This window comes from Diadema antillarum, unplaced genomic scaffold, assembly GCF_040938485.1.
Source record: "Diadema antillarum isolate AM-2024a unplaced genomic scaffold, OU_Dant_1.0 scf00000208, whole genome shotgun sequence".
In the NCBI taxonomy this organism is placed as follows: domain Eukaryota; kingdom Metazoa; phylum Echinodermata; class Echinoidea; order Diadematoida; family Diadematidae; genus Diadema; species Diadema antillarum.
In genome coordinates this window covers 1,756,938-1,829,026 of record NW_027271097.1, presented here as the reverse complement: position 1 = coordinate 1,829,026, position 72,089 = coordinate 1,756,938, and the positions used below count along the sequence as shown (strand labels likewise).

General features: G+C 38.9%; 3 protein-coding genes across 3 annotated transcripts; 2 read left to right on the top strand and 1 right to left on the bottom strand.

Annotated features, from left to right (window-relative positions):
- The first annotated feature begins 21,132 nt into the window (after positions 1 to 21,132).
- LOC139724239 (uncharacterized) lies at positions 21,133 to 25,755 on the top strand. The gene is made up of 3 exons (XM_071635383.1): positions 21,133 to 21,136; positions 24,061 to 24,290; positions 25,240 to 25,755. Exons 1-3 carry the CDS (start codon positions 21,133 to 21,135, stop codon positions 25,753 to 25,755), a joined length of 750 nt encoding a protein of 249 aa, XP_071491484.1.
- A 7,355-nt stretch (positions 25,756 to 33,110) lies between these two features.
- LOC139724204 (NADPH-dependent diflavin oxidoreductase 1-like) lies at positions 33,111 to 50,320 on the bottom strand. Its single transcript, XM_071635349.1, has 14 exons — positions 50,186 to 50,320; positions 49,117 to 49,194; positions 47,591 to 47,688; positions 46,069 to 46,167; positions 45,603 to 45,704; positions 43,750 to 43,962; positions 42,752 to 42,873; positions 41,978 to 42,156; positions 41,233 to 41,388; positions 40,246 to 40,357; positions 38,600 to 38,743; positions 37,863 to 37,981; positions 34,022 to 34,122; positions 33,111 to 33,255 (listed from the first exon to the last, which is right to left on the bottom strand). The coding sequence occupies exons 1-14, from the start codon at positions 50,318 to 50,320 to the stop codon at positions 33,111 to 33,113; spliced, it is 1,803 nt and encodes a 600-aa protein (XP_071491450.1).
- Positions 50,321 to 54,228: 3,908 nt separating this feature from the next.
- On the top strand, positions 54,229 to 71,318 carry LOC139724238 (uncharacterized). The gene is made up of 21 exons (XM_071635382.1): positions 54,229 to 54,298; positions 54,801 to 55,039; positions 55,697 to 55,864; positions 56,334 to 56,394; positions 57,189 to 57,337; positions 58,304 to 58,390; positions 59,013 to 59,213; positions 59,854 to 59,947; positions 60,355 to 60,434; positions 61,964 to 62,101; positions 62,727 to 62,785; positions 63,298 to 63,427; positions 64,086 to 64,250; positions 65,117 to 65,207; positions 65,650 to 65,816; positions 66,433 to 66,507; positions 67,289 to 67,374; positions 67,910 to 67,958; positions 68,783 to 68,896; positions 70,204 to 70,287; positions 71,130 to 71,318. The coding sequence occupies exons 1-21, from the start codon at positions 54,229 to 54,231 to the stop codon at positions 71,316 to 71,318; spliced, it is 2,496 nt and encodes an 831-aa protein (XP_071491483.1).
- The last annotated feature ends 771 nt before the right edge of the window (positions 71,319 to 72,089 follow it).

The following is a 72,089-nucleotide window of genomic DNA, read 5'->3' as shown; positions in this document are numbered from 1 at the left end:
CCTCGCAAATGGCTGTATGCATTCAGCCAAGGGACTGACAATGTCGTAAGGTTCCCCACCGAAGGAGAGGCCAGTGAAAACAAGGTACCTTGCATATTAGTGCACTATCACTGCCGCCACTGGATTCGAACCCGGGGCCGCAAGATTTTAGAGCCCGTGGTCACACCCACTGAATTACATTGAACAACTCCCCAATGGTTTTTTTTTTTTGCATTAATTATTATACTAATGAATGAGATGAGTAAACTGTTGTGCATCGGTTGTGCAAAAATAGATAGGGGCATAGAAGAAATAATTATGTATATAAATGTATATCCTGTAGCTACGTGGTGATCGTGAGATATTTATCTGCACGAAGTCGATGACAACTGTTGTTCATGCCGTAGAAATAGTTATGATATTGTTGATTTTGTCACAGGTGCGTCTTGTCAGGGCCGACATGCGTGATGTATCGCGTTCACAATGCATTACAGAAGTAAATTTGCTACGAGTTAAAGGTCACCTGACTTACTTTGCTCCCCATCCAACTTCCGTGCCATGATTTTCAATTTTCCAACAGTTCACAGGCAGACATATTCTGGACTTCACCACTCTCAGTACCAAATCTCAAAATCCCCCCCCCCGACATTATATACAGATAGGTCACCTGTGGCAGGGAGAAACGTGAAAGGGGGGGGGGGGGGGAAACAACTTGCTCACCTGTCGACTCGCACGAGCATACAGACATTTATTCTTTTTAATCTAATTCACGACTTGATGACAACATTACTCCTGTATACTATACGAGGCGGTTGCTTTCGCTCATACATCCGGGCACTCTGTTCTTTATATCACGCTTTCTAAGTTAACGGTTGTCGAGGAGCATTAACAATCATTCTTTATTCATACTACATGTACACATTTCTCCTCTTTGAGCGTAATCCCACATCTTGCTATTCCTAACGCGACCAAAAATCACCACCATATTCACCACATTCAGCTATAGTACAGAGAGTGAGCCAATGTCGAGACGTGATGGACCTTACCCATCGAAGTCGCGTCGAGGCTGCGCGCCTGAAATGGGCGGGCGTCTCCCGGAGCCTTGGCCGTGCTTTTCATACCAAATACAAACGGCACGTACAGGGGGGTATCTGGTGAATGTCATGGGAATTTCACAATGCGACCTAGAGAGCACACACACACACATCACTGAGGAAAACAAGTCGAATATTCCAAGAAAGTATCATTCAGCTATTGAGAGTAAAGGGACAAGGAAAGTGAAGAAGAAGAAGAAGAAGAAGAAGAAGAAGAAGAAGGAGAAGAAGAAGAAGAAGCAGGAGAAGGAGAAGGAGAAGAAGAATAAGAAGAAGAAGAAGAAAAAGAAGGAGAAGAAGAAGAAGAAGAGGAAAGGGAGAAGGATGATAGTGGAAGAAAACAGCTTCATTGGTCGTCTAGGTGACTTTCTCCCTATGAGAGGGACACGGGTATTTTGTCAAAATAACCGATTTGACAAATTATTGGTCCCTCAGCTCAGCCAGGTCGTAACTCTGGCTCGTTCGTCCCACAGTGATCGATGGCTACAATCAAATCGTCTTTGATCATGTTAGAATCCCCATGATTTTCGAGATGCTACAAAAGAGTGGAGTCGAACTATGAACAGCTCGAGGATTTCGTGGCAGCTGTGTTTAATGTTTTCACGAGTGTTGTGCACTGTCACCGAATGAGATTGATCGAATTAGTCCAGAGGCGTCGTCAAGTGTGGAATAGTAAAGCAACAAGAACAAAAACTACTGCAATTATCATCGTTTGTGCATTTAACAACCAGTGCTTTCTAGGATGATTGAATATCTTACATATCATATTCATAAAGATGTTTTCCGGCAGGCAATGATGACGGTATAGAAGTGACGTTTCATGTTACTGGTACCTCCTCTGTCTTTCTCTATTTCTTGTTTTGTTTTCTACCCTCCAACAGTTACAATTTAAATTGCCTCTGACCTTTCAGGATACGCCTGTCATATTCGCCCTTTATGTGTCCCCTCCAATATGGCTGGATATGACGGACACGCCGTAAAACCGCAAATTTACACAAGCAAGGAATAATAATAACATCGTATTCCGCGCGGTAAATCTCAGTATGTCCGTCGCGCCACGGTCTAACGACGCTGTAAAACGGCGTGCGAGACATGCGAGATGTACTTATTTCCCGCACCGAACTCATCTTGTTGCTCTGCTATCTCATCCATTTGTCCGACGACAATCAAAATAATGGAAAAAAGAACTTGATTTCTTTTTGGATATGCAATTCTATTTCTAAATGAACACGTATAGACACACGCGTATATAATTTATGTCGATCCATTCATACTTGTTAACACAATCATAAAGACATAACAATATTTTTTCAGTATCCTCATCTAATGTCATTCTTTCTCCCCCGAGACATATCTATCTATCTATCTATCTATCTATACGATCTATCTACTATCTATCTATCTGTCTATCTATCTATCTATCTATCTATCTACCTACCTATAGGCCTACTTACCTATATCGTGTATATACTTACCGATCTATCTATGTATCTATCCCTCCTCATCTTTCTTTTTCTCACCCTTTACTTGGTAGGCCTATATGGCGTCCAAATATAAAGCTTTGACTATGAGTCCAACAATATTAATTGTCTTTCCCCCTCTATCTCCGGCCATCTCCATTTCATCTCTCTCTCTCTATGTATATATATCTTTCTCTGCTCAGTTTTATACTATCCAAAACTATTTGTCTGTCTGTGTTTTCCCCTCTATATGCCCTCACACATATATCTCTCTTTACGAATCTATGTTTCATATTTCTGCCAGGATTTATTGACAGATAGAAAGGTCACTGGGGCCGCATGATGATCATGCGAGTTCCTTTGCTATCCGTCATTAGGGAGCTTTAGATTTTGACGCGCGGACGTTTGAGCCGACGCTTGCGCTGGACGTTCTCCTCTCCCTGCGTCGTGTGGAAAAGTAGCTTTAGATTACGCTGGGACGCAACGTATAAAAAATAAAATCGCGCCCCCATATTATGATCAGTGCATGAAGAAGCTCTCTACGTCGCAAACTGTGCGGACGTGAAAATAGCCCAGTACGCGTAGTAAACAACTCAGGCGACGCAAGCTAAAAATAGATTGACTTTACGCGCGCTACTGCGCAAGCTCAGAACATGTTTTTTTCCTTTGAACGTCCGCGCGTCTAAAATCTAAAGCTCCCTATTATATAGTCAGGAGCTGTCGGCTTCAAACAGCAGTGACTTGAAAATCAACACTTTAAAAGTTATTACAGCCAATGCCCAATTTACGAAGTCACCAGACAAGTATAGGCCTACTGGTAGATGGTACTCGCGCTTTGCTTTCATACCACATGAATGAAAGCGCCTAGCAGCATTAAACATAAAACGTAACTTGTAAAGATACTGGTCCTAAAGGTAAGGTCATTCATTCTTCATTCAGTTTATATTTTCTTTGATTTCTTACTATAATGTGATATTAGTCCTATTGAATTAGGGCTTTATATCAGGGGTGGTATTCTGAGGTCGTAATTAAGTCTGTAATTAACTTCGTGATTAAGTCGTGAAGTTAATTACCCCTTAATCATGGGCAAAATCGGTATTCTGAGGACGTAATTAAGGTATGATTAAGTCCCCTGTAATTATCTTAGGTCCCTCCCATCTAATTGTTATTCCATCCAATCAGACGCGTTGTTAGAAGCCAAAATGATGATTACACGCGCAAATATGCCCTCAATGCGCGCTCCTCCACGCCCCCTGTAATTACAACCCAAGAGCTCCGTGCGCACACTCCGGTATTTGATTACAACCCCTCACCTACGCACGCGAAGATCTCAACCTCTTTGCTCACATAAAATGACAAAATTCCTCGAAGATCGGCTATATTTCTTTTTTTCTCTGAATTCTACGGATACCACGATAACAACATTCAACCGCTCCTCGGTTACCGAAGACGGTAAGCATCGTTGTGGCAGAGAAAACACGATGTATTGCGTGATATCGGAGTAGTTAATGACACTCTTTGGTATCATTAAGTTTTCCATTAACTTTCATACTTAATTACACCCTCAGAATACCGATTCGTAATTAACTCTGTGATTAAGTCCTCTCAGAGGTGCACGCGCATTGATACGCGCAAACGCGTAAGTCCTTCCCGCCAAAACGCTTGTTGCTATGGTAGTTAATATACCCCCTACTTAATCATGCTCTCAGAATACCAATTCGGTAATTAAGTGCTAATCAGACACTTAATTAGCTCTCAGAATACGGCCCCTGGTTATCTACTTCCTCATCTTTTGTTTGTTTGACAAGAAATTCCTATTTTAGGTAGAATGACAGTGCAGGGTCACATAAGTAAACATTTAATCCATGCAAAGACTGTAATTCCCACATAGCATTAACACAATCAAAACCTGTCCTTCAGTCACATATTATTATATGCCTATGTGTATCATCTACAGATTATGTCATTTTTGGCAAGCACATTTTATACGCACATGCGCGGACACAAACACACAAAATGTTTGTGCAGACATTCAAACCTGTCTGCAGTATAGGCAAGGAGGTTCGAGAGATGGAGTTACAACTGACTATAATATTATTATTCAATCAGCTGTCAGTTTTCTATGGATGGACAAAAGAATTCCACAGGTGCATTTGTGCCTTTGATGTTCGATGCTTGAAGCTGCCATGTTTCTGACCAATCTGAAGATTCATTTTTAACGCTAACATAATATCGGGTATATGCTGCTCTTTTATATATCAAATGCAATGAAATTTCACCTAATGATAAGGCATATAAAACAAAAGTCAATTCCGTTCGAAAACATGTGCAAAAGTGTAAATCTGAGCTGTATGTTGTGAAAGTGTTTGAAATTTTACCCTCATGGAAAGCCGGTTTTATCACTTTTCTCCTTATTTCCGCCAAATGAAACTAATATGGTATCATCTTCAAGTATAGTTCTTTGTAAATTAATATGTCAGATTACCGTACAGACACGTACAGTCGAGTAATTTTGATATCTATTTCAGCAATATTTGAGCAATTTCTATTCGCGCACCCCCGTGCCTTTACCATTGTCTACCGCCCATCGTTTGTAAGTAGGGATAGCGAAAAGTAATTACCATCACAAAGACAGCTTCCTTGGAAAGTGGCTGGTGATTATGCAATGAGACACGAGTCAATAATATTGTCTTCGCATCTGAGCGGCAGATCCAGTTTGACACATACTTCAAATATTTTTGAGTGGCGGCTTCGAGCATGGGATCAAAGCGAATAAGACTCCATTTCTCGAATCTCCTTGGTATAGGTACCATCACTGCTTCATGCAGACAAGATTTGTCATTGTATCAAATGCATTTCACGCAGGTGCCAAGGAATCAGAAACGGAACAGGTTCATGCTTGATGTTTTTTTTTTCTTTTTCTTTGCCGAACAAAGTTTGTATGTCAGTTTATTTGTTTGTTTGTCACTTTCCATCTATCAAGATGGCTGGACAGCCCATATTCAGCTGCACTAGGTTTTCCATTAGGTTCTAGTTGAGTCATACTTGGGTATACGCTCGGTTTATCACGACAGTTTTCGTCATCTTCAAACTTTGACAGTATAATCATCGGTATACGATTATTCGTGATAGGCATCTTTCTTTGGTAGGCTGCATCTTAGTGCAATATATTCCCGATATTGCATGACGTAATGTGCTTGACAAGCGCGTGCGCGTGTGTGTGTCAATTGTGTATGTTCAGGTAGTATACACCAATTAATGTACACTACGTTTTAAGTTAAAACCGCCACAAAAGTGAAATGTCCGTTCTCAATATGTTCATCGTCAAACAATATTAATTGTTTTGAATACACTTTCTCATTTTATGACAATAACCTTAATTTCATTCAATTTGTTGTGTGAAATGAAGCCCGATTCACTCGGCAGACAGTCATATAACGTGTGGAAGTGTTGCATAGAACCACGGAGCTAGATGATAGAACACAAGACGTGCAACGCAGCTTCCCTTCGCCTTTTCATCCCTATACGTTGCACCCGATTTATGGCCGCTCGCGTTAGTCTGCCGTTCGCTGCAACAATAATAAATTCATTTGAGATTTATAGCGCCATTTGCAGTTCAAAGCCATCAAAAGTGACATGAAGGTGCCAGGGAAGGAAAACTTTGTCCGAGTTCGAGAAGATGGCATGGATGGAGAATAAACGCGGTGGGGATAGTAGACCAAGATGCCAGTGTGTATAAATTGGAGTTAGATTGGTTACATCATTGGCCATGTTTATACAGTATACACATCAGAGGCGGAGATTTTATCAGGACATCAGGGTAATAGGTTTGTGTGTCATTACTCGTTCCTGGGCGTGGAAATACTTTCTACTGTGATCATTTTAACTGTGAAACTCTGGCAGATAGCAAGATACCAATAAACTATAAGAATGAAATCTATCAATGATGATAATAGCAATAGTGATACGTTCTGCTTGCATCAAAACAAGCATGAATTTGACAAGAGGGCAGTATTTGATTGTTTCAAGGTATATTGTTTACCATTTTGTTTTACCATTTGTTTTACCACATAATTTGTTCGAGTTATCACATTTGCTGCATATTATGTATATCATAGTTGTATCACAAAACATCCTACCATATAAAAATCTTGCAATAAAACGTAAGATATAAGGAGATATCACTATCTTTCTCAATAAACCATAACTGTAGACGGGTTATTCTATAGAAACAATGTATTATAACTATTGTTCACATTTTGTATATTTAACAATACTTAACATTGATTATACTGATTAACATTTCTGCACTGGTTGATTCTATCCCTAACTCTCATTTTAGAACTATATTTTGCAGCACCAAAGCTTAGTTTTTGCTCCCTCTGCAAATGGTAAATAATGCCTTTAAATTAGCGTGTTGAAAGTTACAAAATGAGGCAGAAGACTATAATATGTTATCATCGAAGTTCTTCTCTATATTGTCAACTCTCAATTTTTATCGTCAACTGATAATAATCAGATTCAGGTATATTCAAATGTTGTCATATCTGTACTTCACATTTCCAAAATGTGTAATCCGACTTAAAAGCATGTAACTAATCACTACACCTTCAAAATAATGTAAATTTATGCAGTCATCTTGTACTACAATAGTGAAGGTACGTCTAATCACATTTTGAATTCCTTTATAGTAATGACAACCACTTTTAAGAGCTTTTTAAAACCCACTTGGGGTAAACCACCGCGCGGTCAAGTTCAAACCATGCAGCTTTGCGGGCTGGGTTGGACCGAGGCAATGCGAAGCCGCCCGAAACAGTACTGTCAACACCCCCTGAGCGACCCGCTATGGGACCCCTTTAACACCCCTGTGGATAGCCCACTTCAGACCCCGCGGTATAACACACAACCGCCAGGCATCTGCGCGAAAGGAAAACAGGGCGTCGGGTTCTCGAGAAACAAAACGCAGAAGAAATCTCCTATATACCGCAGTGTACATCATGCAGTGTTGATTCACCTGAGAATGATACCATACAGCACAGTCTTCTCACGGTTTTCCCAATCGCCTTTTGATTGTTTCAATACCTACCTCAATTTCTTCTTTTTTCCGCCACTATTTTTTTTTTTTTTTTTTTGGGGGGGGGGGGGGGGCTTAATGATCGACTTCCCGGAATTTACATTTTAATTTCGAAATTTCGAAAAGGATTCGATGACGTCAGAGCCTCATAAGTCTCCCATTGATTGACCTGTAATAGATCTTCACTAAATTTATTATTTTTTAAATATCAATGAAATTAATGACGATAAGTTGCATCCTTTACCAACGGAGCTTTGTATAATCCTTCAAAAATTATAAAGGGAAGGAGGTTGCAGCAGTGAACTTTGTTAACAAAAACCTAAATTCTTTGTTAAAAACATTAATCTGCACAAGCCAATGAGGGAGTTATAAGGTGACGGTATCATCACTTCTTGTTCCAATGCGTGGCTGCGATCAATATCAATGAATCAAGGAAAATCCGTAAATTTAGCTTCAATAAAAACTTCTAGCTTTCTGTTCATTTTGAGTGTTATTCATTTCATCAAAGTCAACATTGAAATAGAGTTGAATGGCACACCTCGCCAAGAGTTGATCGCCAGTCTGTGCCTGTATGTGTTCGTTATATCCGGTAGTTTTTCTTATCAATAGCAGACATCGAGTTACCCGTTGCCTCCGATATAGCGTAATACCTCATAGGGGTCAAAATGGCATATCCGGTTCCGGGTGAGAAAAGGAGCTCGTGACATCACGTAATTCGTTATGACAGACCCTCTATCAGGCATGTAGCTACATGACAATGTCGCCTTGTACTTTTGCTTGTCCTTCCTTTTTTCTCTTCTACGATGTCCTGTTGTTTATTTTTTATCATTCTTTGAACTATATTCATGTCCTGATGTCAGGTTATCGCTCTCTCTCGATTTTCTAATTAATTATATTCTTTTTGAGTTATCCAGACAAATCTTGAATTCTTCGTCTCCTTCCATACGCTCAGTCCGTGATCTTTCTTCCTGCACGTAATGATTTCAGTTTCCGACTGTTCATCTATCGCCTCTTTCTACGTTCTTTTCCGCGTGATGATAAAAGAATGAACTAATTTCAAAAATATTTCAAGTTGAAATCCAAACTGCAAACGCCTGAGAGTAGACTAGTGGCTTTCTCTGATGGCAAGGTGTAATATTTACGACTATCGGGCGACGAGGGCGTGATGGACGCGTCAATTATTGTTGTATCTTATGCACCTTTAAATCCACAAACTTTGAGGTCCCAGATAAGCCATTCGGAGACTATATCCAAGCAGTTCATGACTCATAAGAACGTGTGCATGTAGTAGATGTGTATGTGTCTGCATGTCCTTTTAAAATATAGTTAGATTTTTGTACTTTTGACCTATTTTAAGCAATGCAATCATCGTGTTTCTTTACGTTTTTTCACCTTTCAAGTGAAATGACAAAAATGTAATGAATTCCAACTCCAAGTGCTGAACTATCTTTAATTAAAGTGTAATTAGTACGCGCAATAATGTGGATATATATAGGCTACCTACATGAGAAGAAAAATTTTTCATCCTAGCGATTCAGAACTTCAGATTTGCGTTGTAGACGAGTAACACTGTGGGAACGAAAACAGTCGTCGGAAGCTGGTATATAACAATTGGACACAGGAAATACTAGCAAGGTCGTTGGGGCAGTGGAGGAAATAAAAGAAGTAAATATTGCTACAATTGTAATTCAAGATTAGCTCTGATTTTTTTTCTGTTGGTTTTAATCGAAAGCATGTGTTTACCATCTTGCCCCACGAAAACGATTTTTCAAAGTTTCGTCAAGCAACCATAGCAACTCATCGACGACCGAGAACAGCGAAAAAAAAAAGAGAGACGGAGAGAGAACATAAACGGTAGGAAGGGAACAGAGACGGGTGAGGAAGTCTTCTGCGCTCCGAGCGGCGAGATGCGAACAGAGCGCGCGGAGCTGTCGCCCGTCTGCTAGCGGATAGCATCCCGGAGAGCGAGCAGCGGGACGCCGCACTGAGCGAGTGGGTTGAGTCATTTTAAGACCTTGTAGCCGTCTCTTCGAATCGACGAAACTTTCGTGAGCCCCGCTCGTCGTACATCGCAAGCTGGTTCTGCCCTCTCACAATGAAAACAATGGGTTCAAAGCGTCAAAGGCCCGTCAGGGGCAGCTCGATGTTTCCTTTCTCATGTCGGTGGTGAAAAGGTGGTGAAATGTTCATGCAGTCAAGTTTCACATTCCTGTTCCATCAGTTAGCATTTACACTTTATCTGATGACTGAAAAAGAAAAATATTTCAAGTTTGCCAGGAATACTACACACCTGATCATGTTCGAAAATAATTGTAGTGTAGGGCCAATCTTCCTCGGCTGATGAGTGAATAACTATCAATAATTGTACATGGTACAGATAGGGGGAAAGCTACTGTTTAATATTACGCTATAGGAACAGTTGATTTCTTCAAGACTGCTTCTAAACATTCACATTCTCCATCAGCAAAATTCAAATCGAAAGTTTGTCTTTTTCTTTCCATCTGTTACATCCCTAATCGCTCAAACTGATTCATTTGTCTGCATCTGTCTTTCGTTCAAGATAGTAGACGTGCATATCCTTCAATTTCTTGGGCCTAGTCTAAGTCTTAGAACAGTGTCTTAGAACGTATGATGTTACTTCGGTCAATTTGGCCAATTCACACGTGTACATTCACACACAGCACGATGCAAGTTGCGCGACTACCGACACAGTATTCTCCATTTTGTTTTCTCATTTCCCTTCAATACCCCATTCCCACGCCACCATCATTTCAATTATATAGGCTTACGATGAGTGGTCTGCTGCATATTTCTCTTCATGAATATTCCGTTTATTTGACATTGATTAGTCGTCGTTGATGATAAATGTGTAAGTTTTGTTCACAATGTATTCTGTTGTCGGCAATGTTGAAAAATAATTAACAATACATTTCTTTGGATTTTAGTGATGACTGACATCCCAAACAATTTCTTTTCAATACATTCATGCTTGAATGACGTCACTGCAACGTCACCGTATACTTGATTAATTTTGTGGCATTTAATATCAACTTGGCCTCATGTATGCAAACAGAATTCCCTGCAGTTGAGTTACAAAATGTGATATCCTGTATGCCTCTGGCATGTCAGGAAACATCTTATTGAAACAGGAATCCAAGCTTTCTTCAGTAGCCTACCAAATGCAGAATCATCCACATGTTTCAACACATTAGCGAAGAACTGAATGTGAAAAGAATGGCTGCAACAAAACAAGAACACTTCCAAAATGATCACTTACTTTCCGTAAATCCTTATAGCTGTGATTCTATATTTTCATATATGTCCTTTTTTTATAGCGGTGATTACGAATAAACGGGGGCCCTGTTGTCATGGTAATGGCCGTTAGAAATTTCTCTTGCCGTTTGCTGTCACCTTTGCTCAACTTAACCCCCACTCTCGACCTCCCAGCCATGCATGTCCAAGTGCCCTCTCTTTTGAGTTATGAATATCGACATTAACGCTTTCTGTAAATGCCGCAGTGTACCCTGGCAAAGAGAGATAGAAAAAGAGGGGGAGAGAGACAGAGAAAAGGGAAGGGAAAACTTCCAGACGCTTTTAGTCCCCATCCTTCCGCGGTCAAGCCATTTGTCTCCTCCGCTGGTACCGCGTTTTCGTCTCCCACCACAGTTCGGGTCGGCCCGCTCGAGATCTCTGTTTGTTTTGCCTTGCGAAAACTTGCGCGTGGCGGAACATCATCAATCTAGATTTTTCCCGTCCTGCAATTCTCAAACCGTGCATTCTTCGAAGAATGCCTCTGATGATTTAAAAACAAACGATGGGAAGTGCGTTTACCCTAGAATAAAGGTATAGATTATACGTCAAAGAGTGATGGAGAGAGAGAGACAGAGAAAGAGAAGGGAGGGGAGAATTCATAAAACATTGTAAAAGGAGCGACCAAAGTGGGCCGAAGATATGAGGATGAGCAACAAAGAAAGTTTGAGACAGATTTATGACGAGAAGACGCATTATGCCATTAGTTTGAGTCACTATCTTCTTTTAAACTCTTTCGTTGTTTTGAAATGTCTACTCAAGTTAGGTTTGACGTTTAAGCTATACATGTATATATGTATTTTACATAGTAGAGGGTTCATCTTAAACAAAGGAGAAAGAGAGAGAGAGAGAAGTTTAACACGGGAGGGAACAAAATCTGAACCACCCCCCCCCCCCCATAACAACTATGGTATATATTACAATGATTGTATTAAAACTTTACGTCCAGTTCCAACATGCTATATTTTTGTTCCGCTATAGTTAATGTCACTTGATGTGTCAATCGTATTATTATATCATAATCCTGTTGAATAACGAAAGATAACAATCTTGTTGATTTTTGTACTTCTTCCCGTCGTGTATTAATCACAAAATCGCACAAGTCATTAGATAAAGATAAATAATAGGCCTATCATAACGCACTTAATACAACGTGTCTAAGCTGTGCTGGGGAAGAGAAATGAAATGAAATGAAAAATGAGAGAAAACAAGAAACATGTGAAAGATTCTGAATGACCCGTAGCTACAGAAGAATATACATGATACATCAATATGTATCAGTAAATTTTGAACATTTCGCAAAATGTTGTTAACGTTTGATACCAGGTGATGTTGTATATTCTATAATCAATGTGATATTACACCTAAGCCGTATTAACGGCGTCCGTGGTGAATGCATAACAGACCAGGCAGTGGACTATGTCGTGATACGCCCACTCAATGTGCACTGACGGTTCCCTTCGCTTTGAATCGCCAGCCTCGCAGTGAAATTCAACTATTCCCTCCGGAAACGTTGGAAACTCTGGACCCTGTCTTCCGTCAAATGAAATAGCCCGATGCGTGATAGTGTCGTAAATCAATATGCAATTAGGACGAGTGCACTGTGCAATGCGGGTGGCCCCGTTGGATGTTGCGCGAAGTTGCCTTTTCGGAGGGACTGTCTTGAAAACGTGGTTTGGTAAAGTGTGTGTCGCTTTCCCAAGGAAAAACAAAATAGCATTGTAGTATTCTAAAGCAGTGATTGATCACTTGACTTTCACTGAAATAGTTTCATCTCCTTACCGTCCAGTTTTACAAGTATTATGTTCTTGCTTAATTGTCACATTTCTACCGTTCTTAACTAGCCTCTATGTCCAGCGTAATTCCACCTGGCCTATCCTCATGGAGAACGATAGAAAGAGATGCTGAGTAGAGAGTTAGAGAGAGAGAGAGAGAGGGGGGGGGGGAGGGGAACCAAAGTACTTAGTAGCATGAACTACAGACAAGAACAATTATTCGACATCTTCATTAGACGAGTTGACTTTACCTCTCTTGGTCTGTGCTCCTTTGTTCTTTTGTTTCTAATGTTCTTTCATTTTTGCTTTATTTCATATTTTGTGTATGTTTTTGTTCTTGCTGTTGACGTTGCTGAGATAGACCAAAAAAGATTGAACCCACAGTTCTCCGCAGAAGTCGGGATGAAGGAAAGAAATAGCAGTGATACGGGAGAGAGTGGTGAGCGCCCCCTACCGTTGCGGTTTCAATTTTCCATGCTGGGCGAGCAGCGGGTCTATTTGTTTAAATTACTGCGGGATTGCGGGCATATCGGTTATGGTAGATTTCAGTTATTGTGTCTATTTTTCTTTTAGTCGTCTATGCACCCCCTCCGTGTCACGTGACAAGAAACAGGACTGACCATGACACTGTACCTCTATAATATTGCCACACCCCTGCTCATGTATAGCGAAAGGATAACGATTTGCGACACACTCAGAACGCGCCCGCACGCGAGCTGGCAGAACACTCATCAAGCAAAACTGATTGAGATATCAAATAGAGGAGTATTGTCGGATGAAACTCATTTCCTAAATAAAAAAGGGAAAAACAACACAGTCCCTTTAACATGAACGGCGATAGCAATGAAAAAAAAAAATACGCAGAAAGATAAACGATGGCTCAACTTCGGCTAGCATCAAAGCCCATAGGTGGGCTGTAACGAAATATGGGTGTGCCGGTCTTTATTCGGCTCTCCAACACTTCCAAAACTATTAACTTTCCCCTATACAGTGTAGTTGTAGTTTCGCATCTTCCATTTCTCATTTTTTCCTCCTCAGAAAAAAAAATAAAGGAAGAAAAAAAAAACACTATGTAAACTTCACGAATGTCCGCCTTTCCCAAGTGATTCGAGATCAATTTGTTGTCACAGCAGTCGGTACTCGAGACTACTTTACAATCGTTTATCAAAGGTGAAAAATGCAATTGTTTGACCCATTTCTGTTGATATTACCTGGTCTTTTGAGCAGTCTCTCTTTGTTCGCTCTTCCCTGCTTTCCCCTGCTTATCTACAGTATAACTCTATATATGCATAACCGTACTTTATCTTATACTACCTTTGTCATTTCGTCTATCCATCTTTCTACATTTATATCCCTAAATGAGATGGAAATCTCAATTGTATCATATATTTTTGTAGATACCTCCTTTATTATCATTATAAATTGTAGTTCCATTTCATTCAAAAAATATCTATAGATGTAGATATCCTCTTTACATCATTTAATTATTGCTGTATCTTCCGACGTTGATGTTTTGTTATATCAATCTCATCCATTACATATTATTCATCTTAATGTATTTGCCTGCATATCTTTCCATCTAATATCTTATCTATCTATCTATCTATCTATCTATCTATCTATCTATCTATTTATATATATATATATATATCTGTCTATCTTTCTATCTATCTATCTATCTATCTACTATCTATCTATCTATCTCTCTATCTATCTATCTGTCTATCTATCTATCTATCTATCTGTCTATCTATCTCTCTATCTCTCTATCTGTCAGTCTTTCAATTTGTCTCTCCTTTTACTTTTTACTTTTCTCTTCCGCAATCCTTTTTTTTACCTTACCGTCTATTTACCTTTCAGCGATTTGTCGTCTGATGCACAGAAAACAAAGTTATACGAACGTTGGCTGAAATTGTAATCCTTACGTAAAATTTCACACGAACTGGTGCAGGAACGTCTTTGGAATGTCTTTAGTATCATAGCATGATATATATATATATATATATATATATATATAAAAGATTATGTCTCTTTATCATAAAAAATGAGCTGCACTGATTTCAATAGTATATGCAAAATGTTATAATGGAATTTATAGTTTTGTTGGAAATGAAATGAAATGAAATTAGATGAAAATGAAATGAAGAGGCAGATAAGGCACAAGGAAACCAAGAGAGCGTTAAAAGACTGTGAAAACCTTGCTATAATACAATAAGCCTCATGTCAACTATCTCATTGTCTCGTGTGTCTCTGTCTGTCTGTCTGTGTGTTTGTCTCTGTGTGTGCGTGCGTGTGTGTGTGTGTGTTTGTGTGTGTATGTGTGTAGAGGGGGTCAGAGATAAGAGGCAATGAGAGAGAGAGAGAGAGAGAGAGAGAGAGAGGGGGGGGGGAGAGGGAGACTACGAGAAAACACTAATATTTCTTCTGACCCAAGACTCCACCTAAACTCAAGACAGTAGAGGTATAGGAATGATGGAAAGTACACACACACACACACACACACACACACACACACACGAGAAATGGAACCTGTTTGAGCGTGAGAATAACTATTACGTGATAGAGAGCAAATTTGAGTCAGTAGGAATGACATGGTGAGAGTAATTACACACCCAGCGGGATTAGCGTGAGAAAAGTTGGGAAAAGCTACTGAGCAGGTACTCAAAATAGCCCTTGCGGATTTGATGCAAGAGTAAAAAAGGGAACTGTTATAGAGCACCTCTCTCTACCTCAACCCTTTTGCCACTGTAAATCATGAGGTATAATTCTCTGCATTCACCTATATTATTTGAATACAAACGCTTATTGTACCGTGACATCCCAGTGATTATATCTTCTCCACAGTGGTATTTTTTTCAGATATTAGACAGATGGCTTGCATAAAGAATCTGAAGCACATACGGGCATGGCATTTTGTTTCGCTGGTAACTTCTATGTTACTCACTCTGTCGCAACTAGATCTTACGGTTGTACTGATATGCAGCAGTAAAAATTACACATTTGGAATGCACTGGTTAAAACAATGTAGAAAGAAGAAAGCATAGGGGCAGGGTGTATGGTGGAATAATGGAATTATGGGATAGTAGGATTATGTTGAAATATCATTTCTGAAGTATATAGGTGAGGGTATTAATATCAGAAATCGACTGTTGTGACACTTGTAAAGATGTTCACATCTTTACAACAGTCTTCACGAATTAACGGTATACAGTCACGTGACAGTTCAACAAGTTGTAGCTGATGGTTCTGATCAAGAATGAGGGACAACAGAGGGAGAATGGAAGGGGGCAGAAGATGAGATGAAAGAAGAAGAATGGACAGGGTCACTACTAGTAGAGGGATGAATTTTACAACGCAGAAAAGGACGTAGAAAGCTCGAATCATTCTATGGGTAAAGGGGGAGGGGTATGATGCAGATATAAACCACTACTGAGACTAGCTTTCAACTGTCAAGCCGTTGGGGACAGGTCACAATCTAGCCATCTCATCTTAATCAAGGTCAAAGGTCGCCAAGGTCACACAGCAACGTCGATACGGGTCGTTCCAGTTTGACACGACTCGAGGTCAATGACCTTTCAATCAGCAATGCGTTGCTGGAATCGTTCAAACTTCGCCACAAACTCTAGTTGAGACTCCACCCCAACCCCTCTCCTTCTCTTCGCTGCTCTCGATGGTTATCTGTGCGATATGTGTTGATATGTTTACTGCCGACTGACTGACACCGAACCATTTCATGGCCCTGTCCAACTCCAATTCACCCCACTGGCATCAATATCAAGGTGAAATGTCGTTTGGTTTGTTTTAGATTTAACGCCGCGATAAGTGATGTCAGTCCGTTTGATTATTGACGCTGATTTTTGACACTGACATTGATGTAGTGCTTTTCTCGTATTCCAGACTCACCTCTTGATTCCTGGCATTACCTCGATACGTCTGATATTTTATTCTCTTGAGATATGTCTCTCAATCAATCTCGTCACCTTCGGCATTCCATCATTCTAGACTCTTGAATTCATTTTCAAGCTTATTCTCTATATCAGCCCATGCATAGGATGTTTGCTTTACATTCGTTCTATGAGTAATCCGCTATTTCCTCCTCCATGTCCATTGTGTCGTCACAAGCTACTGGAGCGACGTGGCGTGGCTCTGTGGCATTGTGATACAGCATTCATTCATTGACCATGTTTTACTGCAATGCTTTGAACTCTCACTCCCTCGAACATGTCGGAATGAAGGACCCTTATTTACAAGGAACACTTATCGAATGCTACTCGTGTACTGAAATGGGAGGGGCGTGAAGAATTTCACAATAAGCAAAAATCTAGGCCTATACATTTTGAAGGCAAGGACATCAGTAATAGAGGTTTAGGTTGCAAGGATTGTGATTATTCTGAATAGTTTGTGCATATTTCGGCATCGTCTTGACGCCATCATTCTCTTTTCGACTTCATTGTTCGATCATCGACCTATGAGTCCATTGATGTCCTCTCGATTAGACCTTGTTTTTTCTTTCCGATCGGACATCGTTTTAATAAGACCTACTTCGCTTGGACGTCTTCCAATACGATGTCCTTTCATTTCGACGTTCTTTCGATTCGACGTCAATCCATTAGGCGAACCTTCGATTCGACGGTTAGTTTGCATACACAAAAACCAACCAACTAACTAAACAACCAATCACCCACCAAACCAACTGACCAACTAAACAAACAAGTAACCAACCAACCAACCAACCAACCAAACAAACAAACAAACAAACAAACATATCCGCGTGTGTCTGCTTTTGTAACATCTTGCGATTTTCGTTTAGACGAGAATCTTGACTGCAGGCTAGTAACAGCAAGGGCGCCATCCCCTTGTTTGTCTTTTCGTCTCTCACACTCTTGTAAATACTGTACCAGATTATAACCCCAAAAATAAGTTAACCAGTTTTACCAGTTTCAAGTCCATGTTAAGTATTCACATGTTAGTATTGTTCTAAATGCTTGGAACGCTCCTTTTCTTTTCCTCGATACATTACGTTTATTTTCGATGCGTTTAGGGACTGGGTAGAGTGCCGAGCGTACTGAGAACAGATGATGGTTTTATTGCGATTTATACTATCATAACGTTTGCTAAGTATGATAACGTCGAACATTCCATGATTTCTTCGTAATTCTTGAATCAACGTGACATTTTTTCCAGCATACCTCCAAATCCATCAGTCAAATTACAAAAGATGCAACGTGAGCCTGACATGAGCTCATCTGCGAGCGTGGAGTTGTGGAGGCCAACACAACGGTGCACATTAGTTACGTTCAGACGGCAGGCCCTAACCTCGAGGTTAGGAAACCTCGAGGTTTAGCTCTTGCCCCCTAACTACGACGTGTGTCCACACGACGAATCTTAACCTCGAGGTTACGAAACCTCGAGGTTAAGCTTCTGCCCCCCCGTAACTACGAGTGGGTCCCACTCGATGTTAAAACCACAAAACCGGAAGTTTCAGCCCACACTGCTAACAAGGCGTCTATTTATTCTTTAGTCCAACCCTGTCGGACTCGCTTACACTGCAGAGATAGCACTGCACTGATGACTTTATGCCTTTATGAAAATATTCGTCGAAAACATTTTTTAGCGTCGGAGAAGAATATAGAATACAGTAGCGAGTTCGACGTGTTCAGTTTCAGAGATCAAGCGCATGGGAAGAAAAGATGATGTTGTTGTGTCGTGCGTCATAGGTTTTTCACGTGTAGTGTATTTGTGGTGTACGTTTGGGAGGTTGACCCGGAAGCAGAGGGAAATTGTGGGGGCTGGAGTTTACGGCGAGGTCACTCTTAACTTCGAGTTCGTTGTTTTTTGTGTCCACACGGTGCTTAACTACGAGTGGGGACCCCCCGCGGCTCGTGGTTAGAGCGCTAACCATAAGATTTCTCGTGGCTCGAAACATCGAGCAAACCTCGAGGTTTGCTAACTACGAGTGCGTCTTCACGGTCCCTAACTACAAGCTCTAACCTCGAAGTTTCCTAACTTCGAGGTTAAGGGCTCCCGTCTGAACGTAACTAATAGTTACGTTCAGACGGGAGCCCTTTACGAATTCCTTTGATGAAATACAGCCACATGATTGAATAAGATTGATGGCAATCCAGACTGATAAATCACGCACGAACCAAACATTACATGCTATGAGGTGCCTTTATGGATGGTATCATGTATGTTACCACGCATACGTGTCAAGATATAAAACAGACATGTGATTACCTATACCGATATCATTTTGAGCTTCAGCAGAGTGTGAAATACATACACTAAGATAGATATTCACGAGATTATGATTCCTCTTCCTTTAAAAATGGGAGTCGAGAAACTGAAGAACTGATTCTTTCGACAGCTCCTTCTCTTGGGCCTATAGAACTCACAGAGGAAAAGACAAGGGTAGCATGAAAATATTACAAACTTTGGTGCATAACAACGAAGTAACAAGTGTTTTCCTTGTTTCACAGCTCAATGGTCGTTACGCTAAAGGAGACATCACTCAACAACATCGTTTGTTTGTTTGTTTGTTTGTTTTTTGCAGTCGTATATGGAACCACATTGAGGGGAAGTAAGTTGCCCATGTATATAGTTTCTTTGTAAGGTTACTATGAAGAAGGGAGAGGTTTCTGATGGCAAAAATAAAACAACAGAGGTTTTCCAGCAATATGTGCAAAACACCCAGATATCCTGCCCTTGAAAAAGGGAAAGGTTTAGTACGTACTTGTAGTGTAGACATTTAGACAATGTCTTGAATGTCCAAGTTTTACAGTTAAGGGGCACTTTGTTCACAGCGCAGCAAAAAAAAAAACAAAACAAAACAAAACAAAACATATAAAAAAACATAAAAACACACAAAACAAACAACAACAAACAATAAAAAACAAACAAACAAAAGGAAAAAAACAAAGTAGTTTGTTCATGGTAAATTTACATCATCTTTGAAAAAGCAGGTCTGTACTTCGACATCTTAATTCAACGATGTAACGTTGTTGATAATTATTTTTGCCTGGTGCAATTTTACGGAAACCCGCTTGGCCTTTAAAAAAAGGGATGGGGAGGGCTGATTCTTCTAGTGCAAGCTGGACTGCATTAGCGAGGCTAACATTCCTCTGACATTCATGTTTACACGACTCTGTTATTGATACGTTCCCATGGTTTGATTTGTTTGACGCGGGAGGGTCATTTCTGTCGCTCGAAGCGAGATTGGACATCAGTTTTCACGGCTCCGCCACTCCTACTTCCTACCCCAACCCAACCAGCCCTCTCCTCTTGTTCCCTCTCTCCTCTCCTCCTCCCCCTTCCTCTCCATCTTTCTCCCCCCTCTCTTCATTTCACTCATACCCCTTGATATTGTCCTTACAGTATTTCTGTTTACATAAGTAACAAAAGCATCTTCTGTATTACACTCAAGTGATAGTACTCCACCCCTTTTCAACGTTCCTCTTTTTTTTTACATTCTCGACTCTTTTGGATGTTGTTGATGTTAAGCAGAGGTGATAAGTGCTTGCAGGAGATAGATATCTGAAGAATGTCATCCATGTGAGCGCATCACAACGATTGTCGTTGCGTTGTGGGTGATATTGGAAGAGGAGACTTGAAGTTATTTGCCACCCCTCCAACTTCTCCCACCCCCACCCCCCTCCTTGAGTTTCTGCGATGACGGAGGACTTATTAAGTAAACAGTCAGCATCTTCGCCAGTTTTGTTGCGAAATATACTGATGGCGGAGACACATTGGAGACAGAATTTCCAAGGAGTTACGGGACGAGCTAATACCTACTTACAATTTCGTTTCTAAAAACTTTTAGCCATGATGTCCTTATGCGCCGCGGAAGATTGAGTGGCGTCGGCTTAGAGTATCGCTGCAGTGACCAATGCGTCCGGTTCGTGCACAAGTTCAGTGGTATATTTTGTGTGTGGTGAGGTGACCTTTACATACATACACACAATGATGTCAATGAAATCGTTGTGGTCATGCAAGCTATAAGAACGCTAAAGTGAGTCTGCTCACTTGTTTAACTAAATTTGTGTTTTGTTGTTTACTTCATCAATCCTCTTGGGTAACACTAGTATAGAATATAACGTGCGATCAGATAAAGCCTAACGACCAACTTGAAAGGAACGCACCCACTTTAGCACACAGACATAATAACAGATTTGTTATTTTGTATATTGCACTGGCAGGCCTACATAGGCACAAACAAACAAGCACACACGATCATGTAAGCACACGGAACGCACGTACACAAGGGATTCTTTTCGCCATGTGGTATCATATTTTTCTCAAACACTTCGAAGGTTTCACCACTCACTGGATTTATGCATCGTATAAATACTCGGAGAACTCCACATAATCGTGACAATAGCAGTAACCAAGCTTCCTCCTGATTTCCTTCGTTCTATGGTTTTCACGAGATTAAAATTGTGGGCATGGGTGAGACAGAACGGAATATATTATACACGGGACTGTCGGCTGGCATATGCTGCCGATGGTATTGCAATACTGCACGACTAATAAATTATTGCAATACATAATGAGGACATGATAGATCGTTCGTATTATCTTTTGAGTGAGTCTTCTTCATTATAGTACCCTTCTTTTGTCATAAAAATGAGAAAGAAAATATTTTTGTCCATGCAGATTGCTTGTCCATTGCCTGACCGAAGTCATATTGATCTATTATCATCCTCCAATGCGCAGAATAGACAAACGACAAGGTTGATAATAGAAACCTTACGCTGAGTTTATTGTTAGCAATCAAGTTTGTTTCCTTGATATTACCGGGTTGTTGTTGTTGGGTTTTTTTTTTTTCAGTCCTAGACTAAACAGGGACAGTGGATCCTTTTTTTTCTCCCTTCATCTCAGACTTCTCTTTTAGGGCGGAGGGGGTGGTGGTGCTTGAAGTGTCGTGGGTTTTATTTTTTTTGCACTTTATTTTGAAGAGCCAAAAACTTGTGCTTGCGGGAGGGGGGGGGGTGCAATTCCCTCCCCCCCCCCCCTCCGACTCCGTGGCCCCGGCTTAACTGACCCCATTCCTTCCAGAACACAAAAGTTGATAAATTCAATACATATCAGAATGTAACCAATCCAGTCAATTTAAATGCTAGGGTAATGTAAAAGAAAATTGTGATCCATACACAAAGGGGGACAGATTTAAATAGGGAAACATGGGTTAAAGTGGCGACACCAAAATAGAAAAACCGCCTTAACCGAGAATAACTGTTCCGCATGCCCACTGTGAAACGCAAGGTCTTTTGGTTTTTGCGGACTGGCTCCGTATGTGACCACTCTGCGGCGTGTTTCAAGCCAAGGCAAAGCGCAGCACACTCGGAATGCCAGCAAGCTATCAAAACAGTTGCATCGCTTGTGAAAGATTGAAATTTTCCGTCATAGCTGACCAAACCAATTTACGTCCCTTCGATCCACACAAGGTTGTTGTATTGATGTAGGCCCTGTAGCACACATCGGAACTTATTTGTTGTCTGTTTTCCCCGTTCCTGTGCTGAAATCTAATACAGGGCTATACATGGACTACTAAAATTGGCGAAATTCGAATAACAAAAATCGTCAAAACTACTTTCTAGTCCATTTATCGAATTGCCCTGTGCAGAATTTCATGCCATAAACTATTTGTTTGTTTGTTTGTTTGTTTGTTTTTGTTTTTGTTTTTTAGTAGGACGTGAGCAAATGAGGGTTGTATCTACTCTTTGGGGGGCTGTAGGTTACGCCGAGCTACAAGATTTTTTTTATGGTATAGAATTTGTTTAAATCTGCGTCAGATCGTTTGATTCAATTCCATGGAAGTCATCGACAACCTTTTTGTTAAAAAGGTGGCGCGTTTTGTAAGGGTTATGTTGTCTGAACAAAACGCTTTGGCCCGAATTCACAAAGGTGGTACATTAATGAAACCATGGTTTAAACCATGGACAAAAACCATGGAGCGCCAAGTGTCGCAAGGAATATTTCGTTACGAAATTGGTCATTTCGTCGACAAAATGACCGTTTCGTTACAAAATGTTGTCATTTTGTTACAAAATAATAATTCAATCGACGAAATGACTGATTTCGTAACGAAATATTCCGTGTGACACTTGGCGCTCCATGGTTTTTGTCCATGGTATAAACCATGGTTTCATTAATGTACCACCTTTGTGAATTCGGGCCTTTATCTCTCAGTCTAATTCATGGCGAGACGCAAAATCACGTGCAACAAACAACGATATGTAGCGAGCAGCGCCACAACTTACACTCGAGTCGTCTTGCAAGAGTGAAAAGTACCCAAATTTGACTCTCTGCATGGTAGCGCCCTCGCCGATGAGTAGTCACCAAAGTGCTTCAGTTGCTAAGCACAAGTTTCTATAGTTTCAGTGAAGCATGACATCGATTATATGTGCCTGCTTCAGAACTTCATTAGCTTTCTGATGAAGAGTCGAACCTGGCATTGGTATCGTTGTGGTCCTTGCCTTAAAAAACACTGCCATTTAGGCTTCTGGCTAATTCAATAATTTCTTTGAATGATGTCTGTTAAGGCTTCGCGCAACACTGATTATAAATGAATGGGAAACCTTTCCGTAAAATAAACGAACAGAAGAAAAACACGTGAAAATTACAAACTTACGCATTTGAAGCAACCGGTAGTTTCAAGTGTGTAGAAGGGTTATAGTTTGATAATGAAGGTCACCTATGAAACTACGAGAAACATTTTTCCTGCGTGTCCTGTAGGAGATGTTCTACAGAGCAATCTACAGTACAAGCAATTCACTCTATAAGTTCGATTAAGATCATGGGAGTAGCGCATAAGTTTGAATTGTCCAAAGATTCATGGTTTTCTTTCTCATGTATAAAAGGAAGTTTCATACCACTTTCAAATATAATTTAATAACGGGGCAGGTCAAACAAACAACAGTTTTAAAAGGGTATTATCCTCATCACTATTACGTTATTATCGTTATTGCAACTACTACTGCTACTACTACTGCTATACCACTTCTTGAATGTACGTGAGTTTTAAGTTGACTCTAACAATGCTACAAAGAATAAGTGATGTTAGAATAAATGATCTCCCATGGCTGATCTACGCCTACTGTCAATTAAATACGTCATTCGACGTGAGCGTTAGGACAGACGTTAATTGCCCTTGACAGTGATCGTTCGCCAGCGACGACCAACCTATAACAAAAGAGACAATTAAAACAAAGAATCGACGCGATCACGTTGCCTTTCAAGCGTGTACGGCCAATTAACGATGTTCATCAACCATGTGTGGGCAATGTTAGGAAAAGAACAAAGAAGAAATGAAAATGAAAGAAATGTGTCTCAACTCTTTCCTTCGTCTTTGGCTCACTCCAACTCTGCAGGCCTCGGCGATCCCGCCGACCCCCTGGGACCTCACGGACACCATCCCGGTCTCGACGGCGACATGTACTCGCAGCAGGCGGCCCCGCCCCGCACCAAACGGATGCGGACGTCGTTCAAGCACCACCAGTTGAGGACGATGAAGTCGTACTTCGCCATGAACCATAACCCGGACGCCAAAGACCTCAAGCAGCTTGCACACAAGACGGGCCTCACCAAACGAGTGCTACAGGTAAAGCATGATGTTAATAATGATAGCGATGATGACAGTGGTGACGATTTAAACGTTGATGCGGATGAATGCTGATCAATTGGTGGACAATGATGTCGCCAATGATTGCCAAAGATATAACTTAAAATAACAGTCATATTCATATCACATAAGATCATTCAGTATTCGAATTCAATTTCAATTCTACCTTATGCTCACGTTAAAAAACGCAAACAGTGAGAAGCATTAGTTAAAAAGAATATTAATTGAGAGTGTTGAGGTTAACAGAAAAAAAAATGCATGTTACTACTGATGGCTTATCTTAAACATATAAAAAGTAGACATTCTTTGATAATTCATAGGTATACATTAAAACATTTGACAAAACACGAAGAAAAAAATGTGGCATAAAAGTCTGAGAGACCTACCAAACTGCACCTGCAAAGGAGACAATCTACTTTATGGTTGATTATGCATTTCTCTTAGTAGAGACTTTTACTATGTTGTGACATAAACGATATTAACAGCCATAAACAATATTACTCTGAGGGCAATGATGACAACGGAAATAAAAAAACAAACAAACAAATGAGATTACAATCAAATCTAATGGTGGAAAAATATTAGTTATTATGATGCATATGAAATACGACAGATCTGATGGCCACGGAAAATGGGACGCCTAAAGCCTACCCCCGTGCGCGCCACGGGAAATTGGATGAGATTGTGTCGGTTTGTATCCTCTATTTATTTTTTTTTTGTCGAAGTCATTTGCCCTAGTCTATTCTGAGAACTATTCATTTATGAAAAAGGCCATACTTCTTAATCATCTCATGACGCTTATCCACGACATTCCAGTCCACTTAGTTTTGTTTTAATGTACATATTTAATATTTAAAAGCCCCCGAGATTATCGTTAGTGTTTGCAACATCTGATTGTTATGTCGACGGCTGCCTTTACCGTGTACAGGTGTGGTTTCAGAATGCCCGTGCGAAATACCGACGGACAGTGACGAAGAAAGATGACGACAAGTCGGACAAGAATACCTCCAACGGCTCCGAGGATCAGTCGGCATCATCCCCGCCGGCCGACGAGCACGACAACAGCAGCAACAGCAGCAGTGGAGGCGGAGCAGGTGGTGGTGGCGGCGGCGCAGGGCACGGGGGCCTCATCCAGCCCGACACGCCGTCCTCGCACGATCCGGCCGCCGACACCAGCTACGATGATGAGCACATGCTCGTCGATGACATGGCGACATACAGCGAGTTGAAGACGGCCTCCCCAGCTCTCGCCGACGAGGTATCAACGATTGCGTCGATGCCGATGTCGGCTCGGAGCGACCTGACCACCGCCACTACGGTCCACGCGGCCAGTGACCTATTACGAGCGGGGCTCCAGTACCGCGGTGTCGGTGGAACCACATCGCATATGAGTAGTGGAGGGCTTATCATGTCCAGCGGTTTTGTTGAAATCTTCAATAAATGATGAATAATCAATGTAAACCTAAATACATGTCTTGAATTGCCATATCTATAAGCTCAGCAGACTACCTTCGAATGCCGCCCATATTATTGTATAATCAAGACCGAGCGTCGATAAGCCAACTCGTCCCGTTTAATCATAATGCAACACAAATCTACCTGCAAAAAACGCAAATTAGTATTCCTTGTTTTCAATCAAATGCAGTCTTACGATTGATCGCCAAGTTTTCGTTAATGTTTGTGAGTGCACGCGTCATCAATGTGAAAACTGATCCTGTACATTTCAAACGAAGGATGAACTAATGCCAATATCTCATCGTTCTCCTGATAGAAAATAGGCATCCTATTCCTATCTCGGAGTAAATTAATTGTACATATTTATAGACATTATTAACGTCATGAATATAAGACAGTACATAATCTGCCAAATATTGTGGAAACGCTTACCATTTCTTCCAACGCATACTACCTGCGACTTGAGTAATGTGAAACATTTCTTTTTAAATCACCAGGCCACACACTTTTGAAACCTTTCCAAATTTCACGTAAAGTTTCTGAAGAGATGGAATCCAATTTGCCTTATCTCACCCGATCTAAAAACTGTATTGGACACTGATTGATTTCATAACTACGCGTTATCTCTTTGCGATAAAACCTGCAGCACTCACTTTTAAGGGGTTAATGATTGATTCAACAGAACATCATTGTCAATATTATTTTTAATGATGTTCAAAAAGTTCTTAGACTTCATTAACAATCGAGCTTGGCATCAGCTAGGCGATTGTTAGCTTAATGTCAAAGCAAATTTCATCTTGTCTTCATAATTGCCACTTCTTAAGGCAAAATAGTCGATATCAAATGGTACTGATTTCGAAAGTTTTCAATGTAAATCCTATGTACTACAAATAAACAATCGGTCATTTTGTGTTTTAGAGTGACGAATACGCAGAAGAGATTTTAATATTCATAATCGCGTTGTTTGAGAGTACATACAAAGAAATACACTGAAGTGAGAAACTTGCACGAAAAAATTTTCATATAACTCAGTTCGAGGTAAAACTGATCTAATTTTTTTTAGTCATAATAGTCGTCTGAAAGCATTACTAAACAAAATGGAAGGGCGATGAGCGCTTTTCATTTTTCATTTCGGCTCATCACATGTTTCATTTGACGAATGATCGTGGAACAAATAGCGGATGATGTTGTTTCTCATTCTCTCAATCAGCTTTAAGCTTACAACAGCCCTGTTGTGTATATTTTCATAGTGTCACCTTGAGAAAAGTTTAAGGATTAGCTGTTAGAATTGGATGTATACAAAGTGTACTAGTTTTCGGCCCATGACCTTGATAATGACAGTACAATGTACATACAGAACTTCGTGTGTGTTTTTTTTTCCTTTTTATACTCTTGCCGTGCTTTGAAAGCTGCAGAGGTTGAATAATAATGAAGCACCAGTTTTGTTATCTTTAGGAGGAAGTAAAATCTCTGCTTATCTGGTGCAGCTACTTCGCGAAGGAGATTACAGTTGACTTTGGAATGACTAGAAATCTATTGGCATCCACTTCGAAAAAGGGACAATTATATTGAATTCGGAATGTGGTGTATTAACAACAAACAAACGCGTTAGATTCAGGCGAAGCATGCTTATCACAATACAGCCCTTGGGGGAAGAGAATTAATCTACAAGAGCCATTTCACATTGTAAAACAAGGACGTTACTAGTAATTAATAACTTGATTGTTTTTTTCTCTGTAAAGATTTACATATACTTGAGAAAAGATGCTCGTGTTTCTGTGTGTGCAAAATAAGTTCACGGACATGTTGCAAGTGAGAGGTAGTTGTCATGACAGGGGTGTTTCACAAAGAACGTAAAAGTTAAAATCAAATCAAATTATGGTACGTCATTGATTTCCCTGTTCTGTTTTATTTAATTTTCTCAGAATCCTTTTCAGGTTGTCATCCAAATTAAGAGAAAAATTCTTTCATACCTAATTTTATTTTGTATATTAATGGCTGCATGTTCAAGTCTCAACATTTTTCCTTTTTAGTTGGAAGGTAGAATATTTTTGAAGACGCACACAACATACCATAATTTCAAGTTAATCGTAACTCTTAGGATTGACTTAAATTCTCCGTGACTCCCCCCCCCCCCCATTTCAAGAAACAATTACACATGTCACAGTAACTGCAGTCACTGCGGCTCACAATTGCAGATCTCTTCACAAAACTTACCCCAGCATCCATACTTTAGATCCAGATGTTGAATGATTTCCTAAGAGATATCAAGAAATGTCATAACTTTTCAAATACTTCGATCAAAGCTTCGCAGATCTTGAGCTCTGATTTCTCGAAGTTCATGTCAAACAACATTCTGTCCTTGATGAAAGTCTGTGTGGGTTGATTTCAGAGGGAACATAAGTAAAGCTGCTGGAGAGGGAAAACTTACATCATGATTCGCTCTGAGTAGTAGTAGTCCTTGCCTTGCTGCAAACGATGGGATAAAAATAAACAATAAGTATCGTGAAACAGCAGATTAATCCCTGTATAGTGGTGTGAGAGTCCCTGTATATGGTTTCTTTATGTTAAAGATATCCCTTCTTGGATATCATTAAATTTCATAACTTTTCACATACTTCGATAAGAGTTTCGCAGATCCCTTGCTCCGAATAACATACTATCCTTGACTGCTTGACGAAGGTCTGTTTGGGTTGACTTCAGAGGGAACGTAAGTACTGGAGTGGGAAAACTTACATAGTGATTCGCTATGACCAATAATAATCCTTGCCTTGTTGTAGACGGTTGGGATGAAAATAAACGGCAAGTATCCTGAAACAGCAAATTAATTATCATATATATATAGTGTTAGTGTCCTTGTATGTGTTTTCTTTATGGTAAAAATACCCTTATCTGTATATTATTGTCTTATGTATTTATTTATGGCTCTTTGCAATTTGCGTAGGAGAGTGGGTTAAAATGAAGCAAGAAGTAATGTGAATGTTTGTCTTTATTTAATGTGTTGTATGAAAACCATGGCACACCAAAACTGTTTGTACAAAGGTGTAATTGTCTATTCCACAATGATGTCAGTGCTACGATGCCAGCTCTAGAGAAGATATTTGAATTTTATGGATTGAATTGTCACGATTAAATGTTGCTTCAGATTTGAAGTACATGTATAATGTGTCCTAAATCTGTGTCGCCTCTTGTAAAGCCTGTCGAATATTATTTGATTGTTGTTTGCGGCCACATGCTACAATACACAGACAAGAAAAGAAGAAAATGTGAAACACACCACTCTCTTCCTTTAACGAGTTCACTTTGAAAGAAAATCTTCATAAATGACCCGTTTTGTGGGAGTGGACAAAATCAAACCTGTTTAATAAGATTAATAATCATCTGTAATCATGAGTAATACTCATACTGTCATTGCTACTAATCTTGTTTGCTGTTAGAAGTTAAACCAGTTAGAATTCTTTTCTCAAAGTACAGAAACAGACATCATCCATAACCTCACACTAACAGATATACGAACATACACACACATACATATTTACACACAAACACACCAGCATACAAACTCAAATACACAGACACACATTACATGTATCCACACTCAAGCACTCTGCCATGCAATCACACTCATACACACACACACACACACACACACACACATTAGGCCTACATACCCGCAGGCCAACATTCACATGTAGACACACATAAAGAACATATATTTTTAAGTTTAGTATTATGAAATGACTACAATTCATCAATGATCATATGAAACTGTTCACCAATAATTATACACTTCCAATTGGTATGAAGTTATAACTAGAAATGTCGCTTTGGCGACTGGTATGCCTCCGCCATAATGCATGATTTTCCCAATAGGTCTAGATAGTAGATGTGGACAATGTGTGATTACATTTTCACAAAATTGGCAAAATATTGAAATGACAAGTTTGTCAAAAATGTGTTGAATGTTCACCTTCCTTGACCTAGGTTTAATTGGATGAATAGGAGAGCATGTATCTAGGGATTTAAGGACTTTAACTTGACTTTGACCCATTCATACATTTAGGCATTGAGTAATTTTCAAGGTACAGGTGTGGAGAAAAAGTGCAATTTCTGAATTGAATAGTAAATTGTTACCATTTTCATCTGGCCCTTGACCCTAAAATTCATAAGATAATCACTTTCAGGTAGAACATGCATAATATGTACTAAGTTTCAAGATAACTTGAGCCACTTCCGAGATATGGAGGAAAAAGTTAGTTCAGCACTTTCACTTGATCTTTGACCTTTCGACCTTTGAGGCAAAAAAAGAAGAAAAAAAAACTTTCCAGAGAATTTCTATTAGGTAATACACATGCATACACCAGGTGTAAAAAAAAAAAAATAACCCTGCTGGCATTGCATAAATATGAGGAAAATAGTAAAATTTTGAAGTGTTGCACTTGACCTTTGACCCCTGACCTTTGACCCCATGAACCTTACATTCTCTAGATAATCACTTCCTGTCAGTACATGTATATACTATGTTTCATGAAGATACCTTGAACAATTTTCCAAGGTACGGAGAAAAAAAAAGAAGTTTTTACTTGACCTTTTGACCTTTGACCTTTGACCTCATGACCCAAACTTTCACCAGAGAATCTTAATTGGGTAATACATGTATACACTAAGTTTCAAGAAAATATCTTCAGGCATTCAATAGATGTGGTGGAAATAGTGAAATTTTATGTATTTGACCCTGACCTTTTGACCTTTGACCTCATGACCCAAACTTTCACCAGAGAATCTTAATTGGGTAATACATGTATACACTAAGTTTCAAGAAAATATCTTCAGGCATTCAATAGATATGGTGGAAATAGTGAAATTTTATGTATTTGACCCTGACCTTTTGACCTTTGACCTTTGACCTCATGACCCAAACTTTCAACAGAGAATTTTAATTGGGTAATACATGTATACACTAAGTTTCAAGAAAATATCTTCAGGCATCCAATAGATATGGTGGAAATAGTGAAATTTTATGTATTTGACCTTGACCTTTTGACCTTTGACCTTGAGCATGTGCACCCAAAAGTTGATAGGCACAACTTCACCCCCAAATACACACACATGCCAAGTTTCATTAGGATACCTCAACAGGTTTTGATAGTTACCTTGTCCACAAAATTCATTACGGACGGACGGAAGGACGGACGGACGGACAACCCGAAAACATAATGCCTCCGGCACCACTTCGTGGCGGAGGCATAAAAATTCTGTGAATACTTGTAAAATAATCATAAAGTGTTTCAAATACTTTTAACTGTAGTGTAATGATGTATCATTAGAAACAAATTGGTTAACTATAAAATAGAAATTACAGTAAGGCAGATTGAGAAACCACAATGAAGAGCAAAAGCAAAAGATAATGGCGATATGCAGGACAAAAAACAAAACAAAATAAAACTGAGGAACAATTGGGTATTTACTCATTCTTCAAACCTTCATTGGAGAAGTATTTATTCATATTCTTAGAGTAACAGTAAAATATAAATGGAATCAAGAATTCTGATTCCTTGCTTAAAACCCCTACAACATTGCAAAATTGGGTAAAAGAAACAAAGCTTTTCAACAAATATTATTGCCATTAGTCCCTGTTGTTCAACCAGCTTAAAATTGCAACACTGAAGAATGTTTGGAGGCGTTGGTGATGCCAGCACAATCCATCTTGTTTACAAAAATTTTTTGATTGGAGTAAGCAAAGCGCCTGAAATTGAAAGTCACACTTAACAGGTGGCCATGGTTCTAAATATAATTTTCTCCACAATTGAATCTCATTGCACACATCATTCCTACATTTGTTACAACTGATAGATAACAATAAAAACAGGTGTTTGGATAACAATGAAACAGGTGTCTGGATACATCTTTGAGAATAAACACATTCCTGTCTGTTTACAAAGATGTGTTGATTCCACATTTGCAGAAGGTGGCGTGATTGAAATCTACATGAAACAGGTGCCAACGACCAATAAACATTCACCAATAATTTGGGCGAGAGTCATCCAATATTTGGACACTGGTAAAACATCTTGTTTAGATCCTCTCACTATCTTTAATACAGAAGACCATATTCTGGACGAGGTATGGCACCTTCATTTCTAACCAATGCTGATTACGTCTTTGGATTAAATCTCAATGAAAACAAAGACATAAACAAAAGAATAATGATAATTTATAAAATTGCAATTACACAATTTCCTCTGATTTGCCTCCTGTGTAATTTCACTCTGTATTGGGGCAAAGCATATTCACATTTGACTGAAACATGATAAATTAGTAGATGTATAAATTTCATTGTGAAATTTGATTTTTGCAATAGTACATAGCCAACAGAACGGCTTACACTGTGATTCCTGCCATGACAAGACAGGTTACCAGTGTTTTCCTTTTTTTTTTTTTTTTGCCGTCTATATAACAATGGTCCTTGTCTCACATATCATCTCACATATTCTGATAAAATTTTACCAACATTTTCTTGTGAGGTAGTACAGAATGTGAACTAAACTTATGATAGTGCATCCGTTCTGTTTGGCTGAGGTGATCATGGTGATGAATATAAATAAGTTCACGTCAAACGTCAGTAATCCAAAATGCCCATGACTGCAAACTTTAATGGCTTCTCAACTTTGTACCATTGCATTATGATATGTACTGATAGCTGCTTCTTTTGCTTATGCAATCATAGAAGAATCTCTCTCTCTCTCTCTCAGCAATTATTGAAGCGGGCTGACATTCAGAAAATAATCTATCAGTCTCAGGGTACGTGTATGCTCGATTTGCAAACACAGTATCAGCATTTCGAAATGCTGATCCAAAACTACATTCATGGGGGTACTGTTTATACTCATATCTTTTTTTTTTGCGAGCTTGAGAAAGAGCCAATTTCACGGACATGCACTGTGCATTGTTGAAAAAATATGAATCCTTATTACATTGTAGCGAGCTGTTCAGCATACATGATTTTGTGTTTATGCCTTCCCAGTAAATGTGACTCGATAGAATCGTGATCGTAAATGTGATTTGAGATTATGCACATAAACACACCCCTTTGTGCCCCTTGTGAATTGGCCTTTTTTAAAACTTCGTTTATATCAAAGTGAGTTGTGATGCAACTGTGTTTACATTAATCATATTTCAAAATGCTGGATACAAAAAAGTGATGCATAAAAGCACTCTTATTCAATTATGAAATCATCATGCCCGCATGTATAAAATTTCAGTGACACAAGAAAAACTTCATCTCAGATGAGAACACAAGAATCCCATATCATGACTATGAAGCCATTTGATGAGATGCCGTTGCTATGACCACGTCTCCATCTGAAACAATCTCCGCCTCTCCAGATCACTGACAAACTTCTCCGCCGCTTCCTTCTCCATCTTTCCCTCAATCTCAGCGATGGTGCAGAAGGCTTCCCTCACACTGGCAGGCATCCGTTTGGCATTTCTGCAGCCATCAACACAAATTAAGAGAAAACAATTTGTTCAGAGAATGACAGCGGTAGGAGTAACAATGAAAATAATGTTAATACAGTGGACTCCCATTATAATGAAGTCCTCGGAACCGGCAGCTTTCTTTTGTTATATCGAAATTTTGTTATAACCAAGCAAATAAACAATAAAAATACACAGAGAGGATAATGTTGCAGCCTGAATTTTTACTTCGTTGTAACCGGAATTTCGTTATAACTGTGTTCATCATAACAGGAGTGCACTGTAACTGTCATTATGATCATGATAACACTACTACTTCTAATATGATGACAACATACAGGATAGAGGGCAGCAAGTTGTGAATATTATAAATCACATGACAAAATATTCCATATATACAAATCACACGAGATGAAAAGTGTGTGCACAGTAGGCATACATTGTGAGTATTCAGGTAATGTCTTATATGTTGTTCAAACATTGCACTGCTTTCCCCATTTGAGTACACAGGGGTGCTCTATGTGATTACCACATAGTTACAGTAACGATAATACTGCTATACATATCACTACACACATGTCATACAAAATAATACACTGAGCAGTTGGAAAATCTGGAGCCAAGTGGTAAGGCACATCACAAAGCAGTCTAGTAGAATGGAAAAAGAAATACATCATACACAACTACAAAAAAAAACAAACACCACTATACTGACACACACAGATAGGTAAGAGTGTATAGCGCACAAACACTTGAACGATGTGACACAAGACTCTTACCCAGCTACATATATCCGTGCAGGATCATCTCTCCTGTTCATGAGGGACCAAACGAGGGCACTGTTCTCTCTTATTTTGTGTTGCACATAAACCTTGTCCTCCTGTATGAAACATAAGATTACATAAAACTTAATGCCCTAAAGAAACATCACAGTCAAATAGAAATAAATTACTCAGTCAATAAAACATTGCAAATTAGTTGTTAGTCTAAAGGTGACTGAGAAACAAGCATGTTTTATATATATATATAACACAGTGCTTATATAGCGCATATCACTACCGTGGTGTCTCTATGCGCTTTAAGGAGAGGGATGAAGTAGAAAGAAGAAATGCAGTGTACAATATGTGTACCATAAATGCAGAACCAAACTCATTCATAATACTTTTTGAACAGAAATGTCTTGAGAGCAGTTTTAAACTTTAACACTGTGGGAGCTTCTTTTATATAACACGGAACAGCGTTCCACAGTGTGGGAGCAGCATGGGCAAAAGATCGCTCACCATAAAACTTTGTTGTGATAATAGGACATTGGAGAAAATTTTCTGAGTTGATCTTAAATTACGAGAGGGAGCGTACCTGACCAAGAACTTACTGATATATTCTGGTGCCATTGAATGGCGGCACTGATAAGTCAGTAACAGTATCTTGAAAACTATACGTGACTGAACAGGAAGCCAATGGAGCTGTTTCAAAATGGGGGTTATGTGAGAATTCTTCTTTGTGCGGGTGATCAATCTTGCAGCTGCATTATGAATTGCCTGGAGTTTATGTAACTGTGAGTCAGAGATATTATACAACAAACTGTTACAATAGTCTAAATGACATATAACAAAAGCCTGAACAAGCTTCTTAGTGGTCTTAACATCCAAAAACTGACGAACTTTTCCAAGCTTATATAAAGCGAAGGATGCTGATATACGTTTCTCTGAAACAAATTTGTCCATGACCATATTCTGATCGAATATCACACCAAGGTTTTTGGCTGTTTTACCAGGTACAATGGAAGTACTGTCAATCTTTATAGCAGGAAGTTCCATTCTTCTGCGAAATCGAGATGTAAGGTGTAAGATCTCAGTTTTTTCATCATTCAGTTTAAGACCATTTTGGATTGACCATAGTTTAATCTCTCTGATACAACATTCTACTCGAGAGATTGCATCCTGCATGTTACAAGGTTGAAATGAAATGTATATCTGAGTGTCATCAGCATAACACATCCCTGACACTCGGTTGGACACGATAATATCTTGTAAAGGAGAAGAATACATGGTAAACAACATTGGGCCAACCACAGAGCCCTGGGGAACACCGATATCTAATACATGAGCAGAGGATTCTAACTTCTCTATTACAACTGTCTGCCTTCTCTGCTTCAAGTATGATTCAAACCAGTTAGATGTTAGATTTAGTATGGCAAATGCATCTGAAACACTGAAACTGCCCCAGTAGTTGTTGGTCAGTATGCAACATACATCACACAGTTTGGACATTGGGACATTGATTACCTGTGCTACTTAACCCGTTGAGGACGGACTGATTTTGCTACAACACGCATTTTCCATAGGCCCCTGTCCGAGTATACTCGGGACTCGTCCTCAACGGGTTAAAGGGACTGTACAGTACTGGTTGAGGTGGGGATTCATGTTTTCAACACTCCTAATTGAGATAATGAGAAACCTCTTATGAAATATGAAAGAGCATGTTATTTTAAGAAGGATTCAACGTTTATTTGATGAAAATCGGTTTTGAAATGGCTGAGATATCCAAAAAAAAGTGATAATAATAAAGGTGACAGGCCACGCCTTTTATTAGGATCTCTTTGTTTCATCTTGTTTTTTAATATCTCAGACATTCCAAAACCGATTATCATCAAATAAACTTTTGATACCCCTTAGAATTGCACGCTCTTTGACATCCCATAGAGCAGTTTCTGAATATCTCACAAAACGTTAAACGCTATTAAATCCTCACCTCGACCAGAACTGTACACACCCTTTAACAATGTAATGTAGGACACACATGATGTAGCTTGAATACAGGCATTCAAACAAACTTTATTCTACAACAGGGCTGCCAACTCTCATGCATTGAGCATGAGACTCACTCATTTTGTCCTTTGTCACTCTAAAACTTTATTTCATTTGCATGCATTTCCATTGATCTCACTCATTTTGACTCCTAAATTATAGCATTGGCCTATGGGAGTCTCACTCTCAACTAGTTTCCAGTGTTGGCAGCCCTGCTACAAGTGCATGCATCTGTCTGCGTCTGAGTCCATTTTTGGCATGTTTCAGTTATAAATAAACTAAAAACACAAACACAAACACAAACACACCAAAAAACAAAACAAAACAAAACTAGAAATGTCGCTATGGCGACTGGTATGCCTCCGCCATAATGCATGATTCTCCTAATAGGTCTATAGTACATGTGGACAATGTGTGATTACATTTTCACAAAATTGGCAAAATATTACAATGACATGTTTGTCACAAATGTATTGAATGTTTACCTTCCTTGACTTATGTTTAATTGGATGAATAGGAGAGCATGTATTTGGGGAATTAAGAACTTTAACTTGACTTTGACCATTTCATAAGTTTATGCACTGAGTAATTTTCAAGGTATGGAGAAAAAGCGCAATTTCTGTATTGAACAGTAAATTGTTATCATTTTCATCTGGCCTTTGATTTATAAGAGAAGCACTGTCAGGCAGAACATACATAAATTCAGCATGTACTAAGTTTCAAGATAACTTGAGCCACTTCTGAGATATGGAGAAAAAAGTAAGTTCAGCACTTTCACTTGATCTTTGACCTTTTGACCTTTGACCTTCTTGGCAAAAAAAAAATCCCAGAGAATCTCTATTGGGTTAGACATGCATACATCAAGTCTTTAAAAAAAATATCCTGCTGGCATTGCATAAATATAAGGAAAATAGTAAGATTTTGAAGTATTGCCCTTGACCTTTGACCTTTGACCCCATGAACCCTAAATTTCCTAGATAACCACTGCCAGTCAGTAGATGCATATACACTATGTTCCATGAAGATACCTTGAACAATTTCCAAGATACAGAGAAAAAAGTGAAATTTTAACATTTTACTTGACCTTTTGACCTTTGACCTTTTGACCTCATGACCCCAAACTTTCACCAGAGAATCTTAATTGGGTAGTACATGTATACACTAAGTTTCAAGAAAATATCTTCAGGCATTGCATAGATATGGGGGAAATAGTAAAATTTTAAGCATTTGACCTTGACCTTTTGACCTTTGACCTTGAGCATGTGCACCCAAAAGTTGATAGGCACAACTTCACCCCCTAATTCACATACATGTCAAGTTTCATTAGGATACCTCAAAAGGTTTTGGTAGTTACCCTGTCCACAAAATTCATTACGGACGGACGGAAGGACGGACGGACGGACGGAAGGACGGACGGACGGACAACCCGAAAACATAATGCCTCCGGCACCACTTCGTGGCGGAGGCATAAAAACCCCCACAAAAAACAAACAAACAAACAAAAACAAAACCAACAGAAGAGGATGAAGCAACTTGTATGAAAGGTTATACAAAGAATATCCAAAGTGATCATTTGCATTTTTTTTTTGATCATTTAGAAAATTCCTGCATATCTCTGCATCTGAGTCAAGCATTAACAGATCTTGACCAAAACAGAAATAGAAATATTTGGACAAACTACTGAGAAAGGCATGAGTACAATCGTATCTACTTCCAACATCTTCTAGATTACAAGCCCAAATATTACAATCTTACATGAGGGATATCATGGTGTAGTCTCAGTGGTAAAGCATCCTCCAATGTTACCCTTTACCTGATCACGTGAGAAGGCAGCTGAGACCTGAAGGAGACCACGACCACTGAGTTCATTCCACTCGTCCCTGCAGAAGAAATCCTTGCCCTCGTTCCTACACCCAAAGAACAGCAGGTTTCCTTGGCAACACAAAGCAAGGGAGATGGAAAAATGTTTTGTTTTGAAACCAAAGAATGATGGACATTCTATAGATTTGAAGCTACCCTCCACAGAATTGCTATGTGGAGAAAGAAACCAGCAATGGACATTTAAGAAATCTATCCCATTGCAGAATTGTTATGTGGAGATAAATACTGGCAACATGATATTAGAAATGAAGAGTTCATGAGCTCTGGAAGGACATACACACATAAACCACAACAATCACAAAATCGGCATACAAACAATTGAAATCAGTGACAGCTTTCCATTGAAAATCACATTCTAAAAATAAACATACTAAAAAATCTATCTACACACAAATACACCTCTTCTTTGTGTAAACCTGAGATTGAACAAATAAACTGAGACAGTTCAGGGTCAACAGCAACCCCCCCCCCCCCAAAAAAAAAAAAAAAACATGCAGAATTTATGAAAAGCGTAGCTTTTTGTGGCAAATATCAATGAAAGGATTTTAAGAAAATCTACAAATTTGCACCTATTATGCTAGAATATCTCATAAGCGTGTACATACTGAAAGGATTCTGCCATTGGCAACGTGCCGGTTTCTTTGATACATAGGAAAGACAGGAACTCACCTCCTTGATTGTTTGCTGCCCTCTCATGGATGAAGCTCCTGAAGGGGGCTACTCCCGTCCCTGGGCCCACCATGATGACTGGTGCACCCCTGTCAGGAAACGTGATGGTGCCCTTCTTGGTCCAGATCGGTATTGTGATGTCATCTGTAATATCCAGTTCAGTATAGGAGAACACATAAGTATATTTCATTACAACCTTGACTGTAATTAATCATGGTTTCTTACCCCTTGTATATGCACACTATCTAAACCCTGCTAAGTGGTTTTGTAATAGTTCTGACAAATTCAAGAGAGGAGGGGGAGGAAGAAGTGGAGACGATAGGGGGAAACCCCTGCTCCCAATCCTACCACAGAATAATTCATCATATAAGTGCTTAATTTCATATTATGATGACATCAAGGGGAAAATCAGTGTGGTATAACTTTATGCCCACTTCCAAGGTGTGTTAATTGAGGTATGGTATGTATGAATAATTCATCATAATACAGAATGACTCAAGATCTTTAAGGTTACTATATCCATGATTTTCGTTTCATTGCAGTCAAATATCTGGCATAATACCTTAAGACAAAGAGAATGCTCATTCATAACATTGGAGAAATTATCAAAGTCCATTCTTTGACAATTCACAATGTGATTCGGATAATAGAAAGATTTGTAAAAATCACATGTACAGAGATTTTCTAACACCTGCTCAGATATTCATGACACAGAGTTTTTCTTCTTTGCAGTACATAATAATCTTCAGGTGCAAGTTGTTGTTTTGTTTTTTTCACTTTGTCTCCCTCTACAAATTAAATTTGTTAAGATCGCAACTGCTGATTTGTAAATTAACAAACATGTCGGAAAAAGGAACCAGTGGGACTCGAACCTATCATCTACTGCTTTCCGCGCAGCGTCACTACTACCAGGCTGTCCCTGGTTGCCGGCAGTGACACGATGAACGTGGAACAAATACCCAAGCTCCGAAATTCCGACATTGTTATGTTAAGTAGTCCAAGGCGGACAAGGCATACTAAATGAAAGAAAGAAAGATATTATTCAGAGGTGTGAAGGTTCAGGGAAAAAAAAAAAACTTGCACCTGAACCTTCGGAGCTTGGGTATTTGTTCCATGTTCATCGTGTCACTGCCGGCAACCAGGGACAGCCTCGTGGTAGTGTCCCTGCCTGGAAAGCAGAAGATGACAGGTTCGAGTCCCACTGGTTCCTTTTTCCGACATGTTTGTTAATTTACAGATCAGCAGTTGCGATCTTAACAAATTTAATTTGTAGAAGAAGACAAAGTGAAAAAACAACAACAACAAAACAAAAAAACTTGCACCTGAACCTTCACCCCTCTGAATAATATCTTTCTTTCTTTCATAATAATCTTGTCATGGCAATGTAATAATCTGTGTCACAATCTCGCTTCACTTTAGGTACATTATGATGTCAGCAATCTTGCACTTGATTTTTCTTTTCTATGATGTTCCGTTGAAAATAACAAAACTTAAAATGAACTGATTGGTATTTGGGCTTCAAGTGCATGTGTAATTCCAAAATAATTCTACACTGTAAAACATGCTAAGTAAGAACTCCATCACCCTAGTTAGCAATGTAATCACTGACCCATTGCATCGGACAGAGTTAACAGGCACCTTCTCACCTGAAGGTTGTGTGGAAGCAATCCAGTTTGAACAGAGACCCTCTCTGGGTTTGACTAGCTTTGATTTATAGCGAACAACAGCCATCAGTATGTGAATCTCACTGGGGTGAGCCTAAAAAGAAAAAGAAAAGAAAACCAGAATAATATATTCACCATGACCTGGCATCATCACAGAATTTAAATTATCCTAGCCAAAATGTACCCTAGATTTATTTCGTAATATATCTATGATAGTTTTATGGTGTACTAGTGACAGCCCCATACACGATTTGTAATTCTGGCTCATGAATCAATGTAATGACACATTGAAATTCCGGTGCTACTGTAGGAACTTCCATTTCATAAAGAAGCTAAAGCCAAAAATTGCTTAGGGACAAATATTTCCTAATCTTCCTGATACATTTGCAGACATCAAGGCTGAGAAAACTGCAAAGTAATGTAACTGGTTATCAAAAAAGAAGGAAATTCAATGTGTATCCAAAAATAAAGACAATGTTGTCTTAAGAACCTATCGTTTGAATCTCAAAATCTAGTTTACAAGTTTAAAGGGATGGTATAGTTTTGATTTAGGTGAGGATTCAGCTTTTAACTTTTTGCAAGATACTTAGAAACCCATCAAGTAGTTCAAAAATGAAAACACTAAAATGTAGTAAGATGTAGAATTTTTTACAGAAATGTTATGCAACTAGAAACAAGACAACTGTAAAAACAGAATCATCTTAAGCATGAAACTTTCGTGAATTGAAACTTTTGCAAATTGCCGACCATGAAAAAATGATGAGTACATTTGTATGTACCACACGTACTAATATGCACTGCACTGGATAAACAACCTTTCTGCATGCATTTAACTTTCCCGAATCTTGGCTCTGTACAAAAATTCACAAAAGTTTCATGCCCACAAAAGCTTCTGAAAAAAGAAATGGAATTCTACAGCACAAACAAATGTACAATCGATTGCTAGTCTGAAGGATCGATGCTGCTTACCGCTGGGGAGGAGGCGATGGAGAAAGCTCTCGGCTGGATGGCTGGGATAAGATCAAAGAGGTAGTTGAAGGGGATGGTAGTACTGACGTGGGGGAAGTCTTGTAGAGTCTCCAGAATGGTCCGTCGTGGTCGGTTGATATAGGAAAATAGCTCTTGCTGCAGAAAATTACAAATATATTCCTCTAGAAGATATGCCTTAAATATTATACATGCCATATATTTAGTGTGTCTAAATTTTCCTGAAGCGAGACTTCTGACGATTTCATGAGTGGTTAAATTCGTGATCGTGGAGTACAGGAATACAGGGAGATACGTGGTATGCGTGTGTGCAACGTTGCATTCATGTCAAGGTTAGAGTTGAAAATGTTGTGTGTAGTTAAATTCACAAATAGCAACCAACTCGCGCAACTTGCGAAAATACAAACCTCGCGAGATATATAGCGCATATGGTTATGCAACATTTTGGGGGACAAGGGATGTCTCTGAGCTCTTCCTTGTCTAGTTTGTTGTGCTAGGGTGACGTGGAATTCTGTGCAACTTCCCTGATAATGAAAGGATAATAGAGTTGAAAATCTAGCTTAAGGAAAATCAAAGGAAAGCAGAATGCACGGCACAAACTATGAGGTCTTAAAATATGGCGTAACAAAAATTTCACTGACATTACAACCACAGTTTTGGGGCGTAATGTGAAAGTATGAAAATTCCAACCTGGGCACTTCACCTAAAGATTTTGTGGAAGACTTACCTGTCCCTCAGCAGAGCAAAATTCCTCAAATTTCTCCTTCTCCAGCTCATTCTCAGCGAAGTGGACAAGCATCTGGAAGAAAGACCGCCTTGGGATGCTGTTGATGTCCAGATAGTGGGTAACAAGATGGCGGACGGTGCATGGGCGTGGCAGTAACCATTGCACTGGCAGAGGAATGTCTGATGGAAGCATGATATTCAGACAAGACAAAAGAAAAAGTCTCAATAATGTCTTAAGGATAAGGGTAACAAGATGGCAGACAGTGCATGGGTGTGGCAGTAACCACTGCACTGGCAGAGGAATATTTGATGATATCAGTCAGATGGGAGAAAAGTTAAAGTCTCCAATAATGTCTTTAGAATATTCCTTTGCTCTCTGCACTTGTAATCATGTGTATTAAGATACATACTGCATAGACAACATCTACAACAAGTAGAAAGACATCATGCCTCTCACTAAACTTTACTGGTAAATTTTTCAGTTTTTCCTAGTAGTCACACCATATGTTAATCTGGTAGAACAACTCCATGCTAGACAGATGTATTACTTGCAAAGCTTAGTATTTAAGCCTCCCAGTTCTGTCAGTAGGAGCAAATAAGCTGTATTTCAAATGAAACCTTATACATCAGCATCTTTTTTTCAACTGTTTTTCTATTTTTCATGTATTTTTCAACTTGGACAGCGACCATAACGATATTAATAGGAGTTTTTCAGTATGGATCTAGCACCACCAAGCTCCAGTACCTGTAGCCTTATAACCGGAATGTATCTAACCTGGGTCATTCTGGGATATGTTGAACACCTGATCAGGGTCAAGGTTCATATGTCGTATAAAGACATCCACTGAGGAGGCGGAATTCCGTGGCTGGATCATCACCACGTCGCCAGGACTGTATCTAGGTGGAGATGCAAAATACAGAACAAGGGATTCACCTTTTACGTGCCACAGCAGATAACCATAACATGCCACATTGTTTAGTTGCCCTTTAACTAATATTCCATGATAATCTGCCCTGATGATAGCTACGCATACCTACTCAGGATCACTTTTAAAGACCTACATGTACTCCATCATGAAAGACACAATAGGTACTAGGAGATGTATGTGATCCCCAATCATTAAGTTGGTTTTGTCTGTGCTAATTGGTGAATGAATTACAATTAGGTCTACTCACAGGTTTTGCAGATATATTTGACAATCAGAATATATCTCTGCCACACGGATATTCCGTAAAACAAGAACTGATTCACATCTGCAGTATGTTTCCTATTTTCACTTCTAGGTATCCAGTATGCATAGTTCATATAAAATGTCATAATGTATTCCTCTTATACTTTTATCACCATGAACAGAATTCATGCTGTGTCATGTGTGATTTTCAATTCTAACAATTTATTTCCATCAAACAAAAAGCAATACATAGTACAAAGTATACATTTGTCAATTCTTATTGTTGAGGAATTAAAAAAAAATGCAGGTCATGAAATAAATGTGCAGATAGTAATAATCATATAACAGGAAAGTAATGCACGCTTTGCAATAGAAACAAAGATTAAATAAAGCAACGGAAAAGAGTGATCTACTGAGAAGTGAAGCTTGTAAAAAATTGATCACTTGGAAAAAACAACAATATGCATTGTACCAATAACATATATATCCCAAATTAATCTAAATACGTAACATTGATGCATTTGAAATTGATGTATATGACATTAATCATATAAATGTAATATTTTTCAGTCCATGTGTGAATTTGAAATGCCACTCATACCTAATGTTTGAGTCTGTGATGTCCAGCTTCACGAGTCGAACATCCTGGAAATGGTCAGTGGCGGTCACTCTCTTGTTTTCCACCATCCTGGCATGGAAAGGACACAGGTTTGAAGGGGCCCTCCCGCTCTGCTGCTTGACCGCGTGATGAGGGCTACTGTCCACTCCATTCTCCTCTCCCTTCAAGAAGTGCACTGTGTATCTACCTGGGGGACTAATAACAAATGGGTTGCATGCATAAGAGGTAACTTCTTCAGTAAAGCTGCCTTTACACCATGTTCCCGGCGGCCATGGCGGCCAGGTTTGCCCGAAACGTAGTGCGCCATGGGTAGATGAGACATTCTCCTGTTTTCCCCCTTTCAAGGCTTTGCATTCTAGTCTTGTTCGTTCCAGTCCTCGCACCGGTGAACATATAGGTATCAGATGCTGTTCTCATGGCGTCTGGTCAGGCTAGACTAAAAATATTTTCCATCGTGTCCCACTAAAGACCGCCTCGAAGTTTTGTTACGGCCTATTACGTGCTGTCGTGTTTCATTGCGTTCAACCCATTTTAATATGGCATGCAAGATTTCTCATTAGCACCAGGACTGCCATGGCAATTTTTTTGACAGTTTAAAAATCTGATACAGCATCCACAGCAATCACAGCCTGTCACGTTTGCCTATCTCATCTCACTGCTTTTGTTGCATGTCCATCCCGTTTTGTCCACAGTAGCCTGAAACACGGCTGCCGTAGTTGCCGGGAACATGGTGTAAATGCAGCATTAAGAACACTTTTACGTCCATCCCGTTTTGTCCACAGTGGCCTGAAACGCGGCTGCTGTGGATGCCAGGAACATGATGTAAACGCAGCATTACAAACACCTTTTATAGTACTCTCCTTTATGTCCAAGTGGAGAACCAGGGAGGTGCTACAGATGGAGTAACAACTCTTCATAATTCATACAAATGCCTGTTTTGGTTCTAAAGCATTACAATAGGACATCTCACATCTCTCTACTCTTTTGAAGTCATGCACAGCACTGCTCTAAATCCCAAATGAAATTTGGTGGTGAAGAAAACATGGCATTTCATTAAATCACAAGTCATATTTCAACATAAAATTTGAATGAAACATCTGAATATTCAGAACAGTTCTCTTCATTATGTGCAATCAAAAGAAAATTAGAATTAGGTCCTCTTAAAAATGTGTATTTTTTTTTATGATGCACACATCTGCACATGTTAGTTTTCTTATCTTTTAATCTGGCATATTTGATCTTTCAAATGAAGTACGCTGCTAAAGCATGTTCCAGTGTGTTTTTCTATTGCTGTTAAAAGTGTAATTTTTACACTGCAGGGAAGGTTTCATCAGTGGGTATTATTGCTGAATATTTATGTTCTATGTTATAGTCAGGCACTGTTAAAAAACAAACAAACAAAAAACAAATGCACCTGATGGTGCTAACTGTCATTCAAATAGCTTTCTGAAACACATCAAAGATAACATGCCACAATGGATTCGTGTTTATGCAGGAGTGACCTTCACTTTCTCGCAAGAGAAGGTGACTTCACATCAAGCTCTGCGTATGACGGCAGTCCCCTGTATTGATTCCTCCCTTGTTCATATACTACTACAGTATGCATTATAATGTTGCTTTGATTTATATGTATTGGGAGGACGTTCTTATGAAATTGACAATTCCTGTATTGATTTGTATGTTTCACTATTTTTGTTGTTGCATACTTTGTATCAATTTGTATGTTTCACTATTTTTTTTTTTTTTTTTGGCATACTTTGTATCAATTTGTATTGATTTGTCATCATACTTAGCGAAAGATAATGCAGAAATAAACCAAACCAAATGAAACTTACCAGACACTGGCAGGTATGAGTTCCTGACCAGGGGGAAGCGGATGGTGGAGAAGGACCTCTGTCCAGAGTGTCTGCAGCCACGGATCAATGACAGCATCTGGCCTGCATCATGTGAAAACATTGCTGTTAAAGTGAAGTATTGTAAACCACATGAGCTAGGGGTGTGGAGACTGCAGGTTGCTTTTTACCCACCACACACATACACTTTTGGCTCTAACAAAAAAAAAAAAAGAAAAAAAAAGGGAGAGAGTGACGAAAAAAAACCCAAAAAAAAAACACAATGAATTTCTGAGAGTTCAGCCCTGAGATTCTTCCTATTGAAGCTCAGGGGAGGTACACGTACCATTGACCCTTGACAATTCCCCCTCCACTAAAAAAAAGAAAAAAAAAAAAAAAATTCTGCAGCCTGATATTTTCATTATATTCTCTGCTGTCATGATAAATATCAGAATCAAAGACCTCTCACCCTAGGTCATGCTGATCATCACCCAGTCCTAGGGGCACAAGGCTTGAAGCACCAAGCTGCAGCAATCTCCTGTAGAGCTTCTTAGCAACATAATTAAATCTGGAAGGAGAGAGCACAGTGTTGAGATGGTCTAGCCAATCAAAGACACAGATTGTTTCAGTCTTCCTTATCCCATGCAATGTAAGAAGGAAAAAGTGATAGTAATATTGTTTATGGAAAAAAAAAATGGGGCCCTATTAAAAAAAAAATGCCCCAAAGAATATTGATATCAAATCAGACGATATCATAAACTGCTCAAACATTATTATTACATATATGCAACATTATGCTAACATAATGTCTCCCTGGGGGAGCTCATAACAATGTTAATCACTATGATAATATTCAATAATTATGACAATAACTGTGTCTCCACAGGGAAATCATAATAATAAATGTCTCCATTGGGGAGCTCATATGAAAGGAAAAGGAAGATAGAGTAAGGAAAGGGAAAGAGAAGAAAAGATATGGGACATAGGACATGCTTATGATTCAAATGGGCTTCAAATTTTCCACCTCAATGTGCTAAACATCATTCATAAATCTTACCTGAACAAATTGGCTGCATAACTGGTCTATTACTGACATAATCATTAGGAATGTGCTAACCTACTAGATTATCATTCTAAGAAACAACTGGTTTACAAATTGGAAGAGTTTACAAGGTCATCAACGTAGTCATTCCTCTACCACTGAATGTATAGCACCTTGAATACCACTTAAATCCCGGTTTTGACAGACCTTACTGCAACAACATTCGGAGAACAAAATTCTTTGCCTCACGCAATAAAACTGCAAGAGAGAACGAAGGGTACTGTTCTTAACCTGTTGATGATGGTTTGATTTTGCTACAACAAGCATTTCCCATAAACACCTGCCCGAGTATACTTGGGACTTGTCCTCAACGGGTTAACAGACACTCACCGAAAACCCTTCTCCAGGTAGGTATCCAGGAAGAGGGCATGTCCACTGATGCGACTAACTCTCCCCCCCCCCCCCCCATCGACCAGCGCCATTATTCTAGATTGTGCACGCACAAAACGTGATACAATCACAGTGGTTACAATCCATGCCAATGATTGGCGTGCAGCGTGTTAATCACCCTCTGTCTGCAATGTTGTGCATGCGCGTTGAGTGTATCAAAGGAATGTTTAATACCGCGGTTGCATTCCAATAAAAGGGTTGTCGGGGAAATTTAGTAGTAATTACCAAAGCCAGCTAGGGTAGAATTTGGCAGAAGTTACTGTGACAACGTCCAAGCAACATTTTGCGGGGACTGTTTTAACAGGCTGGGTTAAAAAAAAAAAAAAAAAAGATTATCTAGACATTACCCAGACATTGTCACGGTAAGTCTACTTTGAAAGGCTTTGTCAAAACGGGGCTTAAACCGTTGAGAACGAGTCTCGAGTACACTCAGGCAAGTGTCTATGGGAAGTGCGTGTTGTAGCAAAATCAGCCCGTCCTCAACGGGCTTAAGTCTCACTTGGGATAGGATGAATCACCAAGGCCAAGCACAGAGTACTGCATCTGAGACAGTGAGTCCTCTGGTAGATCCTTCCTTAAGATGAAGCGCCAAAATTTCTGCATTGAGAATAGAATCGTCATATTTACGTTTGAATAAATATATGAGTAATAAGTAATCTATATTTCACATTGAAGAAGGAAAAATTATTGATATCATTCTTTGCATAAATGTGTAATCACAGTTTACATGCTATGGATAGGGGCACTACTGTGAGAAAAATAAGTACTGTTTAGGATACTTGCCAATACACTAGTTCACAGTTTCACTTTGCACATTATGAGCAGAAAAAGGTCATTTGTACCATGGACCTACTACACACACAGACTAATAACAAAGGTCTTTCTTTTATCCCATCATCAGCGCTGCCTCTCAATGTACATATTAATGAGTATATTCAGGTGTCTGGACAATGACTGCATAATCATACATTGTCATTGACAAATTAATCTTTTCTCTCATTTCAGTCTTATTTGACTGAAGTGTCTTTTCAGACTTAATCACCTTTGAATAAACACAAATTATGTGACTGGCAGATTTGAAAACATGAAAAATTTTCTGTAATGCACATGGTAATTACTGAAGTGAACACTAGTGGTCACGGATGTAACATTGCTTTACTATGGTAAGACATACATGTTGTCTACTATGGTTACCATCCATGCTTACTCTGAGACAATGTGCAAAAAATGGGAACATTTAGATTACAAATCACAATTGATCTGCCAAAATATTTGCCTTCTTTTGTAACATGTGTGCATTTTGCAAAATAAATTCCTCAATTTTTCAATGTCCCCTACAACTGCACTTTCTTGATTTCAGAGGATCACTATTTTCTTTTCTTGAATGGTGGGTAGCGACTGAAGATTGGTTCAATCAGACAACCCCGTTTCCCTATGCTACCCAGTGAGTGTCAAAGACCCTGTTAACAGTGGCGGGCCGGCCCAAGGCCTGCCTCCGTTGCAGTACTCGGCCCCACATTTTCTTTTACACTGCCTTGTCAAGGCATCCCTGGGAGTGCAGTCTCCTTTTACATGTTCTTTTTTTATCATAGTGGGGTTCTACTTACACATATTTATATTTTTTTATTTTTACGTGATCGCTACAGTACAGCTGAGTGGGTTTGGCCAGACATTTGGGTCTGCTTGCATTTACATTAACAAACGGGCGGCCGAAGTTTGGTACCACATTTTTTTTTTTTTTTTTTTTTTTTTTTGGTGTTACAGGGTCTAAGTCACTTTTCTGGGCACATCTGCACCAGCTTTTTGTCACAATCACATATTGTATTTATCTCCGAGCAGATTCTTCTGCTAACTGGGGGCAGTCACACAAAATGCTATTCCAACATATTCATGGAACATGGCTGAATAAACTACATGAAAATGATGACTGTCTACAAACTTTAAAGACTTCCAAACAATACATAAATTAATTGTGACAAACATTGATGTAGAAATTATCATAATGTAGATAATATGTAACTTTACCTTCATATTATCTGGCTCATCACCTTGGCCAGTCGTTGCACACACGAAGACTGCCAGGTGCTCCTGGATCAAGTTTGTCTGCACACAGGAAGAGACGAATAGAAACACAAAATAGGACAGATGAGGACAGTGAGATGAGGATAATAATTATGGTCACATAATAACAACAGTGGTTATTTCATTTGTATAGCACAAAGGTCCACCTTTCAGTGCTCAAATAAAGAAAGATGATATATATTTGTGTGTGTGTGTGTGTGTACAAACATGAGAACAGGGAAGAAAATAACAAACAAACAAGCATACACATACTGTATTCTTCATATATTTAGCGAGTCTAAATTTTCACGAATCGGGACTTCCCGCCAATTTCGCGAGCGGTTTAATTTGCGATCGTAAAGTCCTGTACTGAATGGAGAAGTGTACATGCGTACGTCACATTCACATTGGGATCAGAGTCAATATTTTCGCATGTCTTTAATTTCGCGAATAGCACCTGACTCGCAAAATTTGTGGAAAAAAAAATCCTCACAAAATATTTGGCGAATACAGTACCTGGTAAGGTATTTAGATATTGAGCTCCCTCATACATGTATATTCCAATTCATTTGTGGTATGGAAGGCACTGCCACACTGATAAATATCGACGGGACTAAGCTGTTAAGAACACTTTTAATTGTTATCTCTGATCTATTAAGGTCAAGAATGGGAGTGTGTTTGCCATCCTGTATACGCCGAATATTTTGCGAGGTTTTTATTTTCACGAATTTTGCGAGTCAGGTGCTATTCGCGAAATTAAAGACACGCGAAAATATTGACTCTGATCCCGATGTGAATGTGATGTACGCGTGTACACTTCTCCGTTTAATACAGGCCTCCACGATCGTGAATTTAACCACTCGCGAAATTGTAGGGAAATCCCGATTCGCGAAAATTTAGACTCACGAAATATATGGCGCATACAGTACACTATATTGCATCATAAGGTCTCATTTCATAAGTCAGACCACTGTACCCTTGCCACTGTGGAAATTTTCAAGTGGCATCAATGAAAAGACAAGTCTCTACTTACTATGACATATGAATCCATAGGCATGACGCGGGCAGCAAAGTGTCTGCGCTTGGCCTCACGACCGATCCTTTCTGCCACATCTTGAGCTGTCCCAGTCTGGCTTCCATACAGGATCAGAATTCTTCGCTCTGGCATTTTCTTTTGAGTGGAAATGATAACAATGGTGTAAAAAAGAGTGAATGGAAAATATCTGTCTGTTGTGAGGAGCCAACCACATTAATACAACCATGCTGAACAGTTAACAAGAGGCCACTGAACAAGAGGCAGATTTATCGCTAATCTGTCTCTAAGATGTTACTTCTTCATTCTTCCCTTCTTCACTCTCCTCTGCCTGGACTAGAGTAAATATTAAAGAAGAACCACGTGAGAACAGGTCTAAATAGAACGAGTAGGTAGGATGAGAAAGTTTATTTTGGTTGATCAGCATATACGCGTGCGTGCCTTTAATGGCTGCGACGAGCTGGAATGCTCCCAAGGGAGTGGAGAGCGAGCACTGTCATTGCAGGTTGGAAATAATAAAGTATCCAGTGACCAGGGTAACGCCATATCGGTAATTACTAATAATTTAATTTGTAAAGCGCATTGAGATAGGCCTACCCTACTGAACAAGTGAGTGTGACTGTGAATCAATCAAACCCGTCGACCCAATGAATGTGCTATAAAAAGTTAATTTATAGCTATTAGATCTAGAACTGAACGAATGAACGTGTTCTGTTAGATACCTAGAAGGGTCTAGTACTCTAGACATCTCATGAGTCATGATCTAGCGGGAACGAGATCGCAATTTTACAACTATTACACACTATACTTTACATGAGATGACTTCGTACAATCGTAGAAATACAATAGAACTAGCTAGACGCCCTAAACTTACATAAAATATAATTAGTGGGACTACACACTGATCATTCGTGGATATCGTTCTTCGATCCGCAGTTTCGTTCCCTGATCTCATGTTAATTCCAATGTCCCTCAGTAACGTAATATATTTTGATGAAATGAATGGATATAAAGCGACTCCTGTAACCATGGTAACATGCAAACTCGGTGAAATCAATCAAGATTGATTTATTGTTACTCACTTGCTGGTGGTCTGCCCTATTACCGCAGCAGCGACCCGTACGGACAAATACGTACCGTACTGTGTTACAGCGCCCCGCGACGGGGTTCTCACGTTGAGCTTGCGCTGCTTGTCGCGGCTATAATGTGGTAAGATGCGCTTGCATCACACCCATGGTATGCATGCAATAGCCATCACAGTGGAGGGGGGGGGGGGGGGGGGGGGGGGGGGCAACCGGCGCACGCCCCCCCTTATTTTTCGTTTAAAACAGTAGAAACAATAGAAATAAAAAGAAAAAATGAAATGAAACCCGGAAGTAGCACCAGAAATGCTCTCTCCCTTTACAGAATTCCTGGATCCGCCCCTGTTACGTGCCCCCCCACCCTCAGAGCGCTCTGCTCCTCCCCCAGCCCCTCCCCCCAACAGCTGATCAGATCAGATAGAACACCTGCAGGCTGGGGGGGGGGGGGTCATCAATTTAGTCAGCGCTGACAAGTTGTCAGTCTCTGACAATTTCAGCAAAATCCTTGGTTTTGATTGGCTGAGATGCTCTGTTCACTGACTGTTACTATGGTTAATATTGTCAGAGATTGACACCCTGTCAGGTGATATATTTAAAAGCGGTGGAAATGCTCCGTTTACAAATCAAATCATACAATTATTTTACGTGGTTCGTTGTTTCTAAAGTTCCTTATTCTCGTTGTTTCTAAGGTTCCTTATTCGAATGGCTCGTTATTCCAAATGTTCGTTAACTACATTAGGGGCTTACAAGTAAGGTTCGTTAGTCTTAACCTTACAATTCAATTTCGGACCACTGAATAGGCCTAAGGAACAATGTATTTTTGGATTCTGTTAAAAAAAAAACAACAACAAAAATTCGCACATAAACACACACATTGGAGGCCATCGCAGTAAAAGAGAAGAGTTGAGAATATTGATGTTTTTAATGATAATGATTACATTCATTATTATATATCCAAGTGATTACGTGCAATATTTGTGGAATCCATGAGAAGGAAATTTATATCGATGATACAATCATTTATATTGTTCACGCAGGTGCTTACACTTGCATTCTGTGTCGCTGATTTAGGGCGTATAAGGTAGGCTATGTTTTGTTTTGTTGTTGTTTCAGTTTATCGCGGGCTGAAGGGGGGGGGGGACTGGAAACGGTTATGTAGGCAACAGGGACAGATTTCTGGAGTTTTAACATAATGCCAATTGAGTCAATTTTATGTCATGCTTCTATACGATTGTTCTTCCAGCTTATATGTTCACTTATTTATTTATCATGTGCTTTTTCGTGTTCTCGACATTTTAAGCACCATCATTTAAATATGTAGAAATCAAGCAATGAATTTTCTGTAATGTTCGTGGAAGATTAAAATTGAATTAAATTGAATTGTTCCTTTTGTTCCGCTCTCGCTTCAGAGTATGAACCTAGGGCCTATAGGTCAAAATGACTTTAAAGTTGCTTCACTTAAAGAAATGGAGCACTATGAAAGGCTTTAAAAAAAAAATAAAATCTGTCATCACCGACATTGACCGAGTCAGTTGAAGAATACTTATAGTAGGGCCTAGGGCCTACATCAGTGTATTCAAATTGTGAAACAATCACACTATCCGTTTTTCTGGCAAATATTCAGTTTTGCCCATTAGGTCCTAAATGTTGGTTCGCATCGGGAGGTTTTTCTTCTTTGCTGAACTCTCCGTTTGCACTCAATCTTCATTTTAATATCATGAACACCAAACGGCAAAGAAGGAAATATACCCTGACATTTGAACTGCATCACCTGCTTACCGGCACTATAGGCCTGCTAACCTGCACTTTTCCAAAATCAGTAATATCAATCAACACCACGAAGAACAACAACAACAAAAAGAAAATTCATATGAATTTAGAATGTCATAGCATTGTATCCTCGCAAGTAGCTGTTTTCTCATACACAGAACTTTCCCAAACCAGTCTCTTTTATGAAGGAAGAACTTACAAATGTAGGCCTACCTGTTCACGTCAAGTTTTTCAATCATCAGCAATGATGAATCTGCGAAGGGTAGTGAGGGGTCATGGTTGGTGTATCAGTGACAAAAAGAATGCCTTTATAAATGTGATGACCTACTTTATGAACGAACAAGTTTAAGAAATATCGTTCTTGTCACGTAATAGCTAGTCACATAGCCTAGAAATTGTTTTGCGAAAACATATTAAAACTGACATCCATTATTTGCTTGAATCATCTACTCACACTACTGTCTATTTTTCATGAAAGTCGCCTGCTACCATTCTGTTTGTACGGCTTTTCTTTTTCCATTGTCACTATAATCTGAACACTTCAAAGAAGGAATTGAATGCCCCGGCATGGTTATCATCACTGTGGCATCATGATCATCATCATTGACATGCATCCACTTGGAATTAAAAATGGATGACTAATGAGAGCGGACATCATTCAGCACTGCTGATCGTGCGAGCGAGAGGAGGCGCCTCATCACATAAAGTGCACACGTGTTGTAATGAAATAAGCTCACATACGTAGCCAGCGCGCAGCTAGGCATCAAAGATGTAGTGTAGCATCTTTGCTAGTGAAGTGTAGTCAGCTAGCATGCTCCAGACGAATCGCATCGCGCAGCTCATCAACGTCCATCCCCAATCCAAGGCGCCCCGGGTTTTAACCTATTGGTGGCATTGGTGTGTGTGTCAGGGAAACATTACTGGTATTTCGTGAAATTCAAGCCCAACTTTCACTTACCACGCCCAGTGAGACCCTAATATTCTCCTTATATTCGACGTAATGGAATTATGATTAAATACTCGCAGTAATCATTAATAATTTGAACGTGAACAAGTTCAGTAGCCGGACAACATTCTGAGCTTCTTCTGGCATACTGTACGAATGAAGGCCTGGCACCGAGACCGCCCGCACTCCCAGAAAGAGGAATCTACTACCCTGTACCGGTAGGGCGGTAGTATTTCGGCTTCACGATGGCCGGCTGGTCAGCGTCAATTCCTGTCTTCTGCGTCATCAACTGTTTCACTATTTTACTAGAAATTGGTAAGATTTTTTTTTCTTTAAATAGAAAACGGCGAATTAGCAATCATCGGTCATTTCTAGGTAGGCCTGCCATCAAGCTTGGTGATTGGCAAGGCAAATCAAATTGGTGAACAAACTAACCCGTTAGGTCTAGATCTAGCTGTGCATAATTTCCATAAAATTAGAATATGAATATTTTACATTTTTCTTCATAGGAATGGAGAAACAGCCTATCGCTTGGCAAGATGATGAAATTGTGTTATTAGTCCAAGCTCCTCTCATGTTTGGCGTGTATATACACTGTTCAGAGAAAAGGCCCCATAAAATAGCACATAGGCCTAAAGGAATCCGAAAATTGTCCAGGTTGATCTTTACTTTGTGCTACTGCATGCATGTTTTAATCAATTACATCAATTATGTTAGTGTGTGTGTGCTTGTGTGTGCTCTTTTCATGAGCAGGTCGTGGATTCCTATTCAAAAACACTCCTTATCATCTTTTATCCACAAATATTTGAATTGACAGCTTTAGTGTGTGCCTCGGACAGCAAATCACAAGTAGTTCAGTCTGAGGTGGATCCCGACTTCCTTGGTCCAGGAAAGGATCCAAGATCAGGACCTAAAGTAGCAACACAAGAACCTTCAATAGAGCCTCCTGTAATCAATGGATCAAGGGAATTCTTCCATTTGCCTGAACAGCCACTGCAGCTAATAAGACCAGATGACTCACATGAGAAACTTGTCCTGGTTAAAGAAAATGTCCAGGTACTGAAATTGTCCCATAACTTGCAGATCTGGACATGGATTTCTCCACTTTACAGTGTTGTAGTGGTTCTAGTTTTCCCACTTTAGTTCTATTCGAATAAGGATTTTCATCTCCTTTTGGGACATACATTGAAATTTCATCAGTGTTTTTCTTTAGAATTTAGACAATTATTTTGATGTCTATAAACCCAATCAGTGGTTACTTGTGAATGATTGTTTTATCTCACTACTCAAGTGGATTCCACTTGAACTAATTGTTGTCATGATGAGGTATCAGGTTTGGGATTTTGTGTGTAGAAGAGTTATAAACCCCTAAACTACATGAATTGCATCTAATGTGTAGGCCATCAAGAATAGATTGATAAACATGAATTTAACCGTGCATTGGTGCCAAGGACTTTCATCTACATCTTGCATTTTGAAGCTCAAGTGTTTTTGTTGAATACAAAACAAATTCTGCTTTCATCATTGCGGTTTTCAATTTTGACCATATCATAATAATGATTAATGGGTGTCTGTAGAGTGAAAATTATATTGCTCTTACATTTAATGAAAAAGATCCACCCCTTTTTCTTTTTGATTTTTTTTCCTTCATCTGTTTATGCTCAAATCTGTTTTGTTTAGTATTTTGTGGTGTTAATTGTTCTTTTTCTTCAGTATTTGCTCAAAATGAACCAGTCTGTGGCAGTGGTTGCTGTTGTTGGCAAGTACCACTCTGGCAAATCCTTCTTGCTGAACCAGTTGATGGGCAAGAAGAAGAGTGTGGGGTTCAGGGTGGGCCCTTCCCTCAGGCCTGAGACCATGGGTGTTTGGATGTGGGGAAAGGTAAGCGTACAATGTATATCCAGGGAATAATTTTCCTAGTATTGCATCGCTATTTGCTATGCATTTTTACACCACTCCTACATAAACCAACTTTTGGATAGCAATTTCCTTCCATAGAAGCGTACAGGATATCACTTAGAATATTTTTCATCAAATGAAATCGCTAATGAAATATAAGTCGGAAAATTATTCCCTGACATCTCATATTCATAATATCTTCCCTCAATAATGATATAATGTGCAACATATAATTCTTTTTGTGGTCACCAGTGTTACCCACTTGTGCTCTCGCAGACTTATTGTAGAGAAATCTGGCAAAATCACATCTGCCAATATTCTCTGTACATGATTATGGGACAAGACGGAAACAATAACATACTAGTGCAGTTTTGGCAAGTACGGTGTAACCAAAAGGATACTCAGTGCTTGATATTTGTACTTAATGACAGCATTTGATCTACCCTACTAGCCTGCGCAAATGACACTTGGCTCTGGGGAGGAGGTTGCGGTTATCTTCTTGGATACTGAAGGTACGAATTTGGATGATAAGCTGAGAGCATCATCTTGATAACGTCATCAAGTTCATTTAGTCAGGATATCGTTTCATGAAAGTTGTCAGTCTTTGACAATCACCATGGTAACAGTCAGTGACCAGAGAATCTCAGCCAATCAAAACCAAGGATTTTGCTGAAATTGTCAGAGACTGCCAACTTGTCAGCGCTGACTAAATTGATGAAACACCCCCCAGATTTATAACAATTCAAAAGCAACTTTTTATGTTGTAAACCAGAATGTTCCTAAGGCAAGCATTGAGTTTTAATTCACCCAATAATGGTCGAGAAAAGTTGTGTATTTTTTTTTCTCTTCAGCAATATCAGCTCAAGATGTTTAAATGAAAAGCCGCAAGAGGAAAAAGCATTATTAGTACTGGTAATACCCAAGTTTAAAACTGCTACTGGTTGCATTACTCTTCTCCTTCTTGAAAAAAAAAGGAGAAAAAATGATTTGCTGGCATCGAAAAAAATGCTGAAAAACATTAAAATACTTGCTTGTTTGCCTTATGACATGTTTAAATGGTTGGTACGGGTATGCAGAGTGCTTGTTCCAGAAAACAATTATTCTTTTAAACCCATTTTTCAGTCTCTTCCCTTAACAAAACAAACAAGATCTATGTTTTTCATTGATTAAAGTCCAGTTGCTATTTCACATAATATGCCGTCCCCAGACCTCTTGTGCAATGTTTTTACCTTTATAATTGCTAACAGATTATCTATCATTAAAAAATCAGTAACAACCTGATATATACTTCCAATTTTTGTTTCAGGATTTGCAGCCAACAATGTTTCTGAGACATACGATGCCAAGGTGTTTGCTGTCTCCGCCCTCCTCAGCTCCTACCTGATTTACAACTCGGTCAAGATCATAGATCAAGCAGATTTGGACTACCTGGAGCTTCTGTCCCGCAGGACACAGGTAAGCAAGATTTGTCTGACTGCCAGCCAGTAGTGTTGCTGAAGATGTAGAACATCAATGGAAGAAGTCAAACCTGTCTGTAGCGGCCACTCAAGGGAGACAAAAAAATGGCAATTACAGACAGGTTCTTTAACATGCTTTTTCTCTTGGAGGTAATTATTTTTAGTGATTGTATATAGCAGGTAGTCGCTAAGACAGGTTTGACTGTAGTTGATTTGCTTTCAAAGTTGTGTGTATGTTGATGGGACCATTTAATCCCAAGATCTATGGTTATATTCATATTTGACTGTTATCTTCTGTCATGGATATTCCTCCAGACAGTTTTGATGGCATTTTATCCTAAGATTTATACATTAACTCCTATTTATCGCATCATGAATATTTTGTATTTGTCTATAGTTAACAGGGTATCCATTTGGTTTCCAATTGTGAAAAACTCAATGGCACACTCAATGATTGTTACCCACAATTTAATGATGGAGGTAAGAAATTAATGTGTGTCTGCCATTGCAATTTCATCTCTTGCCTAACACAGACATGTTAATGGGTGAGTTTGCCATTATTGTACATTGTGTTGATTGTTAGTCCTGACATATGATCTCTTGATTCTTCTGTGTCAGGAGGTGTTAGCGTATGTTGTTCTCACCAAATAAATCTAAGTATGGGGGGCACGACTTCTTATGACATTTTTAGTAGTAGTAGTAACAGTAGTCACAAGTATTTTGCTGATGTTATAGTGATAGTAAAAAGTATGACTAATGAATGTGATTATGATGCTCATTTACCAGAATAATTGTTATCTTGTACAAATGTATAAATCTGATGATGTCATATTTTGCAATGATACTTCTAAAACCTGCATTGATTCTGGTTATCTATTGTTTAAATAAATTCTTCTGTGACAAGGCCTATGATGCTTCTTATATCAAGGAGTTACTTATCAAACATTTTTTTCCTTCTCTGCAGCTATTTGCCCTTAGATCTCAACTCTCGAGGGCCAAGTGGGCCCAAGACTTCAATCATGACCTCTTGACCTTTCCACCTCTATTGTGGGTGAGTCTGACTGACCAATATCTCTCACTGAATATCTAAATTTCTGTATTGTAATTTTTTTGGTTTTTGGTTTTTATTTGTTTTTATTTTATCGATATATTGTGTTCAATGAATTACATGATACATCCAGAAGGCAATAATTATAAAGTTTATCCACCAGCCCGAAATGCAGCTAAGTAGGTACAGAATGATTTCGTCGCACTGAGTCACATTGTGATACTATGCAAGCTAGAGAAATAGATCAGTAAAGAAAAAGTATGCCATTTTGCACATTTCAAACTTTTGTGTAGCTCTCTAGTGTGTGAAGTCTGAAAACATTGAAGAAACCGCTTGCAGTATCTTAACCCGTTGAGGATGGTTTGATTTTGCGACAAAACGCATTTCCCTTAGACACCTGCCCTAGTATATTTGGGACTAATCAATGGGTTAAATAAAAGAGGCATCTACTTGATGAGAGCAGGATTGCTGGTGAAAAAAAGAAAAAATATGATTGTACTCATATACAAATTTGAACAGTTGATGTGATCCCATCATCTTATTGATTGTGGCATTTACACTGACACTATTGTTGATCGTGTTGAAATTCTAAATATATTTTTCATGGGTAAACATTCACTGTCAGGTAGTCCAAGATTTTGTCCAGTCCCTGGATGCTGACGATGCAGCGTCGGATCCAGCCCGCTGGCTGCGTCACATGATGCAGTCCATGGCCTGGGAGGGCGCCGATCATCGCATTAGCCTGCTGGACGTCTTCCAGCGTGTAGACTGCAAGACTCTCTTCTTCCCAGCCACCACCAAGGACCTGCTGCAGGATCTGTCAAAGGCAAGCACTGGACTAGACCAATGTTAAACTCAGGTCTTGAGCGTGATTTCCATTGAAGTGCGATTAGGGATCAACAAACACACACCTTGTGATATTGTCTCTTGGACCTGTTTCACATGTAAATCTTGTTAAGAGTTCACTACCTCACTTTGTCATTTATTGTGTGTTTGAAATACACAAATGTCTTCTCTGTCATATATTTTCACATTCTTCTGTTCAACATGAATTGGTTGTTTGTTTTGTTTGTTTTTTGGGTTTTTTAGGGGAATGTTCGAAGAGAGCATTAAAGATCCCTCACCCTCTCTTTAGTATTGATATATATGTGCACTTACATGTCCAAGATGCTTTTCAGTGTAATGTCATGCATCACATAGTATAAATTCGAAATTATGGGGAATATTTTAAGCTCAGTTATGATGGCCCTCTCAAAAAAAAAAAAATGATACAGGCAACAAAAAATATAAGTAGTTCTGCTTAATTGCATATTTGTTCTTCAAAATTTTACAGACTGAACATTATCGTTATCTCCCAAATATGCCACGACATGATTTTAATTAATTTCCCCTCCACAAAATCAAACACAGAGAATTCTCTTGTCATCCTGTTTTATTCATGAAAAAAAAAATCATCTATTTCATAGGCAAAGGAAGAAGACTTGACTGAAGACTACAGACGAGAGAGGACTGAGCTGATAGAAGAGCTGAAATCTGGCTTGGTGCCAAAAGAGAAGAATGGTGACAGATGTCTTTCAGTTCTGCAGTTTTTCTTCAATGCTTTCCTTGAAGATGACACTTATCACCCAGTATCCTCCTGTACCTTACTCTAAATCTTATGCACCCATCTCTGAAAACATGTGTACCTAATTCATTTGGAAATTCAGTATTACACCCAAGAATGTGCCTGCACTAATACAGGTTAGAAAGTTCATGCCATAAATCATAAAATCTGTAGACTGGAGGGTAGTGGAGTCACCATTGTCATGTGGTGGAAACAAGATTGACGTCCAGAAGAGAAACAAGCAGAAATGGGGGATGGGGGGTTTTGATATCCTAACTTTATCCCTTCCTCTTGGGTACTAATGCTTTGCTAACATATATTTGTGGTATATTTTCGTACATGTCCGTTTACTGTGTTTCCATAGGGAAACCAATTCGTGGTCCAGAAATGGCATCCTTGCTGGACGTTCTTGTGACTGCTGCCAATGAGGGCTCCCTTTCACAGGTGATGTATCATTTCAACAGACTAGTTCACTAGCATATATGCAAACTTCTTGATCCTCTATAACAATCCAAAGGACATAGTCCTAACAACCAAAAGTATATGTTTCAAAAGAGGCCTACTTGCTTACCATGTATTACAGTACTCTCCGCATAATCGGGTATTGCTTAAACGGGTACTCCGTTTAATTGGGTAGTGAATTCAAAATCAGTTCCAATGCACATAAAAATTACCTGATAATCGGGTTGCCTGTCTGCATAAACGGGTAAATAATTGTCTTCTAATCTTATTTCTACCCACATTTTATTGCAGATATAACACTTTAAGAAATCATGAATGTCAAATTTTCCACGGCTAATCGCATTCTCTGCTTAATTTGCAAAGAAGACTCATCATTCGGGGAGTGATTAAACATGAAAATACATGTACAAGTACCGACTTGACACACAGAAACGAACATTACACATGTAACTGGCACTCACAATTGCATAGACAGACAGGAGTTGAACACACTTGCGCTCATCCCATGCTCCACAGCGACATTCGCAATGCGATAAGTTTGCAACAAGAATCAGGCCATGCACCAGCTCCTAATTCTCCGGTCACTTCTCGAAAAGTAACCCGACGTTCTACGTGACTAGTGCACGCAGAGAGACGTGTTCATTACGGAAAACGACTGCATGTTAGCGAAGAGCCTACAGTCAAATGATAAAGTTTTCTGAAGACATATTTGTCCATAAAATGAGTGTAAATTATTGTTCATGACTGAGCAAGTGTAAGTTATATATAATGTGCCGTGCAGGCATACAGTGTAGGTGTTTGGTGCAGTGTAAAATGCATTTACACACACATTGTGTGTGTCTATTGTGAGTGAGACATGTTCTTCTGTTAATTGGGTACTTCACTTAATCGGGTAAGAAACACTCTGCTCGAGCCTACCCGATTATGCGGAGAGTACTGTACTAAGGGATAGAGATAATAGTGATTTCTTTAAGGGTCCTAACACTGAACAGCAGAAGCAACGAGAGAGGCGATGACTCATCAGACAAACAGCAAGAATTAACACCCTGTGAATTTTTCATTGCTTGTAAAAACTGCTGTTAGAAAAGACATTCAGCCTCACATTGTGTGACTTCATTTTTATAAAAAAAGAAGAAAAAGAGTAAAAGGTATAGAAACATATGACAGGCTCAAGCCAATTTGACCACACAAACCTGAAAGCATAATAAGATTACATGGGTTTTTTATATCCAAGGTTATCAGTAATATGGGACATCACTGGCATTGCACTGTCATGTGTCTGGACTATTAAAGATCTAGACAATAAAAAATGGTTTTCGTTTGATTAATCGCCGGAAAGAGAATATCACTGTTGAAACTTTCAAGTATTCATTTATGTAAAAATTACTGGGCCATGAAGATTACTTTCAACATTTTCCATCAACTTCCTTTATGGTGCTTCCACAAGTTTACAGTGTTTCAATTTTCATCTATGCTATTAAGGAAACCACTTCTAATCTCGATCTTTGCAGATACCCAGTCGATGGTCATCCTTCATCCAGAATCTTGAGCAGTCATCAGTGGAGGACTGCTTGAAGTTCTATGATGCAGACATGAGTGTGTTGCACGGTCTCCATGACAACGGCCCCATCAATGAAGCTGAACTTGAAGTAGGAATTGTCCCAGAGGGACTGTCCCTAATTTCTTTGTCAGGGGAGGTGGGTGGGGTAGAGTGGGAGTGCAGAGGAGATAGAGGTGCCTCTTTTGTTGCCTTCATCAAATTGTACAATAGACATAATTCTAGCTGAGCCTTGAGAGTAGTGGTCGAGTGTGCTAATATCAGTTTTTATCTATGTCTTCTGTTGTCAATTTCTAAAAGAAAAACAGTTTGTTTGAGCAGAAACATCAATAAAAAAACCTTATGGTTTTTACTTTTGGAATATACTCTTAGTTAGCTATGGAGTAAATAAGCGTAGTAAACCATATCTGAAATCTACTCCTGATGTGAATGTATTGTAGGCCAGATCAGGCACGTTCACATTGAAATTAAACGAAAGTCATAAGTAGAATAGTCATCACTTCACATAACACACAAGCAAGAATGTTTGATAAAGGACACATGTTATGCAATAGGTGGGAACATTCTGTTTTGCTGCTCTGTGTTGTGTTATGTGAGTGTGTACATGCTTTAGTGAAGATGAAAGCAGATAGATTAATTGTGCAGTAACCACACAAAAATTGGAGCTTTGATTTTGTAAGCATTTATAAAGAGAAATGGATTTCTCTGCTTCACAGGCATGGCATGATCTTGCCTTTAACAAGACAATCAAACTCCTTCAACAAGTCCTGTTTGGGTAAGCTCATCCAGATGTTCTTTTTAGTGACTAATTAGGGAATCCAGAGTCTTTTAAAGGTTGAACAATATTGTGGATGTGTTAGCAATTAATCATTTTCATAGATTTTGAATTTAGAATGTCACCAGACAGGGTTGTGAGCTCAGAGTTCTAGAGAACATTCCAATACTGGGTTTGAATTCCAGAGCAATTTGATTTATTCATAAGGAGAACTTAACTGTCACCATATGTAGATATGTCCTGATTCCAATTTCTATGAAATAACATGAATCTCAGAGGGGTAATTTGTATGCAGATTAACAGTTTTCATTTTCATGATTTCAATAATTACCCTAAAATATTCTATGCAATTCAGACTGAAGATCTCCACCAAATCGTGTCTATTTTGTCGGCAAAGCATATCAAGTGTCAATTTCCTTTCATGGAATAAAACAAGGTGAAGTGAAGAAACTGTAATGATAGAATATCATACCATTGCTGTCTGGTAATGTATCACTACTACATGTCTCCAGGTTAAATGACATCTTGGAAGGTGCATCCCGGTCACTAACCCAGCAGCTGGTTGTGACCTTTGAGAGAACAAAGGATCTCAATGACAAGAAGGTCAGATTAGCCTGCAGTGAGGTACAACACAGGGTGGAGGTGAGGCCTTCTTACACTTACTGGTATCTGAGTTCCTTGGCTGACGTTTGTGGGATATTTTTCATTCCCTATCCATAGACACTTTGGAAAGAGATTATACTTACACTCTCTGTGCCCTGGCGGATAGGATAAGAGAGAGGGAGATGACAAGTAAACATTGAAAACTGAGTGTTCACAGGGGCATTGCAAACAAAAAGGAGTTTACTTCTATGGTATTGTGCAAAACTTTTTCACTGTCCTGAGCCTGGCTCATTTTCCTCATACAGCCCTGTTTTTAAGGTCAAAGATGAGATATGCAAACCTATACCAGTACTTCTGCTGCGTCTCCTTGTTTTAAAATGATTGTAGATTTGAAATTGCTTCCAACATATTCTCTTGGAATTTCTTATTTAACCCTCTGTGTCCCACATTTATTTCTTTTCCATAGTTACATGTGCGCAATTTGTGCACATCTGACTCGCTGATACAGAAAAAAAGGTTGAAATACATGTATCTGCTTTTCTATCCAGGTATACAATGTTTTTTGTTTTTTGTTTTTTGTTTTTTGTTTGTTTGTTTTTTGCCTTGCTTTACAAGGCTCCATAAAATCTGGTACCGTTTGTTCATGATGTATACACAGTTTGTGTAAGCCTCAAACTTTCTTTCTTACCTGCTGTAGTTGGAAGGCGAGGCACGTTTGTCAGGGCTTGACTTTCCAATGAGGAGCAAAGATTTTGAACGTCTCTTTGTGACCATCAGGAGCCAATGTTCTTCCTCCTTTGAGGACCAGCTGAGAAAGTTTACCACGAGCCAGTACTTCAGGCAGCACCTCGGCAAACTCCAGGTAGACCAGCTTGATTACTGCTTGAAGAGTTTTGTTAGAGAGTTGACATTGTGTATACTGCTCATAGCTCAGGTTACTTGATGATCTTCCATGATGTTTATGAATTTTGATTGCCAAGAACAATCAATAGATTGTATATCTGTCATGAAATTCTGCACCAGAGAGTTCCTAAACATGGAATAATTTTCTTGTAAGGTGAATGACGCTGGTTACCTTAAAAAAAAAAAAAGAATAATTTTAAGTTGAAATGTATCTTAATGATACATGGATGCACGCATTCTTAACCAGTTGAACATAGTGTCCTGGATCTGACTGTCAGTGAATTATGATACATTATTCTTTTCATCACTGTTGCAAGAGTTTAGACTCTCACATTTTCATGTTGTATTTACTTTGTCTAACCAAAGTGTTGGCAAAGTTTTTGAGGTATTATTGAATGAATAAAATGATTGCTGGGCAAGTTACTATGCAGCAGGGCATGGGTATGCAAAGGGCCCAGTACAGAACTATTCTTCAGGGTAACGTTGCTGTACTAGATAACAGATGATTTCAGGAGGCAAGATAGATTCCTGTACTGTCAATCAAATTTCTGCATTACAAAAGAGTGTACTTACTCTTATTTGTATCTTTATCGATACATTTTTTGTCAGAGAAAATTACTATCATACCAGCACTGATTACATGTATCGTGTCATGATGATAGGAAGTTGTCACGTGAGAATGAGAAGGGCATTAATTTGCCTTGAACATTATGGCTCTGGTGACAACTTAACACCCTTATATTTCTCACATGACAAAGTAAGCACTATCACAGAAATGAATGTAGACCAGCCCTGCAGTGAAACATCAATCATTGTCTTGTATAGAACAGTCTCCAGAAGCTGGGAGATTCCTTCACGCTGAAGAACCAACGTGAGCTGGAAAATATCCTCCTGTCTGCAAGGCAGGAAGCACTGGGTGAGACTGTGTCTGTTTGACTTTAACCCTTTCCATGTCAGGGGCATTGGACAGTGTGTACAAGGCTATGAGGGTTTTCTCTGCCAATCAGTACTCAAAGCACGCAAAGAGTTAATGCTGCACTATATCTGTTATTATGGAATATGGAAATATGATATGTTTAAATAAAGTTGCAGAATGCTGTTAAAATGATTTTTTTTAGATACATTATCTGTAGTCTGCCTGTACATGTTTGGCTTGCTCTAATTAATACTGGTAGTCTCCATAGTATTTCAGTAAACATCAGCATTGGTGCTGTAGCAGCGAAGTGGGCATTACATGGCTAAAATTATTGAAAACAGACAATAAACATTTTTTCTTATATGTTTTATGTCTCACAACTATTCCTCAAGTACTTCTAACTGTAGAAGTTGTTATATTTTACAATGCACCTGCAATACAGAACTGTACCAACAGATGACAGGTAACTCTGGTGCGGAGCCAAGAACTGAGAAGGAATTGAACAGGCAAAGCATGATGGGAAGGGAGAAGTGCCATGAGCATTTCCTGCTGAAGGCGGCTCTAGCATCTGATGAACCCAGCCACAAGCTGCATACCAGTGCACTAGAGGTAGTAATTTATACTCCATGATATGTTTTGTGGGGTTTTTATTTCGCAAGTCGATGCCCCTTTTCATCTCACAACAGATGAAAGCACTAGCTCCAATCGCGACATGAATACAATGTGCGCTCACACACTCTCCAGTTCATTCACTGTACTCCAAGACGGCAAATTTAAACGCTTGCGGAATTGTCCAAAAGTCCTGATTCACACACACACACACAAAATAATAAATTCGCTACAAACATGCCATGTACAGTTTCTAATCAGATTTCAAAACTACATGTTTAAGCTTTCCTTCACGTGTATAGTCATATCACTACCATGTGTTTTTTCTTCTTTTTTTGTGCGGGGATAATGTAAAGGTAACTGAAGATGTTTAATAGAATGTGATAGTTCCAAAATTTCAATGAATGAGGTATTCATGCCATTTGTTTATGTCAACTTGTGTTGTCTTTGGTAAATGAGCATGCAGTTAAGTGGGGCTTGGCTCTTTTGATATAATGAAAAAAAAAAAGAAGTGCCATTGCTAGGGCTGGGATGATGATGTTTTGATATGATGTGACATTGCCATGTTTTGCTTGAGGGTTTACTGTTTGAACTCTTTTATGCTCTGTGATCATAGGCAGATATGAAGGAGGCAGATGAGAAAAACAGGATTGAGAATGAAAATATCCTCAAGGCTACGTGTCAAAAAAAGGTAAGGACACTTTCAACTCCTCTCAGTGTCTTTGCAAGCTATCAATCCACCTCTGATTTGGCATTACGATTATGTAGTTGAGGTCAGTAAGTGGGATGTTTTTTGTACAATCTTTATCCATGAGTTAAAGTGTAAATTGTCATCACTTTCAATACAGATTATAATATCATTTAGTCAGATGATGTTGTAAACAATATTTGGTTTAGACCAAGTGGAAATTAAAACTTATTCACACATGTGAGTATGAAATAATTATTAAATTCAATGCCTATCCATCTAAGCACATCGAGATAACTGCTATCATTTTATTATACAGTGCACTCCCGTTATCGCGAACATGGTTATAACAAAATTCCGGTTACTACGCTGTAAAAATTCAGAGAGCAACATTATCCGTTCTATGTATTTTTATTGTTTATTTGTTCAGTTATAACAAAATTTTGATATAACGAAGGGAAACTGCCGGTCCCGAGGACTTTGTTATAACAGGAGTCCACTGTAATTACTTTTGTAATCATTATTTGTGTTAGCAATGATTACTAGTGGTGTACATCAGTCATAGTTACTATTAACTGACATTGCTGTTCTTCATGTAACACCTTACTGAAAATGTAATGGTTCAAGTGCAGATCATTGTTTTCTATTTATTGTTAGTATGATTGTGCATACATCAGTGGAAATGATTTTCTGCTGTTCTAAGAGAAGGAAAATATTTAAGTTGCTCTGCTCAAACTTTTCATTTATTGCCAACCTTTTTCTTTCTTTTCCTTTTTTTCTTTAGATTTTAGAAGTCATGACCACAGCAACAGACAGAACTAGCAGTGCTGTCATGAGCCTTCCTCTTAATGAAACAGATCTAAATGAAAGGTAATTGGCTTCTTTACCACCGATGTCTCAAAACAAACTAAAGGATTCATAAGATAAATCTAAAGGATGAAAGATCGAGACATGAAGATTTTTCAGTATTAAAGTTCGCGATGTGGTGCAGTCAGATGTGAGTATGCAAACGCTCTTGTGTTTGCTGTGTTAGTGAGAAATCAGTGATTCTTGCAGTTCTTCCTCGCGCCGACAGTCATATGCATTGTATGCAAACATCACTTATTTACATGCAATTTCTATGTTTTTAGTAGCTGTGCATCTTCCCCATGATCTGTTTTATATAAGATCTTGGAAAAGAAGCAAGATGGTATAAAGTACAAAGAATGAGAGTGGAAGTAGAGATATTAGCTCTCATTGAATTCCTGTCAATTTGTAATAATTCAAGATGCAGATGGCATAACAAAATTAATGTTGATATAATGTTCAAGGCCTTTGATTTCACTGATTGTGAGGAGCTGTTTTTATTTTCTACGAGCAATTTTCCTTACTCTAGAAATCATTCACTTTGTTTTCTTTCATACAGACTATTTAGAGAAGTAGATCGTGCAAAGTCTTCGTACAAGGAATACCTGGTAAGTTTAGAATGGAAAAGAGGGTGATGTGGTATGGCTTACAGCCTGCTTTCTGTTGCCATTGATTTGCTTTTGTTTTCCAAGTGTATACATGTCTGTAGAATCTTTTAAATAGGTGCTACTTTATGTGGGATTTTTTAGCCTTCGTTTCTAATGAGATGATGCAGTACATTTACATACCAGTGTATCCTTGAAATATAATTCAAAATAGATTTCACTGGAGTGGAATCACCCAAAATCAAAATTGTTGTTTAAATCATTGATCAAAGTCTTATGCACATTGAGTTATCAGTTGAATGTTGAGGTCTTAATCACTTTCACATAAAAATAGGAATTAACCATGTGATTAAAGGGGCTTTACAATACTGGTTGAGGTGGGAATTCATGTTTTTTGCATTCCTAAGTGAGATAATGAGAAACCTCTTATGAAATATGAAAGAGCATGTAATTTTTAGGAAGGATTCAACGTTTATTTGATGAAAATTGGTTTTCAAATGGCTGAGATATCCAAAAAAGTGATAATAGTAAAAGACTACAGGCAACGCCTTTTATTAGGATCTCTTTGTTTCACCTTGTTTTTGGATATCTCAGCCATTTCAAAACCGGTTTTCATCAAATAAACTTTTCATACCCCTTAGAATTGCATGCTCTTTGACATCTCATAGAGTGGTTTCTGAATATCTCGCAAAACATTAAAAGCTAAATCCTCACCTCGACCAGAACTGTACACACCCTTTAATGTCTGCGTATTATAGTCAATGAAACGCTCTGTTTCCATGTTGATGCACATATGATCAGATATTCAGTTTTAACCTTGTTTGCAGCTTGACTTTATCAGCAGCCCAGCATTCCACTCAGGCGTCATGGAACTGGAACGGAGACTGCAGGGTCTCTGTGCCCAGAGGAGACAGGAGAATGTGGAGGCATACTCCAGAGAGGTGATAACACCATCCATCAGTTTGATTCAAATTGGGATTAAAGGGGCTGTACAGTACTGGTTGAGGTGGGAATTCATGTTTTGAACATTCCTAAGTGAGATGATGAGAAACCTCTCATGAAATATGAAAGAGCATGTAATTTTAAGAAGGATTTAATGTTTATTTGATGAGAATTGGTTTTTAAATAGCTGAGATATCAAAAAAGTGACAATAATAAAAGGCGACAGGCCACGCCTTTTATTAGGATCTCTTTGTTTCACCTTGTTTTTGGATATCTCAGCCATTTCAAAACCGATTTTCATCAAATAAACTTTTGATACCCCTTAGAATTGCATGCTCTTTGACATCTCATAGAGTGGTTTCTGAATATCTCGCAAGACGTTTAAAGCTAAATTCTCACCTCAACCAGAACTGAACACACCCTTTAACATCCCTCCAAGATCAACTCTCTGTCATTGTACTGATATGATTGTGTATGGCAACATGCTTTTTACCTTATAGAAATGTTGTCTGCAACTCTATAAGAAGGGAAACACATAAACACAAATTTAGAATAGTGAATGTTTTCCAAGACCAACAGAACAATTTTCACAGTAGTTCTTATCCAGCATGTGCTGCCAGAAAGAGAGATTACATAATCAACTATTTCATGTACTGTTAACATGATGAAATACTTCCAGAATGTTCATGAGTGTCTGGCCAATCTCACACAAGTCCCCCTTGTGTTGGTGAAACACACCTTGTAGGCATAACTCCTGGATGAAAAGTTGAACATGACATACTTTGAAGATTTGACTTATATGTATAATTGACTTCATTTTAAACTGCACAACAAAATATAGAGTTGTGTATATCCATGTACTATAAGTTATTCAAGATATGTGTCTGTTGTGCAAAACAGTAACAAATGAAAGAAAATCCAATGTATTCTAATGTCTTTGGAGTTGTATTAGCAATTCTTATCTTTAAGCTTAAAAAAAAAATGATAGGAATTCATGTACAGAGGAATTGTACAAATATCTTATTAAAAGTGCGTCCCATTTAACCAAAAAAAAAAAGTATCATCTTCATTGGATAGTACATATGATATACCTCAGAAATGTTACTGTGATATTGACCTCTTATAACATAATGTTATTGTCCATGTTCATCAGAGTCTCCATTGAAAAATGGTGGGTGTATTCCTACTTTATTCCCTGATTTATCTGCTCTGTCTCCGTTTGTCTGATTTCACATTTCATTTTCTGTCTGTACATATATTGTCTGCATCATTTCTCCTATTCTTGTCACTGTCTATGACATGTCAGGTTGAGGCTCCATTACAGACAGCCAAGCGGGTTGCCCTCCTGTCAGTTGATAATTACGACACAGTCTTCAGCGTTACTAGATTTGTAAGTTGATTTTTTTTGGGGGGGGGAGGGGGTCCTACTCATATTTAGATCTAGACTGCTCCATTAAGGTGGTCTTGGAAGAATGATTGCACACAAAGAAAAGAAAATAAACCTTTCATCAAGCCATTTTGAATCCCTTCTGAAAAAGAAATGAAAAATGAATTACTGCCAGATTCTAGTGAAGTTTTCCTAGCCTATTTGTTCTGAAAATTCTGTAGAAATTGATCCCCATCATTCTGCTCTTTGTAGTAGACACAGTGACAAATATGCTTGAGCAAATGCGGAACTTTCCGAGCAATGTAAACATGTAGTAGTATGTACTGATAACAAGATAGTTAGAGACTCTATGAATCATTTGAAGCAATGTTACAGTCTCTTGCTTCTTGAATTCACTTTCTGCCCGTTTGTATGTCCAGTTGACCTTACAATAATTGCAGCCTTTGACAATATTTTTCATACATGTGCATCATGCTAAGAATTATAATGGGTAAATATACACACTCACACAGGAGGATCCATTATACAAACACGCGAGGTCACGTGTGTACCAAAATACAAACTCTAGGAAGACATATATATTATATCTGCAAAAATATAGATTTAGACACTTTGACATCTTTTCCTAGGTGTTATGTCATATCACACAGCATATAAATCAATATCTAACATTATATGCAAGACCTCAAACAGAGCAATAATCTTTTTGGCTATCGGAAGATTTGTAATGCTGTTAGCTTTTAAAAACCAATATCAAACAATAGGAAGGAAGAACAGAATGCACTTTTCAAAACTGATATATTAATATATATATATATGCCTCTCTGTTCTTGCCCGTGCCCTAGATACGTCAGGTCTGCCTTTTGAACCTAAACGAGGGCAAGCCCAAGCATTGGTCCAGTGACCTCAAAGCCAGGATCATTGACCTCTTCATCCAGTCGGACACTGACCTCCAGAGGGTCATAAGGTCACGGGAGGGCCTCTGGTCCTCTCTCCTTGGTTTCTTCCAGTGGATTATGAGCCTCTTCAGATAATTTCTTCTTTCACATTGGATGGATTTTGAAATACAGATACACAACAAGAAAGAGTGAATATTTCAAAATAAAAGTTCTATGTAAATCTTAGATAAATTTGTGGTTGCCATGGATACTATCTTAATTGGAAGTAATTAGCAAAAGTGAACTTACATTCATCACAAAATGTCCATCCCTGAGATTAGCAAACATCAATCTATGCTCATCACGAAATGTGCATCCCAAAAAAGGGTTTGCATAGCACTTGAAATTTAAACAAATTATTCAGTGGAATATTGATGACTTAAGCTGCATTGTGTTTCAATGCAATCTTACCTGAAATTGCAACTTGGTTAACAGCAAATATTATGAAGTTTCTGTTCTATCCAGCTTGTTTGATTTCTGAAATTCACCATTCTGTTTTCTGAACACAAAGAAAAATGAGGGAATCAAGAAATACCTTGTTCGTTGATTCTAAGAATAGAAACAGCAACAACTAATTACTACTTGTTTGTGAGTAGTGGTGACCTTCCACTCATTGTGCCATGCAAATGTATTTGCTTTGATTTGTCTGTAAGTGTACTCAATAGTTATTGAATGTTTATGAAGCACACAATCTACTGGCTTAATCATGGCTGCCCATATTTTGATAACCAACTGACTAATTTCTACTCTGATTAAGTTTTGTGATGATCTGAAAGCTTAATACAAATTGTATGTAATATGACAGAAGGTGCCCAGTCTCAGTATCTACAGTGAGAAACGATGCATCAGCATTATGAAGTTTGTACT

Excerpts from the sequence above, each read along its gene's own strand:
- LOC139724239 (XM_071635383.1), top strand. Across the intron at positions 24,291-25,239 it reads TCACCAAACGAGTGCTACAG|GTGTGGTTTCAGAATGCCCG; the intron begins GTAAAGCATGAT and ends TACCGTGTACAG.
- LOC139724204 (XM_071635349.1), bottom strand. The coding sequence starts at position 50,320 with ATGCCAGAGCGAAGAATTCTGATCCTGTATGGAAGCCAGACTGGGACA. Across the intron at positions 43,963-45,602 it reads CTCATACCTGCCAGTGTCTG|TCCCCCAGGTAGATACACAG; the intron begins GTAAGTTTCATT and ends ATTTGTTATTAG. Across the intron at positions 42,874-43,749 it reads ATCACAGACTCAAACATTAG|ATACAGTCCTGGCGACGTGG; the intron begins GTATGAGTGGCA and ends ATCTCCACCTAG.
- LOC139724238 (XM_071635382.1), top strand. The coding sequence starts at position 54,229 with ATGGCCGGCTGGTCAGCGTCAATTCCTGTCTTCTGCGTCATCAACTGT. Across the intron at positions 59,214-59,853 it reads TGCTGCAGGATCTGTCAAAG|GCAAAGGAAGAAGACTTGAC; the intron begins GCAAGCACTGGA and ends TCTATTTCATAG. Across the intron at positions 64,251-65,116 it reads AGCACCTCGGCAAACTCCAG|AACAGTCTCCAGAAGCTGGG; the intron begins GTAGACCAGCTT and ends TGTCTTGTATAG.